This window comes from Nothoprocta perdicaria, unplaced genomic scaffold, assembly GCF_003342845.1.
Source record: "Nothoprocta perdicaria isolate Ctin4 unplaced genomic scaffold, notPer1 scaffold_196, whole genome shotgun sequence".
Classification (NCBI taxonomy): domain Eukaryota; kingdom Metazoa; phylum Chordata; class Aves; order Tinamiformes; family Tinamidae; genus Nothoprocta; species Nothoprocta perdicaria.
Genome location: NW_020455160.1, coordinates 1,131,022 through 1,186,318, shown reverse-complemented (window position 1 = coordinate 1,186,318; position 55,297 = coordinate 1,131,022). Strand labels below are relative to the sequence as shown.

At 48.1% G+C, this 55,297-nt stretch overlaps 3 protein-coding genes across 4 annotated transcripts in view; all 3 read right to left on the bottom strand.

Moving 5' to 3' along the window:
* The window catches only part of LOC112945695 (arf-GAP with SH3 domain, ANK repeat and PH domain-containing protein 2-like), a 30,965-nt gene extending 30,349 nt beyond the window's left edge, over positions 1-616 (bottom strand). Inside the window, exon 1 of the mRNA XM_026037350.1 lies at positions 491-616. Coding sequence (XP_025893135.1) covers positions 491-616 — 126 coding nt within the window. The remainder of the gene's footprint in view (positions 1-490) is intronic.
* Positions 617-1,993: 1,377 nt separating this feature from the next.
* Positions 1,994-36,962, bottom strand: LOC112945680 (fer-1-like protein 4). The gene is given in 44 exon segments (XM_026037323.1): positions 1,994-2,274; positions 2,898-2,998; positions 3,304-3,593; positions 5,173-5,414; positions 5,704-5,802; positions 6,150-6,235; positions 7,823-7,953; positions 8,847-8,998; positions 10,688-10,891; positions 11,400-11,527; positions 11,961-12,071; positions 12,748-12,879; positions 13,262-13,368; positions 13,511-13,559; positions 14,225-14,356; positions 14,790-14,869; positions 15,875-16,034; positions 16,341-16,502; positions 16,890-17,006; positions 17,239-17,412; positions 18,637-18,771; positions 19,150-19,274; positions 19,821-20,004; positions 20,219-20,371; positions 21,674-21,790; positions 22,306-22,393; positions 22,755-22,855; positions 23,019-23,139; positions 23,504-23,702; positions 24,424-24,532; positions 25,108-25,493; positions 25,692-25,878; positions 26,209-26,392; positions 26,613-26,772; positions 27,008-27,092; positions 28,115-28,177; positions 28,329-28,460; positions 29,904-29,964; positions 30,240-30,407; positions 30,726-30,817; positions 33,257-33,356; positions 35,040-35,128; positions 36,751-36,806; positions 36,884-36,962. Coding segments are annotated over 44 exon segments (6,012 nt in total). The 3' UTR covers positions 1,994-2,093.
* Positions 36,963-41,457: 4,495 nt separating this feature from the next.
* CPNE1 (copine 1) overlaps positions 41,458-55,297 on the bottom strand; it is a 40,466-nt gene continuing 26,626 nt past the window's right edge. For both annotated transcript variants that reach the window (XM_026037313.1, XM_026037312.1), the window contains exons 2-16: positions 55,066-55,194; positions 54,354-54,533; positions 53,397-53,471; positions 53,086-53,157; positions 52,376-52,459; positions 51,790-51,879; positions 48,460-48,558; positions 47,765-47,851; positions 47,608-47,667; positions 47,097-47,230; positions 46,406-46,460; positions 46,276-46,327; positions 45,241-45,374; positions 43,408-43,644; positions 41,458-42,549 (exon numbers count right to left, since the gene is read on the bottom strand). In XM_026037313.1, coding sequence (XP_025893098.1) covers positions 42,433-42,549; positions 43,408-43,644; positions 45,241-45,374; positions 46,276-46,327; positions 46,406-46,460; positions 47,097-47,230; positions 47,608-47,667; positions 47,765-47,851; positions 48,460-48,558; positions 51,790-51,879; positions 52,376-52,459; positions 53,086-53,157; positions 53,397-53,471; positions 54,354-54,533; positions 55,066-55,194 — 1,605 coding nt within the window. In that variant the 3' untranslated portion in view covers positions 41,458-42,432. The remainder of the gene's footprint in view (positions 42,550-43,407; positions 43,645-45,240; positions 45,375-46,275; positions 46,328-46,405; positions 46,461-47,096; positions 47,231-47,607; positions 47,668-47,764; positions 47,852-48,459; positions 48,559-51,789; positions 51,880-52,375; positions 52,460-53,085; positions 53,158-53,396; positions 53,472-54,353; positions 54,534-55,065; positions 55,195-55,297) is intronic.

Sequence of the window (55,297 nt, the reverse complement as noted above, 5' to 3'; positions counted from 1 at the left end):
CAACAACCCCTGTGTGATGGTGCTGGTGGTGTCCCCATGTGCCACAACAACATGTCTACCCACCACTCACATACTCCACTTGCAACAACCCCACAGGGGCCTTGCCCCACAGCACCTCAGAGGGAGGCAGGGCCTGCCCGGGCACTCGCGTGACCTGCCATCCCCGCAGCCACCCGGCCATCCCCAGGGGAACTCTTTGTCCTCATGGCCATGCTACCGACCCCCTCCACGGCCACCTTGCTGTCCCCGCCATGTCACAGTCACTGTGCCCTTCCTGTGGCCACCCTGCCACCCTACAGCCACTCTGCTGCCCTCATGTCCACCCTCCCTGTGGCTTCCCTGCCATCCACCTGCTGGGCCCTCGCTGGGCCGTGCTGGGGGCCCCCTGGCCTGGCAGGACACCAGCGCGTCCCTCATGGGCACAGGGGCCCTCTGCCCAGCCTCCGCGCAGGGCGCCGCCGCAGCCTCCACGGCGCCCGGCCCCGCTCACCTCCTCCAGGCTGTTGGCCGTGGCCTTGCAGCGGCCCATGTGGCTGGCGAAGGCCGAGGTGGTGGGCGAGCTGAGGTCCTCCCGCGCCTGCCGCACGAAGTCTCGCACGGAGATGAGGGCCGCCATGGTGCCGCGGCAAGGCGGCTCCGGAAAGGGAAACTGCTGTTGGGAGCCACCGCCGGCGCCTCTCCCAAGGGGAAGGAAGGGCAGGGGAGTCCCTTGCCCCGCACCCGCCACACGTGCAGCGCCCCGCACGCCTGCCCTGCACACACACAGCAACCCGGGGGCACCCTGCAGCACAGCGGATTGTTTTTTTCTTTTTTTTTTGAGGAAGAATGCAACTGACGCTTCATGTTGATTCATGGGGAGCCACAGCCTGGTGGCAATGTGGAGAACGCAGCTGCAGGCGGTTTCCAAGGCCAGGGATCTGTCCAAGGACACGCACAGGCCCAGCCTCCAGCTGGGAGCAGCGGTGGTGCTGGGGCACCGGGCAGTGCTGGAGGCGCAGGTGGCTGCTGACATCCCATGTGAAAGCCACCAGAGCAAGCTCAGAGTGAGGTGGCACCGAGCAGAGCCGTCCTGCTCCCCATGGCCCAGCTCCAGCCAGGTCCTGGTGAGGCAGGAACGGAGCCCAGGGCTGCCAGTGCCCCCCGTCTACCACGTCTCTGCCCTCTCTAAATAACTTGGGCCCATAGACAGACAAGAAATTGCTATAAAAGCAGTGAGGCTCCTGTAGCTCTCAGGTCAGGGAGCCACTTCACAGCCTGCAGAGTGCACATATCCCGGCACTACCAAAAACTCTGCTTCAAAGTGAATGATAGGGCTCTTCTCAGACAGGTGGACAGATCTGCCACTGTCCCTGAGCTGCACTACTGCAGAGGGAGGGTGAAAGCACAGCAGAGAGGACAATAGAGCCATGCAGGTCCCAGGCTTGAGAAAGCAGCCCGAAACCTCAAACAAGGTCGAAGAGAACAGGCAAGGAGCATTTACTCCAGTGTAAATGGAGATGCAAAACAACACTGAGATCACAGCTGTGTTTTCCTTCTTTCCTTCACCAAGCAGCAGCACCCCAGGGAGTCCACTTCAAAGTCCCTCCAGAGGTGGGGCATTTGGGTCTCACCTACACTAGGACTTTATAGAAGACCTGCTCTTCCACATACAACATGTAGAGGCTGTTTTGAATTCTTCAGGCAGAAGACTACAACATGCCAAATACTGCCACCCTGGAACATAAGTGAAAGTTGTAGGTATGGGAGGAGATAGCTCTGTATCACCGTACTTGCCAGAACTGCTCCCAGTGACAAGGCTGTGTGGCTAACCCCAGCCATCATGGTTTTCCAGTCCTTCCCTTCCACCTACTTCAACTTTTATTCCAAAGCTGTAACTGGGTCTCCAAGTAGTTTGCCTTGTAAGTTACTTACTTGGTAAGTAACTTAACATCTCATGGATACTTTGCATGAAACATAACTACCCAAACACAGGTCACTTTTCCAAGCATCTCAAAGATTAGCTAGGCACCTACAAATGTTCATTAAACTTCCTGACCCAATCTAGATTGTTTCAATAATCGCCATGTCTTTGAATAGTCCTTTTCAGAGCGCATTTATCCATTAATGATCTTCTCACTGATGTATCCAGGCATGGTGTAGATCAAAAGAACCAGAAAGACGGTCAGAACAGCAGCAATGAACAGCACAATGATGTATTTCTTGTACCGCTTCCAGATAAAGAACACAAAGGTTTTCATGGGATTCACAAACCAGTTGAAAGATGTTTTTGGTCGGCTGGAATGGGAGAAAAGAAGAGTTCACCCAAGGGACTCACAGAGTACTCTGTTGTCCCATCTGCTATGGTGTCCCGCCTCCAACCATGGATCACCAGGTCTTTCAGCTACTTGACAAAAGCATCATCCAGGCAGCTGAATGGCCTGGCCTGCTCCCTCCCTTAACCAATCTCACTGCCTGAGGGAAGAGAAAGGGGTCTCCCACCTCATACCCCCCTCTCTTCCATACCCAATGCAGTAAGCACAGCTCCTTTGAAAGTGCTAGAGACACTGAGCCTCCAGGACAGCTTGCAGCACAGCTGTTCTGAACTCACACAGCCGTCTGGATATGTTTGCAGGGTGGATTAAACTGGAGCTGCCCTTCATAGGGGCAGTGATGTGGTAGAGCTGTATTGAGTCCACTGAGATCAGCTCTAGCCCAGCTGCAGCCATAACACCTGGTGGGATGAAGTTAAGCTCCAGGAACCCACTTGCAGCCCAAGTCTTGCAGAACCCCTTAGCTCATGGCCTCTTGATTCTGCTCTTGGTTTCCTCACCTGCTCCCTCTTACCACAAGGCCAGCTGCCAGAGAATACAGCTATCCCCACCCTGTCCATTTTAAAGGTGATAAACATGGATACTCACTTGGGCTTTTCCAGAGGTTCAGGTTCTTTTCGGCCCAAACCAACAGGACTTTTCTCAGCCTCCTCCACAGTCAACAACTGCAACTCTGCTTCCACCTTACCCTGGAAGGGGCAACATACCTAAGCCACATGCTTTATGTTGCTTCACTGACCAGCCTGCCAGGTCCCAGTTCCACTGACAGAGGCTCAAGCAATCTGCAGCCATTAGCCACAGAGATCTCTTATTTCATAACCAGAAGGAACTGTTGCCTGCACAGAACCTGTTTTCCAGGAAGGTTTTATATTTACAATGCACTTTCCAGCTCTCCAGATTTGGCTGTGACACGTAATATGCAAGCAGTAATATTTGCTCTGTCAGGACAGAAGTGAAACACTGTCTGCTCACCTCTGCCAGCACCTTGTCTTACCGTCAGGAGGTACTTGTTCCCACTGGGGTCTGTGAACTGAACATCTTCTGGTTTAACTGAGCTGCTCCACTTCCTCTTCTTCTTTTTCTTTTTCTTCTGATTGGCCTCCCTCTCCTCTCTCTCTTCATCTTCTTGATCTCTGAGTTTGATGAAGGGCCACCAGCCTCTCATGCGCTTGTTTCGGAAGATGGAAAAGCGAGGTGTGGCATTCTCCTTGGCCATCTTGATGGTGCAATGCTCTGAGCTCTTGGCTGCCCGCACCATGTCATGCAGCTTCAGCTCAATGGATCCTGTAGGCACACAGAAGAGGAGAGCTCCTGGTGAAATTCTGAGGCCAGTCCTACAAACTAGTTGGCCTTGTTCCTGCCTCGGTTGTGCTCTCAACACCACTAGCAGGTCCCAGCTGCCACAATGATCTAGCAGACTCAAGTTCCATGTGGGGAACTTGAAGCTCAACAAGGACCAGACTAAGAGTTAGATACTAAGAGGCAGAAGTCACAGCTCTTTCTCTCCATTTTATGATGTAGCCAGTCTGACTTAGCTGTGATACAGCAGGTTTTTGCTTTTTCGTCATGTCCCACCCTGCTCTCCTCACAGGCCCAAGCTCCCCTTTTACTCCAATTCAAACAAACTTTAATAAGGAATGATAAAACCTGGAAAACTCTTTGAAAAGTTCAAATCTGCAACATCCTCGGTTCATTACCATTCTTGGTCTTGCACCTCTGTTCCCCTTGGAAGAAGCTGCTATCCCAGTTTGGCACTGAGCCCTTGCAGAAAATTAGTCTTAATGAGCTGTACTGACAAAAAAGTAGCCCCCAGTTGAGGGAAGTGGTGTTCCCCTCTGCTCAGCAATGGTGAGACTATATCTGTTTTAAGTCCCCAGTACAAGAAAAAATGTCATCGAACTGGAGAGAGTCTAGTAGCCCAGGTGGTCAGTGCTGGAGAACATGCCATAGAAGGACAGGCTGAGAGACTGGAGATTGCTCAGTTCACAAAAGAGGATAAAGGAGAGATTTTTACTGTATCTTCCACAACCTAGAGGGAGCTAGAGAACATCTAGAGCCTCTTCTCAGAGGTGCATGGTGAAAGGATGGGAAGGCACAGACACAACTTGTAGCAAAGGAAACTAACTAAGGACAGTAAATCACAATGAGAATGGTGCTGACCTAGGACAAGGGCCCAGAAGGGTTCTGGGATGTCCATCCTTGGAGATATTCAAAGCTTACTCAGATTAGGACTGAAGAATCTGAGCTACTTTCAATCTACCCCTACTTGGAGCAGGATATCTACAAAAGTCTCTACCTGCCTAAATGTTTCTGAAACAGTATGGTCCAGGAAACCCTGGGGTAGCTGTCTTATGCTGTCTTCAGTCCCTGTGTACCACTACCAAATAGATCACCTTTACTAGTGCTTCATGGAAATAAGGTCCTTTGGAATGAACTATGGAGGGACGATAAATCAAGTGAGCTTTATTCTGCCTGGGAAAGAGCAGGGCAGAGCAGCTCCTTTTTAGCAAGGGAACTGCAAATGCAGTTGTGAAAGAGATAGGAAGGACACTGGGCCGGCTGTGAGGAAGGACAACCTAGCAGACCCTAGGGTAGCAGATCCCAAAAAAGGACAAAGAGTCTCTGGCACAAACTTGACAGCTCAACACGTGTCTGTGGAGTAGAGGTGCACCACCAGAATTTGCCTATCATTTGCATGGGAAAAGCCAGCCCAGGTGGCTGCTGAGCCAAAGACATGAATCCAGTACTGCTTGTGTCCCTTGTCAAAGAGCTTGGCCCAGTGCAAAATGCTGCAATGCTCAAACAGGCTAAGGAAAGGGAGAGACAGACAAGGCCACCCCAGTCCTGGCAGATCATACCATACCTAGAAAGTCATTAGCTGAAATCCTGTCATAATCCCAGACTTGGAGGACCAAGACAGCTGGTTCCCTGAACTCTGATTCCTCCACAGAGAAGACAGAATCCTTCTTCTTGTAGGTGATCTCCTTCTCGGTTGGGAGATAGTTGAAGCGGAAGACGAACCTCCAGTTGAAATTGCCTTCCCCAGTCAAGGAGTTAAAGTGAACATCTGTCTCCTGCTTGTCATGGTCAAGCCCCTTTATCCAACTGCAGGAGGAACTCCGTTATCTCCCATCAAGGCCCAAAGGCAGCACCACAGAGCAGAACAACAGAGGGAACAAATCACCAGTGGGTGGGAGGAAAGGCAAGGAAGACAGCCAAGCTGTACCAACATCTATTCAGCATCTCTGGAGATACAGCAGTCAGGTAAGAGATCTGGAGTGGGTCACCTTATGCTGAGGCAAGGAGGAGCAGAGGTTCAAAGGCAGCGAGGGGTATGGGTCAGGGCAAGGAACAGGACAGCCGGGCTCTGGCCTCCCCCTGGCTCCCGTCAAACCTTTTGACATAGATGTCACTGGAAGGCTCTCCTGTAATTGGGTTGATGTCGTCAAGGATCACATCGTCTGTATTCCAGATAATCACACGCAGCTCATAGCTGTGGGAGGGAACCAGGCATAGCGAGACATGTGCTCGCTCTTTCAGTTCCTGCCTGGACAGATCAAGCCCACACCAGCAGAAAAGTAGGATCTACGCCCAGCTACCACAAAGGGCCCATGGGATCCTACCTAGGGCTCCTCTGGTTCAGGTGGGTCAGAGGAGTCTCACACAAAGCCTTTAATGAAGGGCTACAACCCCACAGGTCCAAACACCAACAGTCCAAACAAGCTAGCACAGACCTGCCAGCATGTGCAGGACTCTGCCCCGCATCGTGTCAGGCACAACAAGGCACAGGGACCCTCCACATGAGCCCTCCAGACCCAGCCCTGCTCCCATGAATGTCACCTGATTGGCAGTCGCGGCTTAATATTGACAGGAGGTGGTGCAGGGACGTCATTTGGAAACATGTCAATCCACATGTGCAAGGAACCCTGACAAGAGAAGGTGACAAGAGAAGACAGAAGTGACATTTCAAGGGACAGACCACCTCTTAGCTCTTCAAGGAGCAGGGACTGCAGCAAGTGCAAAGCTCTTGACAAAAGGCCATGAGCTCAGCTCCATTCAACCCCAGCTGTACTTTAACTAGCCGCCTGCTGAAGTCCCAGCACTTCAGTTCCACGTATCTGGATTTTGGATAGGACTCAAAAATATTAATAATAATAATAAAAAAGCTTATTCCTCACCACCCAACCAAGAAAAAAATTTTAAAAAAAAATATTTTAGCTGAACTGAATCTGTTTCAAACACAAGCAGACATCAGACATCTCACTCCAATTTAACAAACACACCAAGATGCAACATTTTAGCATAGCTGAGAAAAGTAAGATGACAGGTTTGATCCTCCCCATATGCATTTCCTCTGCTGACCAACACCAGTGTGTTTGCAGAGTTCTGATTTGTGACAGATCTGTAGTACCCAAGGGAACAAGAGATGTTAGGGCAGGATGCTGAGATGGTGAGCTCAAATTGCTACACTGCATGAAACTGAGAAAGACTGTTTCTCCTCCAAGCAGCAGTTGCATCATGTCCCTGGAGCATCCTAGGCCTGCAAGTGACAATCCCCAGATGATCATCTGGCAAAACATCCCAGTTTTCCAAGCTGCGAATCACACGTCCACCCTGGCTCCAGGGCAAACCTGTCACCAAACAGACCATCTCAGCACTCCAGCTTCAGGCGCTTTTCAGGGGACGAGCCCTGGGCCAAGGTTCAACACACAGCTCTTGCCATTGATAGACTCTTGGAGCTGCTCTTTGGCCTCTCTGCGGATGCTGCTGTCCCTGTGACATTCAGTTCACAGGTTGAGAACTGGTTTTGCCATTTGAATATTCAGCAACTGATAATTTTACAGGGAAGCCAGGATCCAGACCACATGCTCTCAGGTCAGAGGCACTGGCAGAGCTGCTGAGGTCCTGTCTGGGGTGAGTGGAAAGACCAACAGTGCTGTCCAGGTGTCCTTGCACCTTGTCTTGGGTGCAAGAAACCACCAAGGGAGCAGAACAGGGTACTTGCAGGAGAGCAAGGAAGCAATGATAGGAAACAAAGTGGAAGAAGAGGCAAGGCAGTAAGGCCCAACTTAAAATAGAGGTTGGGAGGCTGCTGCTAGTGCCAGCCAAGGAAGCAGGTACCATCACCAAGCACCACGGTTGTACAGCCCAGAAGACAGAGCAGGTCTCTTTCCACATACACAGTTTCCTCGTCAGAACAGGACCCTGTGACCTGAGGAGACAGAAAGGATCCTGGGCCAGCAGCTTGGTGGCAACAGCATCAATGGACGGAGGTCCCTTGAAGGAAGGGTGCATAGGAGCATTGTGAGAGGTCAGAGTGTGGATCCAAGCAAAGGATACTCAAGACAAATGCTCCCTAGCAGGGTGGACTGTGCAGAGATAGAAGTAGCTTGCAGGGTTCACAGGCAGGAGGAGACAAGAGACAACAGAGGTCAGGCCAAGGGATTGTGGGCCAGCTGCATAGAAGGTTTCTCCCCATATTAATGTTTAGATTGGGCAAGGACACATCTCACCTGCACAAGCCCAGGGTTCTCTGGGTTGTAAAGGGACCGAACTTCCACATGCTCTGGTACTAACTTGTACCCGCATCCTTGCATCTCTTCCCAGTGTTGCAGGACATACAAAGCCTTATGTTCATCATGTGCTGACCAGCTCTCATCTGCCACTCCTCTCTCATTCCTCACAAAGGCCTCTGGAGCAGAAAAAACAAGTTAGATGATGAGGACAGCTGTTCAGCCAGAGCTACTTCACACATGAGTTGCGGATACAAGGAGGGGAAGGCAGTAGACTGGGTAAGCACCTTACTAGAAGGAAAAAACAGGGAGAAGCAGAAGGGCAAAAATAAAGGGAAAGTGTGCAGTATGGAGGAAAGGAAGGAATCTTTGAGGAAAAGAGTGATGAACCTCAGGACCAGGTGAGACAACTGTGAAGCATTCCCCAGCACCAGCTTCAGTTCAAGACACTACAGCCTCATTTGAACCAGAGCCACCCACTGTCAACTCTAAGAACCAGTTGGGCTCCAACACACCCCTGAACATTAGAGACAAAAGTGCTTAAAGGATCAGCTTCCCTGTCAAGGCCCAAGCATTGCAGGGGCGCAGCAGAAGCATGCAACTAGTCAGTGGAAAACTGAGGAACAGCACCACTGAAATGGGCGGGAGAGAAAGTTGGCAGGATATGTAGGATGCCCCATCTCCGGGCAAGATGGGCAGCACTACTTCACAAGATTCAGTCATCCACAAGCAGGACAAGTCTTCTTCATCCTTCACCAGCACACAACCACCATATACCTAGACAGGACCAGAGCGTACCACCAAGCAAAAAAACATCACTGAGCCTGGAGAGTGCTGAGCATGTTGTGGGTGCTCCTCACAGCAATCCACAAACCCTGGACCCTACAAGGCAAAGAGTGAGAGCCAATGGCCCAACTGGCCTCCCTGTATGAGGAGAAGAGGCTGGTGGGTTCATCAGCTTATTCACTGCTGAGCACAGATGGCCATTTAAGGGAGCGCTAGAGGTTCTCAGTGTGTTCTGCACCTTCAGGAAAAGCTTCTGGAGGGATCTTGAAGACCTGGTTGTTCACTTTGACTTCCTCCCGTCTATATTCTGCTGCAGGGAGTGAGTTCTTCTTGCATAAACTATCCAAGATCTGTGTAGGCTTGAAAGCATCTCGCCACATGTTATAGCCACTTCTGCAGGGAAGAGAGAATGTCTTCATTTTAGGCAAAACAAATATTCCTCATAGAGGGCTTGTTTGCAAAAGCGTGCCCAAAGACCAAGGTACAATATGCCCCATGCCTGCCAGCACTTCAGCTGCTTCATTATCTTATGGTGGATCCACTGCAGGAGGCTAAGTAAGTTCCTCCAAAAAAAACAGGTCTAAGTTTTGATGGTGTACAACAGCCACTAAAAACAGTGATAACAGGTCTAAATTTACTCCAAATATGAGTGATCCCTCACTTGGTTGTCTAGTGAAATGAGGTGCATGCAAATTTGCTGTCAGAAGTCTGCCAGTCGGTCTCCCAGCTCTCCCACTTATTTTCCATTTGTTGGGCAAGTTCCAATAAAAATTGATAAACAAAACTCAGTTGCATTTTGTTCCATAGGTACAGTGAGAAAAACTTTGTGGACAGAGATGGGAGACTTAAGTTAGCATTTCCTTGGAAGGAAAAGCTGCAGTATTTTATTCTGCTCAGCTATTTTATTAGACCCAAGAGGATCCATATGGGATAAAACCAAAGGAAAAAAGACATCACAAGTCTTGCCACTGACAGAACTAGCCACTGCTAGAGAAAAGAGATCAAAATTACATTAATGTAAGCATTTTTCTCCACAGCTCAGCACTTTGAGAGAATATTTTGCTATTACATGCAAAATACATTAGTCCACAGTGGTATTAGAGCTATCACAGGAAGCTGGTATGAGCCAGAAGCGCTAAAGGAGGTGGAGTTACCCATACAACACATGAATGCCTGCTCAAAGGATAGCATGGATAAAAGTTTGGAAGTAAGAGCAGCCTGCATAACAGCCTCAGCAAACCTCCTGACCTGGAATACTTGACTGCTAAGTATCTTAGTGGAGATGAATGTCTGCTCTGTCCTCCTCTGTGAATCCACTTACAGATGACTTATTATTCCTCCTGTTGAGGAGGCTGCAGTCACGTTTTCCTTATCTGGGAAGACTGCAGGGGTCAGCACAGCTGGAGTGCCAGAACCCACTCCCTGGAAAAAACGCCTTCCTGGATCTTTGTCTTGAATTAGTACTACTAGTCTCATTTTAAAGTTACTCTGCTTTGTTCCGAAATAACAATGGTATTTGGAGTTTGGCTCTAAGATGCACTGAGCAGACTGCAAGTAGTTCCTGCCACTCACTCAGCCCTTCTCTTAGCTGTTGTCCTCACTGCACAAGGACAACAGATCTGCCAAGCTGGCTCAAAAAATGCTGCAATTTTCAGCCCCAGGTAAACACAATCCATCAGAACCCTCAATGAAATAAGGCTCAGTCCTGCACCTATGGGCATGAAAAACAGGATGGGAAAAAGCAGGAGGAAGTAGAACACAGCCAGAAAGACCTATCACCTACTCCAGTCTCCTGTAGTGCCTCTACTCCAGCACATGCTCCAGGTAATTGCAATGCAACTGCTGCTCCAGTTCATTTGCAATAGCCTATGGCCTGCACTGAAAGGGCCCTGCTCCTGCCTTACACATTGGTTTTCACTGCTCAAAGGGACATTGAATCTGATTGATGGAGTCAGACCATGGTTGATTCAAAAGTCTCTAAATAGTTTGTAAGGCAGTGTTAACATTTGCAATGTAACATTAGCAGAGTTCCGTCCTGCCAGTCTGAAAGCAACCTAAACAACAAGCAAGAGGAACAGCCTCATGGGTCTAACATGTCACTCCAGTACTTACGTGTCATACTGTGAAGCCACGCCGCAGTTGGCCCTGTGCTTGCTGTAGAATCGGTTCTCCAAATCAATCTTGGTCTCCCCAATCAAATCATCCGATCCAAATAGGTCATGGTCAAATACCGCTACAGTGAGTTCTGATTCCATGGGAAAGGAGACCGTCAGCTCCACAACTCTGGATAGAAGTAGATGGGGAAAAATGTGACTAGCAAAGAAGAAGGAAATGAACCATATGCTCTGTTTTGATCATTTTACACATTTAAGAATTGTATCCCAGCCCAAGGGACTCTGATAGAGATTTCCTTTCCATAAGTTCAGGGTATGAATTTCTGAGGTTGTCTGTTCAAAATAAGAGTTTTTGTTTGGTTGGTTGTTTTTTTTAAAAAAAATTCAAAAGCATATACTCTTGCATAGAGATCCTGCATGGAGAAAGAGTTCTCCAAAGCTCTATTGCTACTTGTCTTCCTGCTTTGGTAAATCAAGCCCTTGAAATTGCTTCCCTCAGCCCAAACACTTATGGCTCCTCTCACAGCCAGACACTGGAGACAAGCTTATGATCTGTGTGTAACAGAACAGGATTCTCCAGACAAAAACAAGTATTGAAGATCCCACATGAGCGGCCACAGTGTGAGCCCTAGATTTGCATTCCCATTCAACACACTAAAAGAAAATCTCCTGCATACTCGCCAAATACAGGATTGAGCTGTTTTGGGATGTATCTCTCCTTCGTGTCCTTGTGCTCTTGCCCCACCGTCACCACCACATAAGGGTCTGCCTTGCCATTGGGGTCTGCTGGAGACAGGTTTGTAGCCTGGAATACACAAGAGGTTCTGCAATATCTGCAGAGAGCAAAGTGCACAGGCCACCCTGCATAGGCCTGAGACCTCCAAGGCCAGTGGTTGGAGCTGGCCAACAGTTGTCCCAGCAAGGAATCTGACATTTGTTGCAGTTAAAAGGCCACCAATGTTTCTAACTGTTATCCTGTCTACTCGCTTCCCAGTTCACTATCTCAAGGCAGATGAGAGAAGCTGAGAAGTACTTAGCCTGAATTTTCAGCAAGCCCTGAAGCTACAACACCTGAGGAACTCTCCATTTCTTTCCATGGACAAGACATGAATGTCAGCTCTTGCCGTAGCTCAGGGCCACTGGGGCCACTGGTCACTTTACCCAAGTGAAAAATGGCAGGAGAGTCTTAGGTAAAGACAGACTTCCAGGTATTACTGCCACCACCACAAGAGACTTACCTTAACAATATAAACTCTTACGAGAACTTTGATGGGTCTGTTCCTTGGAATGCCCTGGGAGATTCTGTGCTCTGTGCCAGCTTCCTCAGTAGGGTAGACATGGAAGGAGCCCTGCAGAAAAGATACCATGGGTAACAACAAGATACAGAAGAAAACATCTTAGAAAACCTCTCATACTGAGAAATCAGAGCCATTGTGCCATGTGAACCACAGGTACCCTGTGCTCATCATGACATCTCTATCCAAAGACACCAAGGTCCACATGGGCTAAGTATTCGCTACTAGTAGGTTATCCTGCAAGCCCTCAGACCACTGTCAACACCAGGAGAACTTAGTATCTCTAAGCACCTGTCTGGATTGCCCAAGGAATGGATTTTTTTTTAAGCAACTTCTTAACTCACATTCTGTAGCTCTATTTTAGGTTCTTCAAAAAGACCCTAAATTATGCTTTTTGTAGAAAAGTTTTACTAATTTTAAAGCAAGTGAAGCTTACTAACAGTTAGCTGAGTACTGAATGTACTCAGGAGCCCCACTAAGACAAGAGTCCCTTGATGCTTTTTGAGAGTAGAAAAATCTAAATCAGGTGCATTTATCCACTAACAAGGGATCTCAGCACATAACTTAGCAGTACCTGACAGTACCCTAACTATACCTCACTGCACATTCACATCACCTTGTCACACCTGCCCTTTCTCAAGGTTTTGCTGGTGTCTGAATGCTGAGATACAGGCTGCCCTAAAGATTTTCTTTCATGTGTGGTACAAACACCATTCAAATGGTATAATACCTTGTACTTCCCCACAAAATGTTCATCCTCATTCCCATCTTCATCCTCATTTGTTCTGCCACGATGGAGGAGAAAGATACAGAGCCAGTCTTCAAAATTATCAAATTCACTTTCCAGCTCGGAGTTGTAGATCTGAAATAAACAGAAAGTCATCTGAGGCCTTTTCCTGGCATTTTAAAAGGAGACTCACACAGACCATCTGCTGGCTGCTTCAACCATGTCACTGGTCCTGTCTTGCCCCAGTATTATTCAGTCATAACATTACATGTTTCTCTCATTCCTCTCATTCTCATGTCCACTTCCAGATGTGTACGAACATCCCAGCTCTTTAATCACAAGTCCCTCTGTTATAAGCCTTGGCTCCGAGGTCCCACTAGCTGTGTCAGAGTCTGGCAAGGATGGAGTTCAGGGCATACTACTGGGTCAGGGTCTCCATCTCAGTACAACACTCAGTGCAGGAAGGTGAGGAGGACAAGGGTAAAAGGTTGGAGTTGATCTGCCACCTCAAACCCACCTGAAGTGTGGCAATGTGTTTCCTCTTGGGTCGAGTTAGTTCAGCTTCAATTACTGCCTCCTCTTCTGCTTCTATGTCAATAGAGGCTGCATTTAAATTTCCTCCATCTGAAAATGGCAAAAGGAGATTGAGAAATATCCTGCTCAGATACCATTTCCTTAAGTGCAGCACCACCTAGGACTATGTAAAGCTTTTGTTATTCTTAGCTCCCGGGAGCACAGAAGAGCTAGGTAGTGCCAGAGAACTCACCTGCATCATTAAGGTCATCATTCTCAGCATCTTCCTCATCACTGTGCATCTGAAACACACACACAAAGAGTTACACCATATTTCAGAGAGCAAATACTTCTCCTTCCAAGCAAACAACTCCTCTAAAGCTTTCCTTCTGGCAGATTTATTAAGATATATCCGAAGATCTATGAACATTAGCATTATTCTGGAGAGCATCCAATGAGTGCCTTAATGACACACTTCGATTACACATCTTTTTTTTTTCTCTCCTCAGCGCTAAAAATCTTGCTGGATTTTTAGTTGAGATTTAGTCTGGCAGAGGGTAAGCAAGGGTTTGAGATTTGTTGCAGACCTGCAGTGCAGGCTACATCACACCCCCATGGCCCACCCTCGGAAGATGCTCAGAGAGTAACCAGTACAGAGCCCTGCAATGCAGCTAAAATCAACAGTCATATTTTCAGGAGTGCCTAAGCAATTCAAGACCCCAGCCCCATTTTTAAAACCATTCAAACCCCTATCCTTAAGGATGTTTCAGCAGCCATTGCTCGCTGAAATCAGACCATTTGGTGCATGATTGATAGCTGACTACCTTAAGTATGTCTGATACATAAAAGCCCATGTCTTACTGCAGACCCACAAGGACTCCCATGGCAATTAGTGGTTTTGAAAACATCTTCCTCAAACCAGTGTGGCCGCTTTTCCATTACGCTGACAACTATCACAAGACATTACCTGGTTACTGAGCTCCTTTAAGGACTCATAGTACTTGGACCACCAGTCCAGTTCTTCCAACTCTGGTTTTTCCTCTTCATATCCACTGTTTTTCTTTATAAGCTTATTGATAGGAATTTTCTTCAAAGGAGCCTTAAAAGAAAAAGCAAAGGGCTCAGAGTGAGGAACTGAATACGCAGGACACACACACCCCATACACTAGTGGCTGCACTATTGCTTGAGAACTCCCACCAGAGACTCAGCTTTTGCTCAGAGCACAGGAGATATAAAATTACTTGTAGCCTTAGGTTTGGACTTTGCTCTCAAAGCAGCAGCATTCACTGCAGAAAGCAACACCGTTCTTCTCCCTGTGCTACAGTCCAGAAACACATCAATGGTAAGAAGCAGCAAAAGTGGATGTGAAGCTCTTCCATGAGATAGGCGGGGAAAGAGAAGTATTTGGGCCCAGAGCAAAAAAACAGTTCTCAAAACTTAGCTTTGAACTTCTGAACTTTATTCTTTGTTTGTTAAACTTCAGTTTAGGTTTCCAAACTTCAAAATTTGGCAGGCTCAACACACCACTCACCTTCACAAGACTCAGAGGGAGAGTGCTGGGACGTGGGTCACCAGCTTGAGAGGGCAGTGGCCGGGACAAGACTTTCTGAGCTGAAATAGAGAGTGAGAGCTTCACATTCCCATGCATTTATTTCTGCTCACTGCTTCTTATTCCTAGACCTGTTATTAATCCACAGGAAAACCTTCCCTCCTACCCCTCACTACAGTGCAGTTGCTTTTACAGTTTTTGTTAACAGAGTCTGACAAAAGATTATTGGAAATCCAAGTACAGTGCTGAGATGCAACCATTGCCATCCATATTCCTGTTGTTAGCTTCCAAGAACTTTGATTTATGAGCTATAACTTCTGCATTCAGAAATCACCACAGATCAGTCCTTTGCTTCTTCCTCTTCATGCCATGCTTATTTACACGCTCTCAGACCAGGAGCTCTAGCTGTTGCTACCCGTGACCTGTTTATAGACTCCATTATTCAACAAAAAGTCTTTGACCAAGTGTGTGAGAGAACTGGAAACCTTCAACTCTAGTGGACCAGCTCACACTCTCTAAAGCTTCATGGAGGTATCACTGGGAACTGCTCTCTAACCTGGTTACACAGAAGGTTGACATAGATGATTACAACAGTCTTTCTCGGTCTGAACATCCCTAGACAATATTTTACCCCTGTGTGACCTTTATGTCTAATACCTAACCCCCAGCTAAATGACTTGCTGGTCTGAGACATCTCCATGAGCTGTGCCCTTTTCTCTGGTTTCTGCATATACGAGACAAATAGTACTTAGGAAAGAATCATGAAGAAACGTCATGTCCATAGGTTGGAGTAGTGTCCATGTGATGGGGAGGCAAATAATAAGGTAAAGTTAGAGAAAAAAGTCACACCACCCCAAGCCCCAAAGGGAGACACCAACTTACCCTTAACTTTATTGTTTGGCTTCAGACACCCCCAAAAAAAATGCTGTAGACCTATTCACAGTGAGGAGCACAATCCACCTCTAACCCTGCTCCTGTCACATGCTTTTGCTGGGTATTTTGCATCTCTCAGACTAGGCCTTTAATACTTGTCCTAAACATGAGAGTTTTTTCACTAAGCAGCTTACCTTTGGGTTCATCTTCCAGCGCCTCCTCGAGTTCTCTGGGAGAGAATTTCATCACGTTGGACACAATGTGGGTCCCCACCAGCACAGTGCGCCCAAAAGCACGCTTTTCCACTACAAAGATGCTGAGGGGAGGGTGAAGGTAGACCTGCTCTGGGAGCTCCTGCAGAAGAACCACATGGAGGATTTGTAGGAACAAGGTCAATACTCACTGTGGCCATGTTGCAACTGAGAGGTCTGACAGAACCTCATGGCTCTTCCCTAAAACCAGCACTTCACTGGTGAAGGACCAGAGCTAAGGCAGCTCTGAATGGACAGTTTCACAAATGTTTTGATCCACAGCTGACCCATCTGGCCCTAAGAGAAGGAAGCCACTGGGAGAGCACAAACCTGGAGGCAGCTCCCTTCAGTACCCTTGCCCTGCACGGGCAAACTGTGCACAGGGTCAGCCAATGCCATTCTCACTCACCACGTCCATGTACTTGACCAGCTCAGTGAAGTTGGAGTTCTCTTTGTAGGCAATGATAACTTCTGACTCCACTTTTTTCCCAGCACATTCGATGATCACCTGAGGTTGATCTACCTCGAACAAGTTCACTCGCTTCAGGTCCCGTAGGCCCCAGAACAGGATCTGAAGCACACAGAGCTGTTCAGCCACTCCAGATGGGGCAGGCTATGTGGTCTGCACCCCTGTCCAGCAATGTCATGATGCCAGGTTCCTCCAGCCTGCTGCCAACCCATCTGCCCCACTTGACATGGATTCCCAGAGAGACAGAAAGCTGCACCTCATGACAACCTGTCCACCCAGAATCCAAGCTCATGCTGTGGGATAACTACAAGAGTTCTGGCACTAGAAAGGTTTCAACCTCATGTCAAGCACCCTCCGTATCTAGCACCTGCTCTGACCTCAGAGGCACATTTGAGTCCCAAGCCCCCGGCTCTGTCCCCAAGCACTGCTGTCTGTGCAGGGGGGACAGCTCAGCTCAGCTGAGAGCCAGTCTGGCAGAAAGTGGCACACCTCTATGCGAAACTCCTTCAACACCGGGCGGATGCCCTCAGGGATGATGAACCGTCCAGTTCGGGGGTCTCCCAGGAAGCCAGGTTCCTTGGGCTCCACGTCTTCAGGCACTGCTGGCTGAACAGATAGAGCCAGGACACACAAAACCATGAAAGCTGTTTCTACTCCCTGCCGTGTCCTCCTTCCCCTAGTGCCCAAGGCTCTGCCTATGCATTCTCCTTTCAAGTGAAAGCCAGATAGGGCTTTCAACAGAGATTCTTCCACTTGGCCTCATGTAACCAGCATCTCACCCTGAATAGCTCTTCCAGGGAAGCTACCAACAGTATATAGCTTCCTAGAAGTCTGTTACCTCCAAATAGCCACTGTAATCCAATTCAATCAACTCAAAAGTGGCGATGAGCTCCCCTGCTGCTTTGGTTCCTTTGTAGAAATCGAAGAACTGCAGGGCAGGTTTGCTGTATGGTTCGTCAAGCAGCTTCACCTGAGGGATGGCAAATGCCTGGCCAAGGAACTCAGAGGAGCCCTGCCAGAAAGGAGAGAGAAGGTCAAAGTAGCCCTGCATTATATCGCCACATCAGAAAAAAAAAATCACTGCTAATTCCAGCTACCTGGGGCAACAGAAGACCTTTCTTTCACCCTTACAGTCCTCTGTTTTGACTGTCTCTGCTCCATCCAGAGCCAGGAGCAGATGGGAAGTGACTGCAGGAACAACTCTTAATTCACAGTCATCTCTGTGGAGAACGGGGCGAATGGGCTGAAATCACACACCAGAGAACTTCAAAGCTAGACCAGGTTGCTCGGATGACTTTTAGTTGAGGTCTGAATGTCCTCAAGGATGGAGATCCCACAACCTCTCTGGGCCTCTGGCTTGGAGTCTGATCACCCTCAAGATGAAAAATTATTTCTTTATACCAAGCTGTTTTTCCCCTTGTTCCAGTTTGTGCCCATTGCCTGTCATCCTGTCCCTGTATATATCCAAGAAAAGTCTGATTTCCTCTTCTCTACACTTTCCCATCAGGCAGTTGCAGACAGCAAAAAGCTGTCCCTTTCCTCTCCTCTCACCCAGGCTGTACAGACTCAGCTCCCTCAACCTCTCCTGCACATCCAGTGCTCAAGCACCCGTTTGTCTCAGTGGCCTTCACTGAATTCGCTCCCGTATGTCACCATCTGGCTTGCAGAGTGAGCCCACACTGGACTCAATAGAGCTGCTGAACTACACAGGAGAGTTCAGTGTGAGTTATGCCTTTCTCCTGATGAAAATAAAGTCCAGGAGATGAGTGTGACTTCAAAGTACCTATGGAATGGAATGGGGCAAACTGAGGAGAGACAGGAGATGACACCTGGGAGCAGTGGAGGTGTAAGAGCAGCTCCAAGAACTACTCCATCTCCCTGTGGCTATGAGACCTTTTTGACATAATCCTGCCAAGGAAGTGGGTCGTGCCCAAGAGAGAACCCACCACTGCCAGAAGGGCGCAGCGCTTCTCCAGGGGGGAAATCTGAGACCCACTCAGCTCTCACCAGCCCCTGACTCATTTTGCACCCTGACACTTTCACCTCAAGCCCATAGCAAAAGTCTGCAAAAATTCTCAGCCTCAACCATAGTCTTCAAGACTAACCAATCAGCAGGATTCTGGCTAAGTCACAGGGCTCTGTGTGGCTCTGAGTTCCTGCTCACTGAATCCTACAGAGCTCCTCTGCCTTCCCTGTCCTAGAAACAGCAGCAGGATGGAGGCATGGTCATACTTACAAATTTGTGGTGGTTGAAGAGATTGACTATAACAATAGGAGTCTCTGTTTTCAGCTCCTCTCTTTTCCCATCAATAATGAGTTGGTCAAACAAAAGTAGCTCATTCCACATTGGGCTCAGTGTTTCCTCCAAAATCTGCAAGTAGAGATAGGCCTGAGGTTCCACAGCCAGTAGAACCAAATCCAGTTTGCTTTGGAAAGACAGCGAGGAAAACTTGAGCAGATTTCTTCCCCATCAGCCGCACACAGCCAGTGTCTTGCAGAAGGGGAGATGGCAAGAGAACAGTAAGAACAGTCAGGGCTGACTAACACAGGCCAATCAACCTTTGAGACCATGTTCAATGATATATATGTTTTGTCAAATACTTCTTGAGTGTAGTTACACTGCTCAGAACACACAGATGCCTCTACATCTGGAGATATGAGCCTTCCCAGAAGACTGCCACAGCACTGGCTTTCAACATGGAAGTGAGGACATGGTAATTTGTCTCCAAGGGCTGTTAAGGGGTCTCACCCTGGTCGTTTGGCAATAAGTTGAAAATATCACTCTTGCAAATGGATCTGAAAGGCCGTTGTCATCTGCAGGGAGGATCCCTCTAGCCTGATACAGATGGGCTCGAAGTTGGAAGTAGCTGAAGTCTGGTAAGAGAAAAAGGAGAGATCCCCATTGCCTCACCTGCCATCAGCCAGAAAATGAATAAATAAAAGCATGACTCAGTCAGGTGAGAGCAGGCACAACTTGCAAGAGGTGGACACCACTTTTAGAGATAATCGGTGCAGTTCTCACACCAGCATGTCTCAAAAGCTTCAGTCAAGGAAGACAAGCTTAGCAGGCTCCCCAGATTTCCTCAGGAAAGACACGACATGTGAACTGTGTGGTGACCTGCTGTGAGCATCTGCTTTTGGGGAGCACCAACAAATCTCAGCAAATGCCATGGAGTTTGTGTCAGACCTCATGGCCCTGGTGAGCTGTGCAGCACACTCAGTTGGGTAGCACCTTCAGCACCTACAAAGCTCCCCTCCCGTCTGCTGCTCCAGCTGTGAGCCTGGCAAAACATCCTCACCAGAGTAAAATGGACCTGCCTGTCCTGGCCATGCCTTGGAGATGACATGGAGATGATTAACAGGTCACTCTGCTCTCCTGCTTGCATTCAAGCAAACGGCATCGGTGGAGTCTGCACTCACCATCCCTGCTGAGCTGGCTGGGAGGAACGTATGCCGAGAGCTGGGCCATCTCCTGTCCACTCGCTGAGAGATGCTTGAACTCCTCGGGCAACTCCACTGTGCAGTTCTTCGCATATTTGGTCACCCCAAGCCACATGTAGATCTCCAGTTTGGCAAAGATCTCGCCAGCGTGTGAGCCAGGCACCTGTGAGCACAGGAGGCTAAGCAGACTTCCCAGCCTGGCAAGGCCCTGTTCAGACTGCGACCATTGCCACCAGCCAGCAACCATACGCAGAGCACAGGGCAACGGTAGCACAAGAGCTGCATTTCCCTGCAAATGCCAGGAAGGAAGGCTGGAAGTGGGCAGAGAGAAGCAGCATGAAGCAGGCAGGAACACACTATTTTGTTACAAACTCTACCTTCAAAAAGACAGTTTGGATCTTTGCACAGTCCTTGCCTTTCTCCTCCTCGACAACAGAGTAGAGGACGTTCTGTGCAGGAATTCTTGCATACGCTATGCGCTTGTTATTGCTGAGCATCCAGACGAGAACATCGGGGAGGGTACCCTGGGGCTAGAAGGGAGGAAAGGGAAAGCTTCACAGCCGAGGAAGATCACATAGCCAGTCATCTCTCCACTGACATTGACAGCACAAGCCTCCCCCACTTCACAGAGAACAGCTCATTATGCAGCACTTGGGATATCCAGTTGCAAATGATGGTGCCTAACGCTGGACATGGGCTTCTGCATATCTCAGCTCTGCAGTATGGCTCTGCAATAGCTCCCGACCATGGGTCTGGAAATATTTGTGAAACACTTTGTTTTTCATTATAAAACCAAGGCAGGGTGCACCCACTCCCATCCCACCAAGTAGAGTGACAGCCCTGTTAATACTGGAGTAGTAATATTTTCACCCACACCTTTGACAGGGGCCCAACTGCTTATCCAAATTAAGGAAAGGCAATCGTGGTCATTCCCACAGTGTGAGTGCCTAACATAAAGCTGCAGCGTTTGGATTCAAAGGGGGACTTGCAATGAAGCAGACACACAGATGGAAGCAATACCAATAGGTTTTTTTTTTTTTTAATGTGTATATATATCTATATACACACACATACACACTGGATAAAGTTCTCTTCCCACTCTCAGTTCCCCTGTCATTAGTGTTTTGTACTTCTGTGGGGAGCTGTTAAGGCTTCCAGCACAAACTGTGTAGACAATTTCCTACAAACATAGCTCTTTCAGCACAAGAGTAAGCTGTTTTCAGTAGGACAGAGAGGCAACAGGACAAGCTAGAGTCCTCTAAGCAAGTACACACCATAGAAGTGTGATGTGATCTAGGCACAAACTTGCAAATAATTACAAAAGATGCAAGTATTTTAATGACACTGCAATGTCATTAACAGTGGGAGGTGGTTCTTCTCCAGCTCTGGGATCAGCTGCAGCCAGACCCGTGCAGTCTGGAGCCAGGGGACAGCTCCTCTTGACAGTGGCAGAGGCAAAGTCTGGTTTGTGCTGAAGCCTACACTCGCATACCTAAAGGTGTGATACTACTCACCTTGCAGCCATGCAAAGCACAACCTGGGTGACTACAACTGAACTCTTGCTCATAATGATTTAACTTCACTTAGTGGTTGTTGATTTAACTTCACTGTTTTACAATAAACTAAAGCATTTGTTTTTCATAGTTATTTAAAATATAACCAGAGAAACTTTTATCACAGAGAATCCCTGTTATTTTAATGCAACTTTGGGTTTGCAGAACGTGTCCAGCATTGGTTCCTGCTGGGAGTCTAGAGCGCAGGCAAGGCTCTTTTCCCAGGCAGACCACCTGCAGCCCCTCTGTGGGAGCAGGACACCCTGGGAACGGCTGTACCTCTTTAGCCAAGAAACGTAGCTTTGCCAGGATTCTCCTCATCTCCTTAACCTTCTCCTTGATGTTGGTTCGAGTTAGTCGCCTCCTTACACGGAGCCCCTGTTTCGCATATAGGATCTGAACAGAGAGCAAGGACATCATTTGCCTGGCCTTAACCCACGCCTGTCACACTCACATGCCTCATGGGGCTGCCCTGGGAGGTATCCATACACTGACCACATCCATCCTGCTCAATCAGGCCCTTACCTCCATCATGACTCACTTGCTAGCTGCTGAAAATTAATCTTTATGAATCCAGAATGAAGCTTTTAGTTAAGAGTGCCAAGAACCAAAGACTCCACTGAGTTATTATCTCTGCTGATATCAGTCAGTAATAGAAGTCCATAAATGCTCATTTGGAGCAGAGAGGCATATAAAGAAAAATTTTTTCAGAAGATAGTGCCTGGATATTCTGGGGGAAGCTATATTACTCTGAACAGGGGTGGGAGATACTACAGTAAAAGCCTATGACTGACACTGTGGGTCTTAGCTCCAAGTTTCCCTCTTACCATCAGTCCTAAGTCATCCTCCACCCCATTTCCCAGAGCAAGGATCATACTACCTCCCCATCACCACCACGTTTCACAACTTACAATGTTGTGCATGACGTGTTTTGCCCGACATCTGTCAAGGTTGTTTGGATGTGCCATGTTTTTTTTCTCTGCATTGAGGGAATAATGCCTGTAATAAGAAAAGCAGCTCAGGCTCTGCACCCTGCAAACGGCACAGCTCTGTGACCAGACAGTTATGAAAAGTGGAAGAGCAGTCTCAGCTCTTGTCTAAGTGATTTAAGAGAGTGAAGAAAAAGTCCTAATACTTGGGAGAACACCCAGTTCAGGAACATCATGAGACTGCGTTCTGTTCCCACTGTGCTTCTCAGGACCGTGATCTCCTGTCTGAGCTTGCAGAGAATCAGATTGGTTTCCTCCTACTCATCCTCTTCAAGAGGACAAGAGGACAGGCTGTGCACAGTCCAGGCAGGACATGATACAACCTCCTAAACTCAGGATAAGAAATGCTAGGAAAACAGGAACATGCTAACCTGCACCCAGCTACAAATTCCTCCAGCACCTCTCGTAATCTTTCTTCTCCTTTAGCCTTTGGCCTTCTCATGAGATTCTCCACATCATCTAGCCCCTGCTCCTGCAGAGAAAGCACAGGTTTCAGAGGCTGGCTGCAGGGTTAGAGTGAAGTATGTAAAAGACAAGGATGTCTCAAGCCAGCATTTCACTCATGCTGCAAGAGAAGCCAGCACAATGGGAAGCACTGCGTCCCAGAGAGCTACCCCATGCCCCGCAAACACTACCAGGCGCTCTGCCAGTTTGACAATCCAGTTGGAATTGCAGAGTCTCCAGGTGTGATCCTCCCAGTAGCTCCACACATACGCGCAGGGTTTCTCATGTGCCATGGGCAGGCAACTGTAGGACCTAAGGGTAGCAGGCACGGGAAGTTACAGGTGCTGTTTGTGAGGTGGGACAACAGGCACCAAAGCACGCCCATCCTTTCTCCTCCCTGGTACTGAGCTCCTGGGATGCAGACTGTTTATCAGAAACAGGACTTCTACCATCAGTGCAGACCCAAGACCCTGTCCTTGGCCACCTGCAGACCATATGGCCCATAGGGCTAATGGGCAATGGCAGTCAGCTAGGCCTTACCAAGCTGCAGGGTGGTAGAGAGGAGAAACACCTACACAGCACTTGGATTACTGAGCAGCCCGCTAATAATATGTGGAGCAACAAGCCTGGGAAGCCTTCAGTAGCAGGCCATGCCAGAGAGAAGATGAAGTCTCACCTATCATACTCCATAGGTTCTGGTCTCTGACTTATTGTCACTGATTTGTTTCGTGCTGCTGAAGTGGGGACCAGGACTTCAACATCCAGTTCACTGTCTGAACTCTGGTCCAGCAGTGATTGTTTTTCTTCTCTCCTTTCTCCTTTCCCCCCTTTTCTAGGTACTTTAGTCACAACCTCTTCTGCTTTGCCATAGTTTCCTTGAAGACAAGCATTAAGCAATAAACAGGTGAACAGAATCAGTGTTAAACAACAAGCAGTGCACTTGCTACAGCTTGCAAAATCAGAGTGCAATCATCTTGCCAAGTGACGCATATGGGAACAGAAACTGCAGCCTTGCCCCCTCTAACACATAAAGTATCACATGAACAACCCAAAAGTCTGAGAGACGGAATCGCAAAGAGGTTCTTCTACAGGTTTGAGAGTTCCACCAGCTCCACTGAGTGCCCATCAACCTTCCTTCTGCTGGGGCAGCAACAGGCTCTCAGGGAGGTTGCTGTGCTTCAAGCATCTTCCCTCCAGCTCAGCAGGTGGGGTCTGGAACCTGCTCTCCTGCCACTGTCACAGCTCCTCAGCACCACATGCCCACCTCCCATATCTCATCTTCCTCTCCTTTGATTTCTTCTCTTGTCCCAAAGCCAACTGCTTCTCACCACCATGCCTCAGGAGGGCCTTGACCACACACCCCAGACAGGCATTTTATACAAATACTGCAAATCTTCAATCCCAGAAGAAATAGCCAGACTTCAAAGTTCATTAAAACACCATACTCACTCCCAGGCCCCATCCCACCTCCTTCCTGAACTGCTGTTTTTAAAACACACGTTATGCAAGGGCTGCCAGTTTATGCAGTGCTGACCTAGGCTGGCTCAGGGAGATTCACTGTGTTTTCCTGAACATGGGGTGCTAGGGATTACGCACCTATGGATACCTCAAAGCTGACAGGCTTGGAGCCGAGAGAGGAGTCCATCATTGTGGCTTCAAAAAAGGCAGCAAAGAGGAGGAATTCCTCCTTCCTTCCCAATGCGTTCTGAGCAAGGAGACAGGGATCAGAACAACAGCCTCAGCACCATGGCAGGACATCATCTCAGCAGAGCTTGAGAGAGCACCAGGGCATGGCTGGTGGACACAGATAGGGCCACCACTGCTGTGCCAAGTGTGGGCAGGGGCAGCAGCGGGGCTTCCTCAGAGATTTGGGAGGCTGATACTATGGGATGGTTACAGAAACAACACGTTCAGCTTTCGCTCACCTGCCATTCCTGAGCCCGGTGGAGACCCAGAGCTAGCTAACAGCTCACTGGCTCCAGGGGAGGAAAAGTGCATGCTCAAAGGCTGTGTCCTGGGGATTGCACCCACACAAGCAACCTTTCTTGCAGCAGGAAGGTTGCCTACATGGAGATGCTTCAGGTTTGCTTGGGGATGAAGTTTTGGGGCTGCAAATGCAGGCTGGGCCTTGCAGAAGCTCACAGAGCAGTGGATGGCCAGCAATGGGCAGGCAAGGTTTGCTCTGGCACGCTGGTGAGTGATCACAATGCATCTGCAACGTGAGGACTGCATATGCTACAGGTAGGCATGGGTCTGGCCATGTCATTGCAGGGGACTCACCTCAGGGAGCGGATGGAGCTCCTCCACCTCCACAGTGACTTCCCCAGGCTGCTCAGCCTCCAGAGAGCCCCCAGCCTCCTCCTCTCCTTGAAGCTGGATCAGCTCTTTGGCTTTCTCCTTGGATTTTTTACTTTTCTTCTTCAGTTTCAGCTTGCTTAGGGCACCCTTTGTCTTGTCGGCAAGCCTCCCCTCTGCCACACTGGGGCTGCTGAAGATCTCCACCGTGATGGCCATGAGGAGGCGCCCACGGTAGAAGATCCCTTCACCCATACCCTCGTTGAGGTCCTTGTGGATGTCCCGTAGAGCCGAGTTCTGGGGAGAGCCATACAAGTTCACCCAGGCCGGGCCAAATGTGGGGTTAAAGCCTGCAGTGACAGGGCCAGGGTCTAATTTCAGCACAGAGTGCTACTGCAAGAAGAGCTTTTCCCCCAAGATAACCCAGGACAAACAAATGTGAGCATGCTCTGGCCAGACACGCTCCCGTTTTCCACCTCCAGGAGACCAATATGGTCTAAACAAAGGGTGCAGAGCACAGGGCCAACTACACTGCCCTGACCTAGGGGAACAGCCCTGCCTGCTCTCACCGTTCCTGCCTGGATCCGAGATCTGATGCAAGTCAATGTAATGCGTAGCAAGGGCCACATCACCAACGTTGGCATCATCCAAAACCTGGACTTTTATGTTCTTGGCAAGAGGTGGGAACATCTCGATGAAGCTGATCTGTTCGTTCCATTCAGGCTCAGTGGTGCTGCTCTCCACTGATGTTTCCCCCTGGGAAAGAGGATGTGTGAAAACTGCACAGCCCCAACCAGCGGCAGGAGCAAAGGACCCTCAGAGCCTCTCTGGGAATGGCATGTGCCCCTGCCCTGCCTGTGGAGAGCGCTGGGCGGGCTCTGGACCTCTGACAGGGTCCCTGCTCATGTTCCTAGCTATTGCTCTCCGCACTTCATCAAGGGAAGCTGTAGTGTTGCTGGTGGCTGCACACAGGGCTGGTCTGCACTGTGTGCAGCTCCCTGCAGAGGTAGGGGCCCATAAATAGCTTCTCATCCAGATATTAGTTATCCAACACCACACACCTCAGGAGACTCACAGCAGACTCACCTGCTGACCACAGAATGAGACCTGCACGTATGGATCAATAAAGACTTTTTTCTCCCCTATGATCTTGGAGAATCCGCCCATGATGCCTGCACTCATGCTGGGCAGGCCTTCAGCACGGTAGAGCTTGATGCAGACCCTGGCCCAGGGTCGCTCTGCAGGGACTCTCTTAGGCAACAGCAGGTTCCTAAAAGACAAAAAGATGTTCTGGCTGTTTGGTGGGGTACAGGAAACCTGAAGCTGGGAAATGAAACGCCCCAGCTGGCAGGAGATTTGGATCCTGCCCATTAGAAGGTCTGTTTTCCTGCTCTTCCCCCATCAGAGAGGGCAAAAACAGGGCAAAGAACATAAAGTGAAGAGAAAGATGACTGTTTTTGCTATGTCCATAGAGGATGCCCTGCACTCACCTTTCAATGTCCTCATCCCGGCTGCTGGAGGAGGTGGGAAGGGAACCCACAACATCCCCACGTGCGGTGACGGAGATGTTGCACTTCACAAAGCCTTTCACACCTGCCCGGGTGTCTGTGGGGTCACTGATAACCGCCCACTTCTGAAAAAACCTGTGATCTGACAACAGGGAAGGCAAGGAATTTCCAGCACTAAGATCCAGTTTACCATTTAACACTCAACCTTGTCCCTGAGCATGCAGCCCCAGAGAGCCAGGAGGAAAAGCAAACGCCAGGCCTCATTAAACCAAGGTCTTTCAAGAGAAGGTTTTCACCAGACCCAGCAAAGTTTGGAGGAAATATTGGCTTCAGATGAACCACAGGTTGGGAGCAGGACTCGATGCCAACGGTCATACCTGGCTGGTTGTACACTGTTACAACATCCATTTTGAATGTCCCTATGCATGTTCCCAGGAATGGTATCTTCTTTGAGTGAAAGACCTGCAGACAGCACAAATCCTCCTGAGCACCAAGAGCTATGGATTGCCAAGCAGCAAGTCCAGGCACAACCTTAAGGAGGATGGGACTGCTAAGAAATGCCTGGTCCAACACACAGCTGCAACAGCAGCTGCAAGCTCCTCTTGCACATTGACCCATTTGAACTAGCACATGACCAAACTCTAACCTTGGTTGAGTCCCAACCCAGCTCAGCTGTTCCCACAAAGCCCATCCACCCATAACCATATACTAACACCAGGCCATGGCAAGTTATTGCCATGCTTACTCTCCCAGACCCAGCTAAACCAAAGCTAAACCAAGGATCCACTTTCCCACCTGGGCTGCTTACCCCCATGCCCTACCAGGTCTGCAAGAGCCATGCCCTGCACAAAGCCAGCCTCTCTCCCATAACTGGACCACACTTAGTGTTTGTCAAGCAAAAGAGAACTGCAGCTTTTGACAGAGAGAGCACCAGAGGCCACATGGCAGAAGAGGTACTCGCTGGATTTCAGAAAAGTCTTGTGGAAACTTCAGAAAAGTCTGTGCACTTTGTACTGGGGGGGTGAAGGTTGCTTTTCCCTGCATGCCTGCAAGGGCATTTCAAACTCCCCCTTGCTCCTACAAAACCAATCATTTGCCTTAACCCCATGCAAATGGGAGGCTCCTGGATAAGGGGCAGCAGGGTATTGCCTCTAAAACCAACAGGTAGCAAGACATAGGAAAAAAAAAAATGCCCAGAGGCCCCGTTCAATTGCTGGAAGCCCAGAAAACCAGCATGGTTCCATTCAGCGGGGTGAAACTGCAGGCTTTCTGCCAAGGAAAGACAATTCCCTGAGGGCTTCTAAAACTGACCCCGCATCAGCAGCAGCTGGAGATGCTGTAGGCTTTGCATCCAGCTGACAAGCAATGAGGAAGACTGTTCATCGTTGGTACCCTTGCTCTGCCCAATGCTCCCAACATCTACAGGCAGAAGCAGAGGTCTGCACCACTTACCCAAGGAAGGACAAACAGAAAGTCATGCTTACCGAAATCTCTATGAGCCTGTGGAATAAAATTTCCCTTGGCTCATGGAATTCAAACAAAAAATACTGAAAGAGAAAAGAGAAAGAGTTAAACTCATTCTCCTGAGGTGGCTCTCACAGGAAAGCAGCTGCCTCTGGAGCATTCCCAGCAAAGATGGTCCCTGTCCATCCAGGACATGGACACAGCAAGGCTTGAGCACCTGACTGCAACATGTACCTCGTTGTAGAAGGGGCAGTTTGTTGACTTCTGTGTCGCTGTTTGTCTTTTCTCTTCTCCAACCTTGACCACCACAAAGGGGTTAATGTTCACTCCCACTAGCTTCTGCGCTTCAATGATATTAATCCCAACCTGGGAAAACATAGAAGAAAATCCTCAGCTCCTCATTTCCAGCTGCCTCTTGAGCTTGTGTGAGCAATACCAGTACAAGGGAAGCTTCCACTGCTGCCTCCCTACAGCCAGGCCAAAAAGGCAGAGGACACTCACCCCACCAGGGTGGGATGCTCAGGATAGGTGAGGACACAGTGCTGGAAACTACTACAGACGGCCATGACTAAACAAAACTGGTATTTGAGACCCTTTTTCTTTTCTTTTTTTTTTTTTTTTTTTTTTTGTTTTTTATTTTTTTTTTTTTCTTTTTTCTTTTTCTTTTTTTTTTTTTTTTTTTTTTTTTTTTGAGAGACTTTGTTTTTTTCTGCCAAGCAGAGTTCTTGACACTGACAAGGCAAACAAGGAGATGAAATGCTCAATCCCCAAACCTTTGAAGAGAGTCTCTCCTTCCCTACTAGCGCATTTGTCCCCCCTCAGTTCCCAGTCCCGAGGGGAGGCGAACCCACTGCTTCCATGTGATGGAGTGCCCAGAAAGCATCTCAGAGAAGATGCACTCTGTATCTTCTGTTGATATTTCTCTTTGAAGAAAGAAATCTCCTAGAAATCTCTCTTTTGAAGGGAGAAATCTCAGCTAGATGAACACTGCTGCCAGGACTGCAGTCTAGCTGTCTCGTTTCCTGTGACTGGATACTAAGACCTGGAAGAAATGTTCTCATGCTTGCTCTCAATATAAGCAATTAGATAGTCCCTAAAATGAAGAACAATATCTTCGAGAAAAGGACCATAAGAAACTTAACCCCTCATGAAAGTTTCCTGTTTGGTGGGTAGGACCCAACCTTGAAAAGCAGGAGACTCTAATTTGAGTTCATGTTTTCACAAAAGCAGGGAAAGATTTGAAGCAGCATATGCAGGCTGGGAGACCCGGCCCCAAGTAAGGCAGAAGATGGGACTGAACTTCATATCCAAACCTCACAGTAGTTTCAAATAAACCTGACGGCAGGGCACCGGCCAGACCCACGACACCATTCCAGCCTCCCAAGATCTCCAAGAAAGCCTCCCGCCTACCCCTGGCCCTGTGACCCTCAGCTGTGGCCACAGACATCCTGGGCAGCCCTGGCAAGGCCCTGGCAGCCTGGCAAGCTGTGCCCTGGCACTCTCTGAAGTTGTGCTGCAGCAGTGTTTTACCGTGGCGCCGGGGGTCATCACGCTGATTCCCTCCTCCTGGACATCCACAGCTAAGTATACGGCCCAATATACATTCTGCCCTGGGCTGGCAGATTTTGGAGCCTGATGCAGTCAGTTCAGGAAAAATCTCAGACCTTGCACAAGCAAAAGGCATGTTCATGCTAGAGGTCTTGCCAGGGTATGTGGCAATTGGAGAAGCCCAGGCCAACAGCAGGACACCCAGTGACCAACTGTGGGGCTAGAGAGAGCTGTGAGGACATGTGCCCGGAACTGCAGTACCTGGAAGCTCTGCGGGGTTGGGGTGGCAAAGAGGTCCCATCTGGAGCAATGCCTGGAACGGCTGCACAGAAAAACAATGTGGGTGAGCTGATCCCTTTATCTGAATGGGTTTGGAGAGAACCACCACCAAGGGCAATGACCACAAAACCTGAAATGTATGGTTCCTTCACCCAGGAACAAGAAAACCCCCCACACTTTCTGTCTACCTGACCATCAGATTGAACCTTTCTGACATTTCACGCAATACTAGGAGCTGCCTGGAAATCACCCCAGGATCTAGTGCTTCCCACCCCGAGGCCCAAGCAGAGGCAAGAGAGGAGAGCACAGGACTATTACCTCTTCACAGGGCTGAAGACAATGCCCGAGACTTCCATCTCAGAAACATCATAGAAATCTTCTTCCTCTTCCTCCTCTTCATCGTCGGTCTCCAGGCCTTTCACCAGCTTCCTACCCAGTGCAGCAGCCTTCCTGTCCAGCTCACTGGCTCTCTGCCCCTCGGCTGTCCTGCAAACCCCCCTGCCACATCACTCACCACATCGCCTGCCCCAAGGAGTGGGTTGTTACTCCCCTCCATCCCATTACTGCCTGGGAGGGTTAGCTGATGAACTCAAGTACAGCTACTTACTCTGTCTCCTCAAATCCAGGATTGCAGATAATTAATTCTGAACTGTAAGAAACAACATGCTTTACTGAAAACCAAGCATATCACAGCTTGGTTTTCACTGAAGAAACAGCACAACAGCCACAGCCCTGATCCTGTTGAGTGACATAAGCATCCTCCTAAAGCAGCTGTCCAATTTTCTTTTCCCAAGATCCCAGTACCTGTCTTTCATCTGATAGACAAAATCATCCTCCACCCAGGTTCCAGCTGAGCCATCTGGGGGCTGGTAGCGCAAATCCAGCTCAATATAGATCTAAAATCAGAAAATACAACCGTCTGAGAACTCATAATCGCAAAACACGTGCATAAATGTTGAAGGAAAGGGGAATGGAAACAAGGAAGAAAAAAGAAGTGGTATGCTGGTGGACAGAAGGCAAAGGGAGGAGACTGCTGTTCCAAGAAGAGCCTAATCATACCAAGCTCTCCTTGACTGCCTCCATCAATAGGCTGGTATTAAGCAAACTCCATTTCCAAACCTACAGCCTGCCAAATTCAGGTGTTCCACTGAAGAGAAGCTAAACTCACCTTTCAAAATGTAAAACACACCACAGAGAGGACTCTGAACGCTCTCTGGACACTTCTGCCCAGGAAAGCAGGGAGAGCTTTAACATACATGTGTGTGGAGTGCTCTCTCTGCAGGAGGCACAAGGCAGCTGGAAAGGCACTGAACTAGATTTATCTTTCTCTCCAAATGGCTGGAGGAACGTGGAGAGTGCTAGGCATCAGCAAGGCAGCATGGCATGGACACGTCCTTGACTGGCTTTGTTGCCAGACCCAGGATGGGACATTACAGACCTAGCACATTTCAGGATATCTCCCTTGTGGAGGTCAAGACCCAGGCCAATCACTTTGTTCTGGAGTCATACACCAGGGTCTTGCCATAAAACAGACCTTTTCACAAACGCATCTTCCTGCCAGCCCATCACTGTGCAGAGGGCAGCTCTCACCTTCCCAGTGCAGCGAGGGAGGGAGAGACAGAGATCTGTGTTAGGGATGTTACAGAAGCACAGAGAGAGGCTCCTGCACGCTAGGGCTGTATGTCCAGCACGACACAATTTTGCACTTCCCTTGGGGACTTAGTGCTGCAGAGATCTTATGGTCTTTCCACTTCAAGCAACCTGAATTTCCTAAAGTATTGCACTTGGATTTATTTGTGCATTTGGAATGAGTTAGAAGCAAAACTTCTGCTTCCATTTCCAGATCTGTGCCCGGGAGGAGAAATACACCCTTATTAGAGGGTGAGAGTTTGGGCTTCTGGGTCTCCTAAAAGCTTCCACATACAGGGAAAGAAAAGACGGTGAAAAGAGAAATAGGAAGGCGTGCCCTTTGGGGAACATCTCCCCAGGAGTCATTCCTCCTGCCAGGAAGAGGCCACACCGACCTAGCAGGGGCTCAGTCTGCAGGTGACCAGACCAAGACCAAGCCAATGCGAACACATGGCAATCTCCCAGCAGAGATTAAATCACAGCCGTGGAGAAGGTCACCCACTGGTGGGCTGAAGGGGACCGACTGGCCAGGTTCCCAACTCTACTGGCCTTAGGAATCGGGAAGCACAGCAAGGATGGGTCCGGGGTCTACAACATCCCCAGACCGTGCTGGGCATCAACCACTGCCTGAACTGGGCAGATTGAAACAGCTGCTTTCCCTCCACAAAATGCCCCTTCCTTCCCAGCTGAGATGTGGGTCTTAACTGCTCTTGGGCAAGAGCCCAGTCCTGCCTCTACCCTTCTGTCCACAGCAGCCCCTGTGCAGCCCAGCCGGGGCGGGGGGACATGCTCCCCGATCCAGGCCGCTCCATGGGGAGCGCTGGTGGCAAAGGAAAGCCATGTCCGCGCAGCTGGTGGCTGTCCCCTCCGGGCTCACCTCCCCTGCGCCCCACACGTCACCACGGGCTGCCCGTGGAAGGGCAATCGAGGGGCGCAGCCCATGGCAGCGTGTCCGGGGTCCGCCACCTCCCTCCTCCTGCCCGTGGCCTGGCACTGAGCCCGGCCTTGTCTGGCTCCAAGCTGGGTTTGTCTGGCTCCTGAGCGGTGCCTGCGCCTCAACTTGGCAGGAAATGGCTCGTTTTATTTGGTGGGTTTGTTTTGCATCAGCACAAAGGGCCCAGTGAGCACCAGCAGGGAGGCAGGAGGGGAGCAGGGACCACGGGGCAGACCCACTCACACAGACTTGGACTGCAGCTCAGGAACTGTCATTAAACCTTTAGGTTAGCACCGAGGTTTAACCCAAAACCTCCGTGGGAGCTTCCTGTCACTTTCAGCCTCAAACTGTTGGCTCCTTACCTCCGTCAGGAACCATGGACATTCACACAGTGTGGGAAGCAGATGAAATATCAAGTCCTACATCTATTACCTAGCCCCAGGGAGGTTTCACCGGGCCTCCTTCTCTCCAGCTGGGCCCCAATCCAGTCTCCAAGGTTCCCCAGACCACGTCAAGCACTTTGGCATGCTCCTAGAGCCACTCCATCCCTGCAGCTGTGCCCGACGGTGTCAAAGCCCACACAAATCCCACCCCAGGTAGTACCTCATGTTCAAAGCATGGCTCTGAATTCCATTTATTCCCAAAGGCATCTGGAACCCTTCAGCCAGGGCTTCCTGCCAAGCCTTTCCAAATGGTGACGCCCCAGGTACGTACACCCAACAAGAGGAGAGACTGAGGGGCGCCCATCCCAAACTGCCTGCAGAGAACTTACACCGGTGACGCTGTGGTTCCTGTCTACGAGGGCCTCTCGGAGGATCAGCCTCCCAGATGTCATCAGATGCTGAAGGCTGAGGACGAGGGTACCAAGAAGCCTGTAACAAAACCACAGACTCTAACAATACGGCATGCAGCAGTAGGGCAGAGCATCAGGATGCTCGGATCCCCTCCAAACGCTGGAGATGGTTTATCCTGCCAGCCGTGATCTTTCCGTGGGAGGTCTGACATCCAAAGTACCCAAGAAGCAGGTCATGCCAAGACGGCCTCCATCCCAATCTAGGGCAGCTGCCTTAGAGCAGCTCAAAGCATTTCTGCCAAACCCATTGGTGATGCAAGGAAAGGCCTGCGCAGAGCCCATCGCTTTGGGCACGAATGAGCTCTCTCCTTCCGCAGAGCTGGAGTAAATCCATGCTTGGACACACCAAGCCAGCAGGGCTGTGGCAACGATTCTCAGGCAAACTGCTACGATGGAGCAGAGGCACCACCTCTCTCCTCATCCCTCCCTCTCTCCTCTCCAGCTTTTCTAGCTCTCTGCTGCTTCAGTGGAAGGACTGTATTCAAAGGCCAGGAGAAGGGCAGGCAGCAGATCGATACAGTGGCTTGGCAACATATTCTTTTCCATCCTTCCACCTGCTCTTTATTTTTGAGAGTCCCCATGCACTGAACAAATGCTTTCAAAATGTCGTGTTTGTCACCTGCCCCAAGCACTGGAGGTCTTTGGGTAGATGCTGTAGATGCTGCCAGTACCTGCTCAGCAGCCATTCCACATCAGAGTCCTTTGGCCAGAGCCATCGGGTCCTAGTGATTTGTTACTGTTTGCTTTATCTATTTGTTCTTAAGTAGTTTCTATTGACATTTCGGTCTGAGATCATTCTTCTGAAATGTCTCCCATAAAGAAAAGGTCCAGTGAATAGTGACACAAAGTTCAGCCACATTTTCTGCTTCCTCCACACACACACTGGCAGGCTTTGGATGGCTTTGCAGAGGTTTGTACTATTAGCTGCTTCTAGAAAGTTGCTCCTGGTGATCTTCAGTTCTCACCTTTCACCTGTTAGAGCTGATGCTCTTCTCTGCTTCCCTTGTGCATATTTTGCATGTCCTGGAAGCAAGTCTTTACTCCATTTCCTATTGCACCACCATTGCTCCACCTGTCACCTGCAATCTTGGGTTTTCCTGGAGGGTTTTTACAACTGCTGGGATAGCTGCTGAGTTCACATCTGTGGTGGCATTTTATATTCTATATAAAGCTTTTATATATGAGCACTTTATATGCTGTCTGATTCTTTAAAAGGTCCTTCATGTTTAAATTTCTCACATGTTAAATCTTATTATCATGGAACTGGGGCTACTCCCCACCTACAGGGATGGTGAGTCTGGGTGCAGGGTGGTCGCAGTTGTAGTGTGGATCTACAGATAAGGGCAGGTCTTCGTGGGTGCAGTTCCTGCCCTCGCAGCTGCTTTGCTTCTGGTGTGGTCCTGAATTATCTTTGTGCCACCAGAAAGCCAGATTTGGATCCTTCTGGAGTTTCCGTTTTTTGTTGGCAAACCATCTTCAATCTATAATTGCATACTACTCTATAGTTGTACTTATACTCTATAGCTTGTATCCTGCTTGTCTTCCTCCCCTAAAGGTTCCAACAAGCCTTTGTCACTCCCCTTTAAAAGCCATTATTTCTTTCCCCCACAATTTGTGTTGTTCTTTCACCCTTCAATGATTCTGAACCTGGATAACCAGCCCCAAGGTGGCCAGGTCCCCCTATACAACCATAAGGACCTACCTATTACTGAAAACCTTGCTGCAGTTGTAAACTTTGATGGATAGCATCTCGCCCATGATGAGCTTCCCATAGTGAGGCCAGCGAAAGAGCTAGAAAAAAACAGATCACAGTGAATTTGCTTCATTTTTGCAGCTTTTGGGAGACAGAACACAGCTAATGGATAAAGCTGAACTATCAGAACGATATGAATTTCCCTCTGGATTAAAGAGCAGGACTGAGCCAATGGCAGGGAGACAGATACTATGAGCTGCCCTGGAGCAGCCCCAGGTCCCTCCCAGCCAGGGGACACAGAGGTGGGACCCTGCAAGTTCAACTTGCCAGAAGATGCAGATCTCTGCTCACTTTCATTTTAGAAACACCGGCCTTTATCAGGTAACTGGAGGCTGTGGCTAAAGCCAACTTTGGACAGGCAAGTTCTAAAATGGAGTGGGGGGGAGGTTGTTACAGCCCTTTCTTCTGGAAGATGAGGCTATCAGGCTAACCAGAGGGAGCTTCACAAGCTCCCAAACGCTTCCTTTTCTGCAAGGCCCAAATTCACTTGGCCTCACTCTCCCCAAGGCTTCCAGCTTGGCCAGGTCTGAATACCTGGTGTAAGGGGGGCAGCACCTTCCTCTGCCCCCGTTCTTCTTCCCACATCTGCAAAGCACTGCCAACCCCAAGACACGCAGCCAGGACTTTGCCCAGCCCCTTGTTTTAACCCAGCATGACCAAGCTCCCAGCTAAGGACTTTCTAGGCCCTGGATGCTGCCTGGGTTGCCTCTCCAGGGCTTTCCATTTCATTGGCATCTGACTCTATCATGAGTTTTAGGTTTCTGGGCAACGGCCACAGGGATGTGGAAGGAGGGTGACACGGCCCAGACAGACCAGCTCACTGCCCCAGCAGATGAAGTTCTGCTGTTGGGCTGATCTGATGGCAGCCCTGGCCCTGTCCACCGCCAGCACCAGCGCCGGCACTGTTCCCAAGCAGGACCAGGTCAGGATGCAGAACCCGCAGAAAGCCAATGTCATCCCAGCCACTGGCAGACGGTTACAGATGATGTCTTGTTCCCAGACACACTCCCCACATTTGGGGGCTTGCTGAACCAGGGAACACAGTGAAAAGCGGCTGCACAAGAGAGGACATTTGTGCTGGCCAGGCCAGATGCTGTGGCTGGGAGCGGGGGAGGACGGGGAGCAAGAGCCCCCTCAGCAGTGCAGAGCAGAGCAGAGCTGCTCGAGAAACCAGAGCTCAGTCACCCGGGAGCTGTGATGCCCCTTGAGGTCCTAGAACTGGCTACGGAGCCAGATGAGGGCATGGAGAGGTGTAAGGAAAAAGGCTGACAGCTTCACCACACATTTCTATACGTGAGGCTCCTGGACTAAGCTGCCGAACCAGGACACACAGACGACGGCGGTTTCTGCAGCCTGCGGATGTTGCTGACCCAGACGTGCCCATGGGCCCTTCCCGGCGGGCAGCCCCCTTGGCCAGGGCCTATCAAGGGAAGCCCTGACCCAGGACTCCAGAAAACCAGGACGGGATTAAAGATTGGGAACAACCACAGCAGCTTGGCAGCCCTGGGGGCTTTCAAACTTTTAGGTGCTTTTAGGTTTCCCTGGTGCCAGGAGAAACATTTCTAGGTGCCCAGGCTGGGACGGGGCTGGTGCTCCAAGACACGGGCTCCATCCTCGGGCCCGTGTGACACCCGCCAGCCCCACGAGCAGCCGCGCTCACCTCTCCGAAGACGGCCTCGGCGCCACAGCGCAGCCTCCTCGTCCTCTGCGTGAAGCCTGTGCAGGGCGAGAGCGCGGGGCGTGAGGGCGGCTGCGCAGCGACGGCGCCAGGGCCGCGCGCAGCCCGCGCCCACCTCGGAAGCTGAGCTGCACCTGCCGCTCGCCGCGGCCCGGCAGCTGCGAGAGCCGCCGCACGGCCACGATCAGCGCCATGGAGCGGCCGCCTGCCCCGCGCGCTGCCCGCGGCCCTGCCCCGGGCCCTGCTCCAGGCCCCGCTCCACGGCCCTGCCCCAGGCCCTGCTCCGCCCGCAGTGACTCAGCCGACTCGCCCGGCAGGTTCTGCTGCTGCCCCCGCTGCTCCTCCACGCCCCCCAAAGTGGCCGCAGGGCCACAGACCGGGCTGCAGGCGCAGGGAGGGTGGCCCGGCTGGCGAGAGCTCTGCGCTTGAGGGGAAGGAGATGGGGAAATGCGCAGGGGAAGAGGCTGCCGTTTCACCGCCGCTTTTCAGCTCAAACTTGATGCTGCCCCAGTGGGGCACTGGCTTCCCCCGAAGCCTGGGACCAGAGGACATCGTCCTGGGCTGGCCGCTCGCCATGGATCGGCAGAGCAGAGCTCTGTGTGCAGACAGGAGCCCGCAGCCCATGCGGCAGCCCTGCTGTGGGTGCACCCAGCACCTGAACTCTTCAATGCACCAGCGAGTGCAAAGAAACTGTTCCTAAATCACAGCTTTAACAGTAAAACCCTCCAAAGCAAACAGAGGAGGGTGGGGAGAGGAAGCTGCCCAGGAGGCTCTCAGACTTCTGATTAGGAGGGTTGGGCTCCCTGCATGCCAAGAAAGGTGTTGCTCAGCCTGGTGCGAGCTCAGCAGCCCCTCGTCATGTTACCTCTTAGCCCACTCAGGGAAACAGGAGTGCATTGGAACAGCAAGGAAGCGGAGGAGCTGCGCTGGCCTCGGCGCGCGGACGTCAGCGGGTGCAGCGCTCTTGGCCGGGTGCAGGCTCCCTGGAGGACGGGCTAGCAGCAGTGCTGCAGCGTGGCTGGCGGACGCTCCGGCGGCACGGAAGCGCTTTGGGCCCGGCCCTCAGCAGGCATGGCAGGGAGCCCTGGTGCGCGTCCCGCTGGCCGCGGGCGCCTTCGGAGGAGAGCTCTGCAGAGTCGGGGCCGGTCACGCTGCAGCCCAGCGTGGGCTCTGCTCCCACTCGCAGCACGTCCGCATGAGCGGCGAGCTGTGAGAGATGCTGGAGCCAGGGCCCTTCTGGAGCCAAGAGTTAGACCAGATTAAAGTAATGTTATAATGCTATATGGTATAATAATGGTATGTAGTACAATGGTATAATCGGGCATTTCTTCCTGGGGGTCTGTGTCTTCCCCCTCCACCCTCTGCCTGGCAGAGACCAAAGCCCGGCACGTGGCACGAAACACCTGCTCCTATAGAGGCTGCTGCAGAGGCCATGCTGCACCCCGAGGCCATGCTGCACCCCAGCCCGCGGAGCTTAATCCTGCTCAGCAAACACCAAGCAGTGAATCACGCCTGTGCCGCACTGGGCAGCTTCGAAGCAAGCCCTGCAGGCATGCCCCTTATCTTCCATTACACAAGAACTTCCTGGAGCACCAGGAAAGCGCTTCTGCTGCTGCAGGTGGAAACAAGCTGGTGTGAAGGGTGCTGCTTCTCCAGAGCAGCTGGGGCTCCAGGGCCATCTGGAGTGGTTTTAGCACTTCATTCACCTGAACGTAATGTGCTAATTTTAGTAAAATAGTCCCTGTGGGAACTGAACACAGAATCCCTGGTACAAAGGTGGCCTGTTACTGCAGGTACGAAAGTAGGAAGAAAAAACATCAGGAATATAGGGAAGAGGGATGCTGAGAGGTTGCATTACAGGAGCACTGCCCCGATGCTGACAGTACAGGAATGGTTACCCCAACTTCAGTTACATCCATGTTGTGACTGAGGGCTGAGGTCCCTGAGGATGAGGAGGGGAAAGATTGCTAAAAATTGTGGTCTCTTTTGAGGTACAAAGGACAGATATATTAAGTAGGTTATCTCAGCATGGCTCCATAACAGCACAGAGGGGTGCACACAGTCTCAGACTGACTGTGACAGAAGTTCCCATGGGGGGCCAGGGCACCAAACTCCGACCATCATCCCATTTCAGACGTGCTTCTAGGTGTCACATCAGCCACATCCAGACCACCTCCCTGAAAATGAATAACCTTCACTTCAACCAGAAATTCTCCTTAAAATCTTGAGTGGAAGCTTGGAAACTCTGACGTGCCGGGAGAACCAAGGCATCCTTGCAGATGTGCAGGCACTTCTGGACAGCAAGTAGGTGCCATTTGCTATAAGATCACTGGGGGACTTAAAAGGTCTGCTGGTGCAAAATGAAATGCACGTCAGCAGGTAATGAAAGAGAATGTTGCCAGTGTTGCAAGAGTGTTTCATTCTCCATTGGGACCGGCAAGGCTACTACCATGCTACAGGACACCTCCTGAAAGTACTTGAGGAGAAGGACGAGCAGCTTCCTCTCTACCACACCATGGGCAAAGCCTCCCCTAAGGGTAGTAAGCAGTAGTAAGTCATCAGTGTCCAAGTGACCTAATTGAAAAGGGCACCAGGAAGACCTGGTAACACAGTTCCAGTGTCTCCAGAACCCAGAGATGAGCTGGGTATGAGATAGGCAGCATTTGGCCCCATGCGGAGGAAGACACGGGTTGCAGACATAAGTTGACAGTACAGGGTCTTTGTAGAAGTGAAGAAACTTTCCCAGGGATGCTGGTGGTGATAACTTGAAAAATGCTGTCTGAATACTAGTGCATAAAACGTGATGGAAGAAGAATCTTCACTAGATTCTGGGTGCTGACACCTACATAGGATGAACATTGTACTAAGAGATCTGAGAGAAAGAAAAACAACTGGTAAGTTTATACTATGGGAGATACCTGAACTAAGTTTACAATAGTTTAAGGGGAAATACTGAGCAGAACAACACAACGTGCTTTGGTGGGACAGCACTGGGCTAGATACCACAAAACATGGTACCAAAAACCACATAACCCCATTCCTTTCCTCCTTGACTCCAATGATTTTGAGAGCTGAATCTGTCAAGCCCACGAGTGAATAGGAGCTGATCAAGTCAAACCACTTTTAGAGCTTTCATGGCTTTCCAGAGTCCAGCTGTGTCAACAGGATCTGGCCAGAGCAAGAAGAAATGGAAACATCAAGAAGCAGAGGTGAAGGTATTCTCTACACCCACGCAGCAACTGCCAGAAGGGACGCAGCACGAATCTGCCTCCTAGAGCTACGGAGCAAGCAGTGATTTGGAACGGGGAACAGGCACACCCAGGGCAGGCGAACACATGGAGGAGAACGTAAGAAAACCTGGGCTCTGCCCTGCCTCGGGCAACAAGCATCCTGCAAGGCTGCATTCCAGCTGCTCCCGAGGCAGCACAAGGCACAGGACACAGGTCCTGACTCCGGCCTTCGCTGCGTCCGAGGAGCAGCTCTGGCACAGTAAGAGTCAAGATGGAGAGAAACTAGACAAAACCGTGTGGTTTTGTTTTTGCAGAGTGCAAAATGAGCCTTTCTAATGGCTTGTCATCTTGTTCCACACTAGCAGTAATGCTCAAATAGTTGGCTGTTTTTTCTTCTCCAAAACTGGAGGGGAAACAAACAAACAAACGCTCCAGTCCTCAAGTGACTACAGCAGCTACGCCAATTGTCCCTTCACAGCCAGTGGAGATGGACAGGCACTACAGAAGATTCTTTTTTTTTTAATTCTTTTTGAGCAGAACATACGTAAGTCTAAGAAGGAAAAATGCATTTCTTACTATGCATTCTGCTGCCCAGCTTTCCCAGAGCTCATAGTACTCCTCTAAGCACCATAGCAAAGACAATGCCACTGGTATTTCTTGCATCAAAGGATTGCTGAGTCTTCAGGATCACTGTTAGAAGCTCCGCCTTTCACCACTTTCCAAAAAATATTTTAAAAACAGCCTTAGATTTGCAGAAACAAATTATAGCTACACAGTTAGGAAGAGTTCTACCTACAGCTTGTAACATCTGAACACAGAATCTGATGAAAACTGGATGCTGCATGCTAGATGATGGAGTACCTTAAAGAGCCATTCCAGCTTTCTCTGGAAGAAGGAAACTGTCTGCAGCATATGGAACCTGGAAGAATATATCAGCATAAAAACTTTATCTGAATGAAAAAGAACAGCAAAAACATGTCTACTCAGTGGTGCTCCTGGTTATGCTGCCCTTCAAACACAAGCTGTATTTTAGACTTTGGTGGTTGATACCATCCAGAATAGCTAATCTAGGTGGGCTATGGGTTCAAATCCAGGTTTTGCTTTCACATGTGGGTAACCTACCAGGTTTGTGTGCTAAATCACTAGGCCAGTCTTCCAAATTCTCCTCACAACTGTGGTGTGCGCAGGAGAAGGGATGAGTGACCAGCTCACGTGAAACAAACAGCTCGTTGCACTGCAGCACAGAGCTACAGGCTGCACGTGGCCTTGCTCTGCTTCCTCACACTCAACCCCAGCTAACTCGGACACTGCCCCCATGGCACTAAAACTAGAATAAGGACCTTCCATAAACCACCACATCAATTCTGGGGGAAAACAAAAGCGCAGAAGGGAAATAAGAGTCCAGACACAGCTACAGATCAAAGCAGATTATTTATTCATGAAACAGAATAATGACCACTTGTAGAGCAATGACAAGCCCAAGCTAATTCATTTCAAAACAGGCATAAAGTATCTCCACTGCCTCAAGGCAACTGTGTTCGTTATCATCTGCCTCTTCCACAGTACTCAAATCACAATTACACATGGTTCGCATTTTGAGGACAACAAAACACCTTTTCAGAGTTCCACAGATAATTACTTTGTCATTTGATAATTGCACAATATTAGGAATATCATTCAAGCGTCTTTATTTCAATGTTCACAGCTGAAAGTCACATACCTCATGAATGCTCCCAGATACAAGCAAAGTGCAGAGTGTTCTTACATGGCAAGAATGGGTCCAAAGTAAGAGTAAATCAGGAAGCCGTTGTTGCAAATACAAAAATGTAACTTACAAAATAGTTGGTAATTATGGTAACTGAAATTTAAAAATAAACCTCTACATATAAAAATATACTGGCACTTTATGAAGGCACAAGAACTACCTCAGGCACCCAACCAACAGACTTTGGTACCAACCAGCACAGAAGGGTCCCCATTCCCAAGGCAGCTCGAGAGAAGGAAAACCCCACCGAGGAACACGATGGGTATCGTTATGGCAAACACGACTACAGTACTTGCCCTGGCGAGCACTGAAGCAGCCATGTGAGAGAGCAGGGCTGTGCAGGCCAGCGCACATGCCCCTTCTGACATCGAGCAGGAATTGGGCTACACCAAGCAAGGATGTGGGGCGTCTCCTGTCACTGCTGCAAGGTGGAAAGCCAACAAGAATTACTCGCTGTGACAAAAACTGCCAGCAATTGCATTTTCCCCATATTTACAGTTCTTCCTATTGAGAACAGGAAAGATAAAAGATGCAAAGCGCAAGCAGAAAAGAGAAATTAGTGTGAACGGTGCTTTCTCGAGGCACCGAGCACTCTGTAGTGTGCAAAAGAAGCGTGGGTGCAGAGCCGGGTGCACCCGGCGACACGCGAGGCCAGCGCCGGGCTGCGCTCTATATTTGCTTTACTTCTGGTAGTTTCACAGGTGGCCATCCCTGCAACCTGTAGTATGACACCAGCTGCTTCGGCACTTCAGCCAGGACCATCTGGGAAAGAGCTTCCCGGGGAGCCTGCGAGGACAAAGGAAATCAAAGATCCTGCAGAAACAGTGTTTATCAGCAGTAAGACATATTCCCTTACAGAATTCAAAATACCCCCCATCTGCCAGGCAAACCAGGCAGAGAAGGCAGCACAGTCTGCTGCTCATTCACATCTCCCCCTCAGCATTTTGAGAATTCCTTACTACAGTTTCAGTAGCGTTTTCAGTCAATCCCAGCATAAACTGCCACTGAAAGAAATCCCTTTTTCCCCTCCTGCACTGGCCCAATCTCAATCCCAAGCTGACATAGCCTCCACAGGGCCCACACCCAGAGCTAGGTGGGAAACTGAGCCAACCAGTCACGCTTATTTAGAGTTAGTTTTCATTTGGCTGCACTCTTTAATCCACTGTATGACATCTGTGAATCTTTGCCTCAACATAAAAAGCCATGAGAAACTGGGAAGTGACAGGTTAGTATCAGCTTAAACCACTCATGGTGCTTGACATCAGAAGCACGGATAAGGCCTAGTATGTTCCCAGTCCATTGCCTAAATGGCTGCATCCCAGAAAGAAAGAGAAAATATCCTCCTTTCTCCTCTAATTCTTTAGTATCCTGTCTCTTGGCAATGCAACAAGCTATAAAACAAGAACTCGTTCAGAAAAGCTGCAGGGAAATTGTGATAAGACATTGAGCTTCGAAGAGAGAAGCAAACACCTCACAGTTTACGCTGGAAACAAGCAGTTTGGACAGCATTTCCTGTGACAGATTGATGAATTCATACTATGCATTATATTATTAATAAATTCTCCAGACCAATGCAATTTTTTTTGATGCAATAGCTGCATACATATAGGCACTGGGACTCTTCTGAAGTCGAGGATAACTTACATTTCTGAACTGCTGGAAAGGCACAAACTGAACAATGTCTCGTGCAGCTGGTTCTCCCGTCAAGGGCTTCAGAACGCCGTTGTCTCCATCAAGAAACTCCATTGCCTTGAAATCAGCTTGGCCAACTCCAACGATAATGATGGACATGGGCAGCTTGGAGGCATGAACAATCGCTTGCCTAGTTTGGTCCAGGTCAGTGATCTCTCCATCTGTGATGATCAGCAAGACAAAATATTGCTGAAAAATATCAGGAAAAAGATGCCCAGTTAGAGTTTAGCACTAAAACTCAGATAATTCAAGGCGCAAAGGAACAATTTGTTACTCTGAAGAAGAAAGCAGATGGTGTGCTGAAGAAAACAAAACCAGAATATTAAGGAAATTTTGGGTTATTCCAGTGTTTTCATGTACCTATCACCTTTCCTTATGCACTCCAGATTTCTTTTGTGCAAGATTTAAAACAAACCCCCAGCAGCCTGTATTTGATTTGTAAGTGTAAAAATATATATATATATTCAGTGGTAGAAAGCACTAAGAAGGAGCAATGTACTACTAAATCAACAAAGCTGCTTACAAAACTCACTGTTTGATACTGCTTTATAAATGGATGTTTCAAAATGATGAAGTTTATTATTTTACATCCTTAAATTTAACTGCTTCAAAAAAGTAGCCTTTTGGTACAAGTAGTGACATGAGTTTAAATTAGCAGGGTTAGATATCTCAAAGCATGGCAGTGATGATCCTCCTAACACACTGATACTCTAGAGACCGCCAAAGGAAAAGCACACAGGAATCTGTCTGGAAAGAACAAAATATCTCAAATCACAACACCGGCATGGTAAAGTGTTCAAAATTTCCTTCTGTTTCCAAAGGTTAAGGATTCTGTAAAAAGCAAGCACTATTTTAAAGCAAGTATTTACAGATTAAAAGTTGAAACAAAAGAAAACCAAACTTTTAACTCCAAAAGCATCCCATGGAATGGGGGATGAACTGTATGTACACATAAGCTTAAGTACTACTAAAATTGGAGCAATTGGAGCAAATTGGAGCAAAATTGGAGCTCCTTCCCATGGAGCAAGAATGATGGTATACCTGAAATGACTTTTAATTGGGCCATCAAAATGAAATCAATTAAAAGCACCAGGAGATAGGAGCTTTTTGTCCTTAAACAGACTGAACTTTTAAATTGCAGAGTTGGATTTGAACACCAGCCAAGGGCATAAAAGCACACAGATAAGACATGTGCAATGCAAACACAGGAGGAACACCAATGTCATACGTTGCTTTTGGCAACTTACATATTCATTTACCAATTACCACACTATCTGGCTAATTTGGCCCTCTAGATACCCTGATCTGTATGCAACTACGGCAGCACAAATGCTCAAACCCTCTGATATTACTCAGGTCTTCTTTATGTATCTATTATTGAGTTCAGAACAGTTTGGGAAAAAAAAATAGGGCCTCCTTATACTTTGCGTTTCCTAAAGGTCCTGAAGCTTGTCAACAGAGAGGTTAGACTGAGGTTATTACTTACACAGCCCACTTGGTCTGAAAGCCAACACAGCTCACCCATATACTTCAATGTAAGTACAATGCCAGAAAACTCCCCAGAAAGAAACAGATAAAACTGAACATTAGAAGCTGATGTCAATATGTACCACGCACAGCTACACAACAGCATGAACCAGGACACTACTGGTGGCGTCAGTTTAGACTTGAAGAGGCTCAAACTTCGGGTCCTGAGCAAGGAGAGGGAACCATTTCACCGTTCCATGCCATCCCAGCCAGACACGCTCCCCAAGCCCAGAGCAGCCCGTGGGGACAGTGACTCACAGAGGCGCTCCCCTGCTGCGCCGCGTGCGCCGCAAACCGCGCCACGTGGTTTATAATAGGAGAGAAGTTGGTTGGACCATAGAGACGGATCTGAGGCAGGATCTGGCGGTAGGCATCCACTATCCCTTGGATCCCTGTAATACAAGGAAAGCAAGCTGCAACAAAAGCCTGAAAACTTCCCTAGCAATTTTTTTCTAAGCATTATTAAGCAGCACAGCAAAAGATAACTCCCACACAGATGTAAACTCCTGACGGACAAATGATCAACGAGCAGGAGAGCAGTGACTATACAAAGCACGGTGCTGAAAGCAAGGGGCATCCGCACAGATAAGATTTGCAGATTTCTTCCCAATTCTGTATTTTCATATTGCTCTTTGTGCCTCAAACATAACAAAACCGATGTGAGTTTAGGGAAAACCAATCCAGTGAAGGCATGCTGATGACAAGTTTACCTTGTCCTTTCCACCTTCCTTTTTTTTCCACCTTTGTTTTGCTTAATTGCTTATAGTCTAATTAGAGAAAGAAGGTCAGAAGCTCTCTGGAGCAGCAACTATTTAGTCTTCCTTGTGTTCACACTGGACAACGATCCCTAACTCAGGAGTCAAATACTTCTGTAACAGAAACAGCAACTTCTAAAGCTTTTCCTGTGTAGCAAACTTACAAATTCACCAAGTTAAGAAAAAGAAAGTTTAGTTTTAAATGGTGCATATTCTTCTATAGATGCATGTAAATTCACCTATTCCTAGCTTATATTGATACAGATTGATTTGCCACTGCTCAACGTGAGCTCACCGCTCACATTGCCCTGCACACAGGTTTTAGTGTGATAACTGCGCTGCTAAGATTCTTTCAAAACTACTGTGCATCAACACATGTTCCCTCTGGACAGCGTCCAGATAACAGTAAGTCTGGTTTGTGGCATGTCTTGGGGATGTCTGTTTCTGGATGTGCATCTGTTTTTCATTAGTTATGAAAGAAATGCAATGCTTGCAATTAGCCTCTCTTTAATAAAATACTAGTAAAGATTTTCCTCACCTTGACAATAAGGGTTGCTGGGGTTGAAGTTCAAAGCAAACTCATGAGACACCTAGGAGAGGGGACATTACAAGCAGTCAGGGAATGCAGACAGGCACAGAGCAACGTGACAGTGCTTGGAGGCCCCTACCTGCCAGCTAGGAGGAATCTGAGCTCCAAACCCAAACGCAGGAAACAGCTTGTCCCTGGAGACAAAGGCAACAAGGGAAAAAAAAAGGGGGGGAAAAAAAGTTTAAGAACCTTTCTTTAGTATTTCACTATTCTGGATTATTCACAGAAATCAGCTGGAGAACAAGATGCACTGATGCCATGAAGAGCTGACACGCTACCTAGTTCTCTTAGGCCAGTCATCTTGATGCCTTAAATCCAAACGTTTAAGGCATTAAGAAATCCTTCCAACACAGCATCCCACAGTATTTCAGGGGATTTCAAAGTACTATGAGAAAAGGCAGCCCGATCACAACATGGCTAACAGACAGAGCAAGCAAATCCCCGATCCAAACGGGGCATTCACGTTTGAAATGCATCAGCAACAACGAGAGATGAATGTTAATTAAAGCAACAGAGTAATCCAGAATCATAAAAAAGCATAAAGTGGAAGGACATATCAAGCGAATAAACCAAAGTATGACATGCTGTCACTGTCTCCCCCAAGCAGGGAGAAATGCAGCAGGAAGAAATAGCAGCTCCTGAATGAATCCAGGAAAGGGAACACCGCAGTCACTCGAACATTGGAGCTGTGGAACAAGCCTTTATCACTGACACCTGCGGTGACACATTTTTACTGCCGTGGCCGGATGAGTTAAGAGCCTCCTACTTACGTGTCATAATCCTGGACTACACTTCCCACACTCCAGATGGCAATCAGGTACTCGTTTATCCCATCTGGGCTGATGTAGTGAAGGGAATCTGGTGACTTGGGATCTCCATTGGAGCCAGTGAAGTCTATACCCACCTATCAGTTGAGAAAATAATGGCAGCAGATCACTGAAATATCACCACGAGCAAATAAGCAAAAAGATGCAGATCCAGCAAGAGAGATAAGACTGGCCCCAAAACAACTCCCTCCCTTCCAGACACTAAGGCAACCCTGCCCAGAGACAGGCAAACAGGTCCACATGCCTCTTCCCCTTGGTGCATGTTAAAGAATAGTCAACCTTTCCACTGCTAGATCAAGATGTAATTACTCAAAACATATTTAAGGCCCTCCAGATAATACTGAAGTTACTATTTATTTGCTGTGTGTGTTCTTATTGCAATTAAAAGGATCACATAACGTTTTGGTAAATGGCAGGAAAAGAGGCAATAATGTATAGAGGCAAACAAACTCACTGTGAAGTTAATCTGGCAGCCTCCCATCACATAGTCCAGGAATGAGTAATCTCTTTCAATCTAAAGGAACAGACAAACAAGGTTATACCTTCTTCCCATGCATGCAAATTTCTTTATAATCAGAAAACAAAACAGCTAAACAGAAAAATTGTTCTACCTTGCAGGATTTTATCCTAATGATGCCAGAGTTTTTGTAGCTCTTTTTCTTTTGTTTCTTCACAGGATTAATGCATTCAAATTCCACCTACAAAAAGCAAGCATGCAAGAAGCAAGTTACAAAACAAGTAATATTACATTACATAATTTCAGCGATTATCTAAATGTCTGGTGCTACTCTGAGGCTTTGTTTCAAAGAGTTAGCAGCTACTTCGGCTGCTATTTGACAAGTTAAATTGGACGCTGCCACTACCAATGCAGAATAACACGTGAGGAAAGAACTCAGGTTTCTCTCATCAGCAACATGACATTGTGACATTCTGTAAGCAATCATACAACAAAGTTGTTCTAACAGAAAGCAAAAAAAGGGTAAACAAGGAACATGAACATTTCTCCTAACACGGTCAGATTCTTGACTCAGCAAAAGCAGAATTGCTGGAGAAAACAGCAAGCAGCCAGCATTCTTGAGGATATCTTTAGGTACAAGAATGGTAACAGTATCCAAGAAAATGGAGCATTATATCTCCCATGCCACATTTTGTTTTTCCCAGATGTATGTATACTAAAAAGATACAGGCAGAAAAAAAAATCACTTTTGGAGCAGCAGCTAAAAATACATATAACAGAAATTAATATTCAAAGGGGTTTGTGGAAGACTGAATCACGGATTGGAGGGAGGGAACTGGGAAAGCTCACCGGAGAGCTGTCACTCGCTTTGTGCAGCTGAGTCAGGTTAGTTTCAAAACTGCCTATCAAGTCATGCGACCCGTCGCTATCGTGATCCGCGCACTGTACCTGAAAGGGAAGAGACAGCAAGCAATGGGCAAGTGCACGGGAGAGGGGCTGCTGCCCACCACAGCTCTGCAGCCAGCGCCCCACCAAACGGGAGCAGCTGGGGCGCCATCCACACTACTGAGACCTGGCGGGAAAAGAAACACTCACAGTGAATCGCTGGAGGAAGACACAGGATTGCTCACCCATTCAAGGATGGGAAGGGAAAGTTTTGCTTTAATTAAGACAAAAAAATCCCACTTAAAAAGAGAGACAAAAAAACCAAACCAACAAACAAAAAAACCCATCCCCTCCTAACCCCCCCAAAAAACACATCTCACAACCCAAAGCTGAGAACTTGAGATAGTTTAGGACAAGGGACACAGTTGGGTAATGGAAAAAAATGACAAAAGTGTCTTATTTGGGCTGCTTCTGAACGTATTCCTTTTTTATGCCTGTCAATAGCATGGATTTACAAAGAAACTACCATTTCCACGGTGCATTGTCAATTTTCCCCCCTGCATCTTCCATCATGCAAATTATAAATTTTCATTAACAACTAGTTATGTTTACTTCACCACAAAAGCTTAAAACCTCCAAGTTAGATAACACAAAAGAGCAATACAGCTACAACACAAAATGCTCGTGCCTGCAGCTGAGAGCACACCCTGCTAGATATACACTGGCAATAGCTTCGCATGAAGCCAGCAACCAGAAGAACTTTTAATGCACACAACACGTCAGATGGGAGAACACAGGTAACTGCAAGGCAGTCAACCCAGAAACAAAAAGTTTTGAACAGCTGCCCACTCACGCACTAACCTGAATTCAAAAACTCTCTTCCTGGGACCTGGTTTTAATAAATGAGAAACTGATGTAACCCCTAGTATAAAGCCTAGTGAGAGCTTTTTCCTCAGGATGAAGGAGCAGGGTGAACTCATCTCTAACAGCTGGACGAAGGTATCAAATGCAGTGGTTGGGTCACTGAAGTGGAGGACAGCTTTCTTTCAAGACTCTTTATCATCTTTGATCCACTAGGTATCTTCCACTGGGAAATCTCTACAAAATGCTGGGTGAATAACAGCCTAACTAGTGTATTCAGGAACCATCATATCATCATCTTATACCCTCAATGGGAAAAAGGCAGGGCTTGTCTGCTCAAGAATGCTCTTGTCAGGAGACCAAGGCGAGCGTTTATAGCACAGGGCCTCCTTCACACTGATATCCCTGCAGATGCTGCCGGGGAATTCAGGAGCTGCCACCTCCACACACTTCCTCTTCTTCCCCTGACCTTGCTCTGGTCTTCTCTGCCATGGTAATAAAACTGTATTTAGGCCCATTTCCATTTGTAGCTCACAGCATGATCTAGCACAGAATAAAACTCCTTTTGAAAGGGTTTTCTGAAACTGGCTGAGACTCACAATACGCAGCCTGTAGAGCTGTGCTGCCATAGATGCACAGAAGGCACAAGACAGAAATATCAAAAAGCTGTCAGGAGCTGCTTTCTGACACCCAACCAGCAATATTGCAGGGTACTACGCTTAATTCACTGATAATTGTTTTTGCAATTGTACTACTGAGTATTATGAACCTTCGGATACCTTTAGGTAAAAGGTTCCTTTTGTCCACAGGACAAATTTCTGAAATTGAGCAGATTTTCCTTTATGCATATGCCATCGAGTGGACAGAAAGGTAGATGCTGTTCTTTTGTTTTAAACCTCACATTTACTATTTACATTTAAACATCTGGGAGGATGAGGAGGGGAGAGGCAGAAGCTACTTTTATTTGCCCCTTAAGGAGATTAAGTTGCATCACAAATTTGAAGGGGTCTTAAAAAAAAAAAAAAAAAAAAAGGGACAACACTAGTTTGCACAACAATGAAGAAATTACTGAAATATTAGGTAGCATCATTAACTGATCATAAGATTTATGTTCACGTGTATATTCACTACATACTTCCCATACTTGGTTAGCAAAACCAATGTTTAGGAGACACAGTTCTCTATTCGCTGAGAACTGTATTTCATGCATAATTTTTTCCTACATAACTTTTAGAGCCCCCAAGAATTTCAGAATGGCAAATACCAAATAAAGTTGATCCAACTACCTAACCTTTAGTAACACAACTGCCCTGTTCCAAGAATGGTTTAACTACCTAACATAATTAAAGACCCTACAACACTTTCCACTCACTTTTCTAAAATTCCAGCTCAATATCACACTTTTAGGGCTGCTAGACATCTGACAGAACGTTCTAATCAGTAAAGTGAGGTAGAATATATTGCTATCTCAAAGGTTTATCATGAAACTTAATGGAGCACTTGCAAACGTACCAAGAATTCCAGCTGAAACGAAAAGCAAAAATATGCCATTTTTAAGAAGCAGGTCATTCCAAAGTGAATTGCAAAGCACAGACAGCTCCCGAAAAAAAACAAATCCATTTGAATCCATCCACAGGAGATACAACCTCATGCAAGGAAATGCCTGAAAAGTGTTTAAGTCAGCTTCGCAAAGAGATACTTATTGTCATTGGCCAATCTCTTTTTCACATTTGTATCAAGAGGACTTCCTTGTGGCCCAGAAATGCTGGCAGCCAGTGACAAAGCTCAGGAACACCACAACCCCAGCACACTTCGAAACCTATTTCCAAGGTAACCATCTCAGGAATTCTTTGGATTTGCCTTGCTGTACAAATAAAAAGATCAGCACACGTGCTTTATGCTAAACCTGTAACAGCAAACTTTCAGCATTTGATTTCTTCATCAACATCATGGGGCAGGAAAATTCTGCAAATGAAACATGTTTAGGAGCTGCATAAGCTAAGAGAGACTTGACTTGCTTAGAAGTATCTACGGCTTTAAATGTCTTTACTTATCAATACAGTGTTTAGAAACAGACATTTCAACACATTTAAGCGGCTACGACTTTTTATAGCAACTTATAATAAAATGTGATTGTTCCACTACCTGCATAATTTGGTATCAGACAGAACTAGTCATCGTATGCAAGACCTTGGGGAATTAAGAGTTCTGTCTCAAAACCAAATTTCTAGTAAGATCAAAAAGAATTTTGGATAAGTGCCTGTTCTTTTGAAAGGATGAAGCTGAAGTCTGCATTAAAGACCCTCCTTGCAGTACTGCAAGTAAAGCAATCTAAAAATTTAAATATGAGTAATCAACCTGATAGTTCAGAGATCATTTCAACAGAGAGAGGGTTACTTATAACAATACACAGAGAATTTCTGAGGGCTGTACCTTGATGGGTTTATTGAAGTCTCCACCACAGAATGTCTGCAAGGGAACACCGAATTTCTTCCAGCATGGGTTTAGGTTGTTCTTAATCACCTTAAAAATTACAACAAATAATGTGAAGGTCACTGTACACACATCATTAAGAAATTTACCATGAGAGTTCTGCACTTCTGGGGCAATCTGCAACAGCCTCAGTGCTATCTGAGAGACCATGACATGCATGAGACACCAAGCAGAAGGCAAGGTGCTGTAAAGAAAGGAGAGCTATCAGCTGAGGATAATAGACCCAAGCCAATCTAATCTAACACACCTCACCACTGCTGAAAGAGGGATGTCCTGTTGCTCTTCATCTCTTGCTTGGTTGGACTCTCCTCACTGAAACAGCCTGACCCAGTGAGGAGGCAGAAAGTAAACAATTTTGTGCTACACGGATGAGCTACATCCTTTGGTGGGAGGAGGAGAGGGGAGCTATATGACAGTTTTCCTTGCAAGACTGGTGCAAGGCATGGTGGAGGGGGACTCCTGCTTTTGGTAGGAGCAAGCCTCGATTGACCCAACAAGAAGGAATGCAGGAGTGTGGAAACGTTACCTCCGATCTGTACACCAGCTGCCACGTTCCAGCATCAGTCTGCTTGTAAAACTCCAAAAACGGATCCGACTTGCCCAAGAAATCCTGAAAACATAAAAGCCCCACACAACACTTAAAAAATAGCAAATAAATAAAAAAGTACAAATTGCAAATTTGTTCTATTCTTTACAATTTTAAACTGCCGCATTTTCAAAATCACCAAAACATACCAGTTCTAATTCCAAGACTAAGCCTCCTAAGACCATTTCTGTTATTATAAACTGGGGCATTTGACCACCTGCACAGTGAGGTCACCGATACCCTGCATCAAACCTTGACTTAAAATAACATCAAGGTATCACACCTACATCTCTCCCTTTTCCTTCTTACATAACATTACAGAAAACCTAGCTCACTGCAAAACTAAAATATTCGTTGACTAAAATTATTGTTCCACCCAAACTTATAGAAAATTTTAAAGAAAAAATAATCTCTCAAGACTTAACACAGCAGTTAAGTTTCCAGGTTGATACCATGTTTTTCAGTGCAAACTGAGGTCTCAAGTCCACTACACGACCAGTAACAAAACGTACAGAGCCTTTTTTCACAGGTGTATGACATACCTTAGTTGAATACTGGCAAATATAGCAAGATTCACGGCTTGAAGGGCACTAGCTGTAAATATAGTCAACATTTACAGAAGCATATAGTATCATTTAAAGAATCAATACCTTTTTGTCCAGGTTTCGAGCTTCAATTTCCAGATACACAACTCTGGCATCTTTAATCTCCTCTGCTGAAATCTGTGACATAAAAATTTAATAACTTCAAAAAACAAACAAACAAAACAGAGATCTGAACATATTTACTGCATGAAAGACCTCTGTGTAGTTACAAAATTTTACCTCTCCTGTATGCTACAAATGCAGCTTTCAAAAAGACAGTAATTAAAAAAAAAAACAGCCCCAGACGCAGTAAAACAAGAGAGCACAAACAGTCTTTTTTTTGTTTTTTTTCCCTCACAGAAAAATAGCTCATTTACCGTAATAGTGCCTTTTCCTGCTGGTTTTCCCTTCTTCAGTTCCAAAGGTCGGGTGAACACTGAGCTGGACACTATCTGAGGTTAAAAGGCAGAAAGTAAGTATATCAGATTAAATAAAAAGCAATTCTTCAAGAGTAAAAATTTCAAACTCTGTTAGAAGATCGAAAAGGCTTTAGATCCATCTTTAAAAGTGACAGCTATCAGAATTTGCACTGCTGAAACATTTATGCAGCTTGAAAAACACTCTCTCAATACAAAATAAAACCCACTAATTTGTCTCCAGATTTAACTTGTCTCCTATTTTTCCTTTCCTCATACCAAAAAAAAAAAAAGATGCTTTCACTCTAAGCAGCTAACATGTATTACAAAAAAAAAAAAAAACTTTATTTTATCCAATCTCTTTTTTTTTTTTTTTTTAACACCCTGAACTCTTACCTTGCTACTCCCAGCTACACAAACACCTCTTCTAGTAATAAATATAGAATCTCAAATAATCTTATCCCCTTAAATTTGCTGCCTGATCCTCTTTTTGTGCAAGGGACAGCAAACTTGCAAGAACAGGCTCTGTTACAGGTCTCCAAACGTGTTCCTTATGTCTAGATTCCTTTGAGTGCTGGAAGAGCTTCCTACTTTATCCAATTAATTACAAACCACACACATTTCCTCATCTCCCCAAGAATTTTCTCCTGCGTCTTCCAGACCCTGCACCGGAGCTGTGCACGCTCCTCCACATGAGCTGCCCAGTATCAAGTAAAAGCTCCAGCTCAACCTCACAGTTTTTGCACCTGCATCTGCTGGCAGCATTAACGAATCTGTTGAGTGAGTGTGACAAACAAGAGGTTGGCCAATTTTAATGGGACAAAGCCTCCAAAATACCATCTTTCCTCCCGCTTTTCATAATAGAGCCAACAGTTATCTCTGCTTTATAGAGATCCCTGAACATACTTCTACGCGTACCTGTCCCAGCGTGCATTCGATCCCTCCAAGGTAATCATCGTCGTTTAAATCAAAGGATGTGTTATCAATATCATACACGCCAAACTTCAGCTTCTGCACTTTCTCAAAGTAGTAGTCGATGACCAATTTCTTGGAGAACTCAGGATTCTGGCAGTTCTTTACCCTCTCTGTTCGATCTAACTGCACAAGCAGAGAGAAAAAACGGTTAATCAACAGGAGCAAAATAAAATAAATGATGCTTTCTTCCCTAAAACTCTATTTCCCCGGTGTTGCCTCGGGCTCAAACACAGGCCGTGCTCTAGAGGAAACAACATCCCACTTATTGACACCTACCCAGGCAAACAAACCGCACCGCGGAGAAACGCGTGCTAGGGCATGGAGGAATGGTGGGGATACAAGGATGGGAGAAGGGCGGGCGGAGGCGGATGCTGGGCGCGGGGCCGGGGGGCAGCGGGGCCGCGCTCCAGCTCCTGGTGCCCTCGCGGCCCAGGCCGACCCGCGCAGCAGCACCTGCAGCAAAGCCCAGGGGCACGGGGCTCGGCCCGCGGCTCGCAGCCCCCGCAGCAGGACAACCGGGAAGGGCTCACGGATCGCTCACACAAGGAACTCGCTGCGCAGCTGGCGGGGAGAAGCGAGCCGCTCCAGCCCCGCTCTGCAAAGCCGCGGTTCTCGCGGGCGGCAGCGCGACGCCGGGACAAGCGAGCGCTCTTACCTCGGCCCAGCGGCCGCCTCCCACGTCCTGCAGCAAGACGCAGAGCGGGTCGGACCTGGAGCCCACGTCCCTGTCGAGGAGGCGCTCGCAGGCCACGGAGAGCTCCACGCGGGTCACGCACTGCGCCATCTGCGGGCGACACGGGGGGGCCGTGAGGGGCGCCGCGGGGCACGCACCGCACCGGAGCCGCCCGCCCGGCCGCCGCACCCCCCCGGCAGCGGCGCCGGCTCCG